This window comes from Prunus mume, linkage group LG5 (assembly GCF_029339155.1).
Source record: "Prunus mume cultivar Tortuosa linkage group LG5, ASM2933915v1, whole genome shotgun sequence".
In the NCBI taxonomy this organism is placed as follows: domain Eukaryota; kingdom Viridiplantae; phylum Streptophyta; class Magnoliopsida; order Rosales; family Rosaceae; genus Prunus; species Prunus mume.
Genome location: NC_142702.1, coordinates 18091811 through 18162346, shown reverse-complemented (window position 1 = coordinate 18162346; position 70536 = coordinate 18091811). Strand labels below are relative to the sequence as shown.

At 36.1% G+C, this 70536-nt stretch overlaps 7 protein-coding genes and 1 long non-coding RNA gene across 32 annotated transcripts; 4 read left to right on the top strand and 4 right to left on the bottom strand.

Annotated features, from left to right (window-relative positions):
* Window positions 1-7049: 7049 nt before the first annotated feature.
* LOC103330710 (L10-interacting MYB domain-containing protein-like) lies at window positions 7050-8911 on the top strand. Its single transcript, XM_089051519.1, has 4 exons — window positions 7050-7125; window positions 7209-7264; window positions 7777-8106; window positions 8216-8911. The coding sequence occupies exons 3-4, from the start codon at window positions 7780-7782 to the stop codon at window positions 8762-8764; spliced, it is 876 nt and encodes a 291-aa protein (XP_088907645.1). The 5' UTR covers window positions 7050-7125; window positions 7209-7264; window positions 7777-7779; the 3' UTR covers window positions 8765-8911.
* Window positions 8912-17128: 8217 nt separating this feature from the next.
* LOC103331653 (nitrate regulatory gene2 protein-like) lies at window positions 17129-22632 on the bottom strand. The gene is given in 5 exon segments (XM_008234297.3): window positions 17129-18178; window positions 19363-19586; window positions 20662-20846; window positions 21083-22229; window positions 22232-22632. Coding segments are annotated over 5 exon segments (2601 nt in total). The 5' UTR covers window positions 22487-22632; the 3' UTR covers window positions 17129-17388.
* Window positions 22633-28857: 6225 nt separating this feature from the next.
* Window positions 28858-34870, bottom strand: SBI1 (Leucine carboxyl methyltransferase). Its single transcript, XM_008234263.2, has 12 exons — window positions 34691-34870; window positions 34318-34406; window positions 34014-34204; window positions 33640-33721; window positions 33250-33352; window positions 32711-32831; window positions 32503-32550; window positions 31367-31450; window positions 30926-30990; window positions 30041-30092; window positions 29612-29650; window positions 28858-29350 (listed from the first exon to the last, which is right to left on the bottom strand). The coding sequence occupies exons 1-12, from the start codon at window positions 34768-34770 to the stop codon at window positions 29249-29251; spliced, it is 1056 nt and encodes a 351-aa protein (XP_008232485.1). The 5' UTR covers window positions 34771-34870; the 3' UTR covers window positions 28858-29248.
* Window positions 34871-35015: 145 nt separating this feature from the next.
* On the top strand, window positions 35016-42429 carry LOC103331616 (putative DEAD-box ATP-dependent RNA helicase 29). Of its 2 annotated transcripts, none has more exons than XM_016794786.2 (11): window positions 35016-35587; window positions 35779-36940; window positions 37072-37129; window positions 37606-37710; window positions 38089-38134; window positions 38991-39058; window positions 39510-39562; window positions 40007-40088; window positions 40174-40230; window positions 41179-41305; window positions 41992-42429. In XM_016794786.2, the coding sequence occupies exons 1-11, from the start codon at window positions 35227-35229 to the stop codon at window positions 42225-42227; spliced, it is 2355 nt and encodes a 784-aa protein (XP_016650272.2). In that variant the 5' UTR covers window positions 35016-35226; the 3' UTR covers window positions 42228-42429. The 2 variants fall into 2 exon arrangements, with proteins under 2 accessions (XP_016650272.2, XP_008232484.2); XM_008234262.3 differs by having other exon boundaries at window positions 38985-39058.
* A 4633-nt stretch (window positions 42430-47062) lies between these two features.
* Window positions 47063-50346, top strand: LOC148917203 (receptor like protein 27-like). The gene has a single exon (XM_089052710.1). The coding sequence runs from the start codon at window positions 47280-47282 to the stop codon at window positions 50121-50123; it is 2844 nt and encodes a 947-aa protein (XP_088908836.1). The 5' UTR covers window positions 47063-47279; the 3' UTR covers window positions 50124-50346.
* Window positions 48559-58426, bottom strand: LOC103337634 (large ribosomal subunit protein eL20-like). Of its 24 annotated transcripts, none has more exons than XR_016127066.1 (13): window positions 55315-55630; window positions 54837-54888; window positions 54614-54669; window positions 54417-54501; window positions 54184-54263; window positions 53285-53451; window positions 53125-53188; window positions 52966-53014; window positions 52803-52850; window positions 52116-52175; window positions 51785-51950; window positions 50960-51088; window positions 48559-50282 (listed from the first exon to the last, which is right to left on the bottom strand). XR_016127066.1 is itself a non-coding variant. In XM_089052711.1 (11 exons), exons 4-10 carry the CDS (start codon window positions 54430-54432, stop codon window positions 52135-52137), a joined length of 465 nt encoding a protein of 154 aa, XP_088908837.1. In that variant the 5' UTR covers window positions 54433-54501; window positions 54614-54669; window positions 54837-54888; window positions 55315-55631; the 3' UTR covers window positions 50882-51088; window positions 52116-52134. The 24 variants fall into 24 exon arrangements, 3 of the variants coding, with proteins under 3 accessions (XP_088908837.1, XP_088908839.1, XP_088908838.1); XR_016127068.1 differs by lacking the exon at window positions 48559-50282 and adding an exon at window positions 58321-58426 and having other exon boundaries at window positions 50882-51088; window positions 55315-55466; XR_016127067.1 differs by lacking the exon at window positions 48559-50282 and adding an exon at window positions 56971-57085 and having other exon boundaries at window positions 50882-51088; window positions 55315-55466.
* Window positions 58427-59168: 742 nt separating this feature from the next.
* LOC148917202 (putative methionine--tRNA ligase) lies at window positions 59169-64400 on the bottom strand. Its single transcript, XM_089052382.1, has 13 exons — window positions 64301-64400; window positions 64034-64200; window positions 63864-63954; window positions 63561-63667; window positions 63319-63433; window positions 62649-62767; window positions 62466-62531; window positions 62202-62330; window positions 61945-62088; window positions 60991-61111; window positions 60474-60688; window positions 60262-60363; window positions 59169-59583 (listed from the first exon to the last, which is right to left on the bottom strand). Exons 1-13 carry the CDS (start codon window positions 64398-64400, stop codon window positions 59353-59355), a joined length of 1707 nt encoding a protein of 568 aa, XP_088908508.1. The 3' UTR covers window positions 59169-59352.
* Window positions 64401-64514: 114 nt separating this feature from the next.
* Window positions 64515-65746, top strand: LOC148917201 (uncharacterized). Its single transcript, XR_016127064.1, has 2 exons — window positions 64515-64870; window positions 65558-65746. It is a non-coding gene; the product is annotated as an uncharacterized LOC148917201 (long non-coding RNA).
* The last annotated feature ends 4790 nt before the right edge of the window (window positions 65747-70536 follow it).

The following is a 70536-nucleotide window of genomic DNA, read 5'->3' as shown; positions in this document are numbered from 1 at the left end:
TCTTGGAGCTCTCAGAGGCATGCTCCAACTTTTTGTATGCTTTCTTGGAATGGAAACCTTTACCTAATTTTTTGACGAACAGCCTGATTTTCTGCTGGACAAGACTTGCAGCAGGGCTCATGGTGATGATGATCTTTAGACTGCGTGAAGAAGGCAGGTTTCCAATTAGAAGCTAGGGTTTCTAAGAAGCTAATAGGGAACGAGGGTTTCTAATTAGAAGCTAGTAGGGCAAGAGAGAGATAAAATTACTTGGAAGAGAAGGAAGGCAAAAGGCAATAGAATTAGGTGAGTGTACGAATAATAGATGTTATTGGCTACTTATTTATAGTGAAAGTGATAGTGGTGGCGGTTCCAATCAGTCCAATCGAAAAATAAGATTGGTATTGGAAACTGCTTAAGTTTTAAGTTTATAACTGCCCATCAACAGGTCTAGCCCAGTGAAAAAGAGTCTTAATTTGCAAACAAGAAGTCTCATATTCGAACCCCCATGACATCATTTGTATGTGTGTGTGTGAGAAATCCCTCTCCCCTCTTGTTTAAACACTATTACTTGTACTAAAAAAAGGTTTATTGCCACTTAACCACGTTAATTAATTAGGGAAATTAATTATATATGTTTGCCAATAGCTATACCTGGTTTTGTAAATTATAGGAAAAGAAAGAAAAGGTCGGACTTATCTTATGAGTTTAAATTTTATGTAAACAATAACTTATCTTCTTTTTTTTGGTGGTCTTATCTTATCTTGAGTACAGAAATCATGAGGAAAGAATGGACAAATAAATAATCAAGATCAAAGCAGTCCATGTCATACTCCTTGGCGATCTCCATCATCATCAAATGCTCAAAGATGATGTAGACCAATTAACGGAGGCAATTGAAGGAGAATTAGAGCCACATACACACATGGGCGAATTGAGTAAACTACAAGTTTGGGTGCCGAGCTTTGATTTGAGCCCATAACCCTTCCTAAAGCCAAATATTAGGTGAAGAAAACGAATGATTGTTTTGTATTAATTTGTAAATTTTCTATTGTTAAAATTGATGTCTGAAATAATATCAGCAATTTTAGATTTAGTTAGTTATTATGGTAATTTGACGAAAGTTAAATAAATACACTAGTACTTCTTTTTCCAATGTATTGTAAGACTGTTGCATATGATATATTGTACTTGGCTTTCTATGATTCGAGATGAAGATACCAAATTTGATATAGTACAGATACTAGTAATAATCTGCAAGTCCATCAGCTTACTTGACTTTGCTTAAAGTTTGGAAAAAATACAAGTATAAATTGAAATTGTATTATGTTTTTACACATCGAATAATTAGTTCCTTACTCTTCTTCAATTTACAAAACGTTGATGTTTCTCGGCGATCTTTAGAACCCTATCAAAGTAGTCGGGTTTACATGAATAAAGCCAAATAGGCCCTGCATCAAACACATATGCCAGCATCAGTTCTTGCAAAACTGGACAAGAGAGATACTCCAAAGGAACCCAATACAACTCTTTCTTCATCCCCACGTAAAAAAGTACATAACGTTTAAATTGATGAACTGCTCCATGCTCGTGCTCCTCGTAGGTCTCAGAGTCGGAGTCAACATGGACCAGCTTTTTGTATGGATTCTTGAAGGAGCGGACTTTGCCTAATTTCTTGATGACCAACCTGATTTTCTGCAGGACAAGACTTGCAGGGTTCATGGTGATGATCTCTACTTCTCTTCGACTACGTGAAGAAGGAGGGTTTCAATTAGGGCTAGAGAGAGTTTGAATTACTTGGAAGAGAAGGAAGGGAAAGGCAATAGAATTAATTGAGTGACTACTGACTGCTCTTATATATAGTGAAAGCTCCCAGACTCACTTTACCATCTTAATTAAGGAAATCATGTTTTGTTAATAGATATACCTGGTTTTCTAATGCATCATAGGAGATCCAAGTCCTTGTACCGACTAGGAATTCGAGCAAGACCAAGTCCTCTGGTACTAGGAGATCAGTGTTGCGGTCGTAATTCCAAGTGTCAAGGGGTTTCCTATCTTTAGTTTACTATAGAACTTCTAACACTAATGCAAAAGCAACCAAGAGTATAGTGCTGAAGGTTTTTTTGTGATTTTTGGGGGTACTTTTTATCCAATGAGGCCGAGGGGATTCGAATTTGTGAAATCTTCAATCTAGTTCTTTGGTACTTTTTATTCGCTAAATAAATTCTAATTAAAAGTTAATTACTAATTAAAGTATTTGTTAAAATATGTGTCATGTAAAATTATTATTTTGGACAAACTACAGTAAATCCCCAAATCTATAGGATCATTTACGAGTTCATATTCGATTTTAGGGACATTTACTAGTACATACTCAACATCACGGAAACTCTACAATTTGCTCCATCCGTTAGCCAAAATGTTAGTGAGTATGTTAAATACTGACGTGTCAAAAATGGAACCCTTTTATTTATGACATGGACTTCCACGTGGATAAAAATTAATAAAAAATTTATTTTACTGTTTAAATTATTTTAAAACATCTCTCTCTCTGAACCCAGAACCAGTCGACAAATCGAGGTGCCGCTCCTGATCAAGCTCAACGCTCGGGTGAGTTGTGAGCCGCAGCTCCTGATCGGTTTTTGAAGACTGGTTCCTGAGAGCTGCCGAGGCTTGCTTTTGCTTCTCATAGAGCTGAGTTAAAGCTTTCATCTTTTCTTTCAAGCCATGGTGGGGGTTTCTCTCAGTAGAAGATTCGCATGGTTTTGTTCTTGATATGACCTGGGTTTGCTATTCTCCAAAGGGTTTGGTTCATTTTGCCCTTGGTTGATTTGAGATCGAGTTGAGATAGGCATCCTATGATTTTCTCACTATCCACACATGGCTAGAAAATTTTCACGCCGACCCAATCGAAGAAACTGATAAAAATGCCAGAAAGTTCAAAACTTTGCCTTGGAAATCAATTGAATGCCACTGTTGAAGAGTGAATAGGTGAACAGCGGAAATGGAAATAGAGGGAAGATCAAGATTGTGATTTGGGTATTAAATTTGGACGGTCTTTGAGCCGTTAGATTGAGGGACATTAAGGGTAGGTAGTGTCAATTTTGAAGGTAGTTGCTACTTCCAGTCCAGATTCTGCTTCTTGCTCACATAAAGTATTGATTTAGTTTGAACTTTTTGGCTTAATTGGGTGGAAGAAGCAAACAATGGAAGGCTGTAAAAAGAAGAGCGTCGAGCTTCTTGGTTCTTATCACAGGAAGAGAGGAGATGAGATTAGGATTTAGGAACCAGGAGAAATCCGGGTGGTTGGGGGAAGAAATCTGGGGTTGAAGAAATTGGGAGGAAGGGGGAAGAAATCGGGAGAGAGAGAGAGAGAGAGAGATGGGTAGGGTTTTAAATTTTTTTTTGGTTGTGTTTTAATTTAATATGTTTAATTTTTTTAAACAATTTAAACAGTAAAATAAATTTTTTATTAATTTTTGGTCCACATAGAAGTCCATGTCATAAAAAAAAAAGGGTTATACTTTTGATACGTTAGCATTTAACAGACTCACTAACAGTTTGGTAACTGGATGGAAATGTAGAGTTTTCGTGATGTTGAGTATGCACTGGTAAGTGTCCTCAAAATCGGATATGAACTCGTAAATAACTCTCGGTTGAGGGATTTACTGTAGTTTGTCATATTACTTTTATACTTTCAATATGCTGCAGGGAGAGCTAATAATATGGTGGGACCCAACCTTCCATTGGCCACAGACCCTAGTTGTCGTGGGCCAATATCAATGGCAATACTATGCTTGGACCAGGGGTGGAGCCACACAGGGACCAGTGTGGTCCCGAGCCCCCACTCAAGTTTTTTTATTTTTTAAAAGTAATATATTGTTATATATTTTTATATGCATATTATTTCAAATATTTTAGGTTTTGATATGTACTCACATTTGTTGTGTCAAACCTATTAACATTAAGGCACAAGGAGGTGCTTCAAATTGTCTTTTGCTCAACTGGTTGTGGTGCACTCTAAGTATACAGATTACCTTATTTTTATATTACTTTTATGCTTCAAATATCTTTGTCCTTTTACTTTCATTTATTTTTATATTACTCAATTTACTTAAGTTTACAATGTAAATAAGGAAGTACCCCCTATTTGGATTCAAATAAAAATACTAGAAAATCAAATTCCCACCAAATCAAAATATGAAAAATCGGTTTTAGTGCAAAATATGATTTAGGCTAAAAATGACAGCTCATTAAGTCAATATATACTTCATACTAAAATCCCATAAAATCAAGTTTTCTTATTTGAAGTATAAGGAATAAAAGCCGCCAAAAATTAACTTGAGAAAATGATTATTCTGAAAAACCATTTTTCATACTTAGTCAATATTTTTACATAAAACATTTTTTTTCATGCATGATATGAATGCATGAAGGGACTTAAGGTTTTTTTTTAGTTCGATAATTTTTGATTTTTTCTTTCTGTTAGGTTTAATTGGGGAGGGGTTGGGGAGGGGTTGGGGAGCTTTAAAGATATTTGCTAAATCGCTACTCTTTGTCTATCTCTTGCAATTTTTCTTGCTCATAATGTATTTGTTTATCTCTTTGTCGAGGACCAATACTCTATGGCCAAGGGTGGGTCTCCAGCTCACATTAGCATAAGCCATGGGTATATCAGCGACATATATAGAGGTTTTCTGGTAGTGCAGTAAAACAGAAGAAAAAGAAAAAAGTTGGTTTTTTTTTTTTTTTTTGATTTGGTGAAGGTCATAAATATGGCTGGGGTGGTGGTTTCAGTTGTAATTCGAGAGCTCAAAGACTTTCTAGTTCAAGAAGTGAAGTTGTTCGGTGGAGTCATGGAACAAATTGAGAATGCACATATCGAGCTACTCTTGATGCATGCTTACCTGAAAGATGCAGATACCAAAAAATGAGATGATGATGAAGTAGTACTGTACACCTTTGGGTTAGAATTATTAGCGCTGTTGCTTATGATATTTGGAGAATTTCTTTCAATCTTTTGCCTTGAAAGTGGCTTCCAAGAGGGAAAGAAGTTTGCTGAAAAGGTCTGCTGACATCTTCAATGAGCGAACTGGACTTCACAAGATCAAGTCAGAGATTGAGAACATTATTGCCAAACTTTTTAAGTTGAGGTCGAGTATACAAAGTTATAACATAATAAGGGAAATATGGGAGAGTGGAGGTGCCACTTCTTTTCAGAAACAAAAGGAACATAGAAAATCTAATCCCTATATTATCGAGCCTCGGGAAAGACCACCCTTGCAAAACAGGTTTATCATCACTCGTAAATTAGGCATCGTTTGAACTTTTTGCTTGGGTGTGTGTATCTCAAAAATGCCAAGCAAGAAAGGTCTTCGAACATATTTTACTTCAATTTAATCAACAATGTTATCCCCTTCCTATAGAGTATATAGATGTTTCAGAAATGGGAACAAAGACAATAACGAAACCTTGGCATCACACAAGAACGAAATAAATGCTTAGTGATTCTTGATGATATTTGGATCTATGATGCATGCAACCAAGGACGATACTATGCATAGGCTCAAGTGGGCTGTCGCCCAGTCCAAATTTTATAAGCTATATTTCTACTCTCAAAAAATTTTAGCCTATCCCACTTGCCTTTGTTTAATATTAGTCCAGTCTTATTGGGTTGACTATAATATATAATATATTTTTTATTTAATAAAAAATCATTTATTTATTTATTTATGAGTATACATGATTAATTATCTATTATATTATTATTTTATAAATACAATAGCATACATACATAAAATAAATTTACTTATTATTCAAATAATATACCCCAATTTTATAAACTAATTTTGGATATAATTTACCTAATAATTCCTATTATGCAATAATACAACTTGTAATTTACTTATTATGGGTATATTGTAGGTATATTAAAGCCAACAGATTTATAGGTATATTGTGAAAATAATTTATCTACCTGTATATACAAGATATATATAAGTAAATTGGTAAGCAAAAAAGTGTGCAAAATTTGTAGTTAAAAATGTTTTAATTTATAAAAAAAAAAGTGTACAAAATTTTCTATAACAAAGTAACACATACCTATTTTTGTATGTAAATAAGTACCTATTTTTGTATGGAAATAATGTACCTATTTTCTTTACATAGTACACAAAAATTCATTTATCCAAGCTATGTATTTGTGTTGTACCTATTTTTGTTATATATAAATAATTCACCTATTTTGTTACTAAAAAAGGTACCCAAAAAATTCATTTATTATAGCTATATTTTTTTTTATTTGTGATTTTTATTTTTATTTTTTACATAGTATCATCTAATTAACCTACCTATTTTTCTATGGGTATTGTACCTATTAGAATATATATTATACATACACACCCGTTAAAAAGGTAATATTAATATATAATTGGAGGACATTAGGTAAAATAAAATTCATTTATTCTAGCTATAGGAGGTTAGGAGGGAATATTTGAAACATAAATGTGCAGTGAGGTATTATTCATTTGCCTTAATTAGGTGATTGAAAAACGGTCAGCAACTAAATAAATATCTAATGGCATGATTTGTAAATAAATCAATATACATGGATACATTGTATCATAATTTAAAACTGGATTTTACTTAAACATTGTATTATTGATGGGTTAGGGGCTGTTCGGTAGGATATTTAGAGGCCCGTTTTTGTTTTTTGAGCCCAAATACGGATAAAAAATGTGTTCGGTGGGCTATTGACAAAAACACGGAAAAGGTTTTGAGAGAATGAATTCACGCCTAAAGCGTAAAAATTGAAAACGACAAAATGACGTTCTCTCCGTTCTCAACTCTAATCTAGAGAACGCAGAATCCTATTTGGGAAAACGGAGAAAACAAAGAGGACCTCGAGCACGCTTCGTCCCTTCATCTTCGTCTCTTCACCGCTTCGTCTTCATCTTCGTCTTCGTCCCCTCATCTTCGTCTTCGTCGTCATCCCGTGATCTTCGTCTTCATCGTCATCCCCTGTTCTTCGTCTTCATCCCTTCGTCCAAGTCTAAAACAGAAACACACCCTTCATCTACGAGAAACAGAGAAATTCCTTGCTTCCCACTCTTGCAATCTTCCTACACACTCTCTTGGAAGATCTTGGTAAGAAAAATTTATATAAAATATTTCGTTTTAGATTTGGGTATTTTTGTATGGTGTATCTGAACTGAAATTTTTCTTCTCAGATTTCGTTTCACACTCACTTGGAAGATCTTGCTGCTCAGTCTTCTGGAAGATTTTGGTACGAAATTACTCTTTTTCTGCTATTTATGTTTAGATTTGGGTATGAAGACTATGATGTTATTTGTGTTTAGATTTGGGGTTTTCTTTATGCTAACTTTAATTTAAATTTTGTTTATGTCAATGATTGAATTTTTTCCCTGTTTTTTGTAATTGATCTTAACTAGGATTGAATTTTTTTTCCCTGTTTTCTGCGATCTTGACTAAGATTGAATGTTTTCCCTGTTTTCTGCCTTTGGTTAAGTCAAAGGAGTTGGATCTATTTTCTGGTTTTAATTTCTTTTTATAACTCTGGTTTCTGTCAAACAGAAATAGGATGAAACTCTTGAAATAGGAGCTGATGTTAGATGTAATTGATAGATTGATTGTTGGCTTTATATGTTTTATGGTTTTAGACGAAACAGTGCTTAGTGCATTTGAGAATAAATCTGGACTAGTTTAGGAAGGCTATTCGGTAGTTTCTAGTTGTGCATTACATGATTGAAGGTTGTCATAATTTTCTTTCTTTAAAAGGATATGGCGTCCAAGAATGTTGACGGTCAAGAAAAAATGTCATGGCCTCCAAGACATGAGACAATATTCATACATATATTGCATGAACATGTGAAGAAGGGTGACTTGCAGACATCAACTTTTAAAATGAAAGTTTGGGCAGAAATAAGTGATGAGTTGTATGCACAATGTGGACAAAAATGTACTATTCCACAACTTAAATCTAAGTTTAATAGGCTGCGAATAGTACATCGTGACTTCTCAGATTTGATTGAGCATACGGGATTTGGGTGGGATCCTGTTGCAAACACAGTGACTGCCTCAGAGGATGTTTGGGCAAGTTACTTGAAGGTATTATAATAATATCATATAGAAGTCTTTGTATTATTATTTTTAACTGACTCTGATACATAAGAATTGGTTGTGACATTTGATATAATATAATTTTCATGGTTTGTAGAGTAAGCCAAAAGCGAAGCAATTTCGCACGCAAGGCTTAGAGCACTATCAAATTTTAGGGGAGATATTCAACACTACTACTGCAACCGGGCAATTGCATTATGCCTCTAGTCAACTTCCTCCTAACTCCGATGATGAACGTGAGTTAGAAAACAACTTTCTTAACACCGGAGTTCACATCGATGTTGACTTGGATGATGATGGTGACAACCCTCAGCTTGTGAGTGGTAAAGGAAAAAGAAAGTGTGCAACTACTGCTCCACCTGAGCGTCGTCCAAAGAAATGGGATAAAATGGAATCTTATTTGGATGTTTGCAGTGAAGTTATGAGTCAAAAATTACAGCGAGAAAAAGAAAAGAGTCTTGAGGCATCTAGCACCTCTAAGGAGATGTATTCGATTGAAGAATGCATAGGCATTGTTGAGACAATGGGAGACGTTGATAACGATACATTCAACAAAATGCTAGAAAAGATAGTGCTTATTGAATGGAGGAAAATCTTTGTTACAATGCCAGCAGCAAGGAGGAGAGCTTGGTTGGCTAGTCTTTAGGATTACTACTTATGTTTGTTGTTGAGAGGATATTTATGAATTATTCTTGTTATTATGTTTGATGTTTGTGACTTTAATTTGTATGCATATTCACAGATTTTTGTGAATTTAATTTGTATGCATATTTTCATATTTTTGTGAATTTAATTTATATGCATATTTGAAGGTACTAGACATGTCTACAAGGAATGAAGACAATCACTCTGATAGTGATTCAGATCTTGAAGACATGGCTCATCATATGATAATTTGTATGCATATTTATGAATATTGGCAATCAAATGTAGATAGAACTCCATGTCATAACTCTGTTTTATCTGGGCATGAATATGTTCAAGAGTTGTTGAATGGGCATCCAGATAGGATTTATGACTCGTTTCGTATGGACAAACATGTATTCCAAAGGTTGTGTTACACACTTGAGAGTTTAAATTTGCTACAGAATGATAGAAATGTGAGTACTCAAGAGGCAGTGGCAATTTTCTTATTTATAGTGTCTCATAGTATTCGCATGCGAGTGGCTGCTGAGCGTTTCCAACGATCTAAAGACACTATTCATAGACAATTTAAGCGTGTTTTGGGAGCTTTATGTGCGTTAGCACCACGCATTATAAGACCACAAAGTCGAGGGGAAACACCTTCTCAAATTTTGACTAACCCAAAGTATTATCCTTATTTTGAGGTAAGAAATTGATTGTTTTATTTATTTTATTACTATAATTATATATTTTAAATGGTATTTAATTTAGTTTCTAAATATATGAATTTATCGCAGAAGTGTATTGGTGCAATTGATGGAACTCATGTTGCTGCTTGGGCACCAGCTCAAAAGCAAACCTCATATCGTGGTAGGAAGATCCTTATTACTCAAAATGTCATGTGCGCTTGCTCTTTTGACATGATGTTCACTTTTGTTTATACGGGTTGGGAAGGGACTGCAAATGACTCTAGGGTGTTCATAGATGCAGTGATGAGGCCAGAAAATGAGTTTCCTTTTCCAGATGAAGGTATAAACATAAGATTACAATTAATTATTATGTACATTATTTGTGTCATGCAAGTAATAAATTAAAATTACAGGGTATTACTATGTTGTGGATGCTGGATATTCAAACGTGCCTGGATTCTTGGCACCCTACCGAGGTGAGAGATATCATTTGCGTGATTATAGAGGACCTCGACGAGCACCAAGGGGTCCTATGGAGTTGTTCAACTATAGGCATTCCTCATTACGTAATGTAATTGAGCGGTGTTTTGGTGTTTTGAAAGCTCGTTTTCCAATTTTGAAATTGATGCCTAATTATCCTCCGAGAAGGCAACGACGAATTCCTATTGCATGTTGTGTGTTACATAATTTTATAAGAAAAGAAGCTCGTCGTGATAGGATGTTTGAAGAGTTTCAAGTTGAAGACATGATCATTGATTCAGAAAATACAACAACACCGAATATAGATATGTCTGCAGGAAATATTGCACAAATGGGTGACATTAGAGACAAGATCGCAGCGGATTTGTGGCGGGATTTTATTTAGTGCTCATGACAACATGATTTTAAATTTTATATTGCATATATTTTAGATATTTGTGAGACTATGAGAGATTTGATCTATGATTTAAGATTATATCTTGGAGGACATGAGACCATTTTGGGTTAGCTAATGCAGGTATTGGATAATGATAATTAATTTGACCATTGCACAATTTTAAAGAATGTTTATGGCTTATTAATAAGCCTGATAAGATATGTGCTACACAAAATATTTGATTTATGATGTTGAAACTAATTATTAAAATACTGTTACCGAACGCATATTCACAGTTTTTGTCATTTTCATATGTTTGTACCGGACACATTTTCACTGTTTTCGTTCTCGGAAAATGTTTTCCAGTTAGCGTACCAGACGCATTCTCGAATCTTGAAAATGCAAATTCGTTTTCTCGTTTTCATTTTCTGAAAATATTCTCCGAAAACATTCTCCGAAAACATTACCGAACGGATTATTATCTAGAGTTTTTAAATTGTAAGGGCCAATTTTAGTATGAATCCTTGGCTGTCGATCTTCATCATCAGAAAAACTCAGTTGTACAAGCAAGCAGAAACAAATAATATAATCAGTGATGGATCTAGGAATTTTTCAGAGAAGAGGCAATTTTAAAAGAATAAAAGCTCAACAACAACAAAATTTAGAGAACCAAATATCCTTAAACAATACTAGCGTCATTAATAATTCATGGAAAAAAAATAATAATACAAAATGCATATTACTTCATCAATTAAACAATCAAATTATAATTGATCACACCTCAAGCCGTGCATTGCACAACCTCTTCTTCCCTCTCGAGTTTATTGCTAATGATTATACAAATATAGAAAAAGCCAAATCAGGAAAAAAAAATATGGAAAAAAAAAACATATTATAATTAACAAAAGAACAAAAAAAAACTAGAAGAGAACAACAACATAAGCAAAAAAAACCCAGACCTTGCAAAAGGACTGGGTCTGAATCTGATTGCCGCAAGAGAAGCTTTAACAAACGGAGCTTATAGTTTTGAATTGAATTGAATTGCTCCTCTCCGCTCTTTATTAATAAGGTTTATATATAATATGCTAACAGATTCTATATTGGGTAAGGCCTTGTGCACGTTTTTTTTTTTTTTTTTTTGGGGGGCCTGGCCCAAAACGAAACAAATGCACAGCAGCTCATCAAATAGAAAGGAGTTTCACTCAAGCAAAAACACAAACAGTTGGTGGGCAAACCAGAGGGGCAAAGTGCGCACCTCTACAGTGTTTTCCAGCGAGGGGAGGTATAGTTGCACCTCCTTGCGCTTCTGTAGGTCCGTTAGCGAATATAGTGAATTCCTATCTAATGATATCATTCTGAAAAGAAAAAAAAAAAAAAAAAGAGGTGTACGAAAAAGAAGAAAAAGTATGTACATCTTTTTTTATTTATAATTTATTTATATTTATGTTATCAACAGTCATGATATACAACTTAAAACCTACACACTAAATTTGTTAGAGGAAAATTTTCAAACTTATACCCATAGGTATATAAGATCACCAAAATTTCATACGAAAGAAACCACTAGTTTGGGCCTATTTCACAATTGTTTTCATGATCTAGATCGTTCATTCTTAGGGTTACCTTCAAATACATAAAATAATAATAATAATAATAATAATAATAATAAGTAATTGAGAATCAATTAGTCCTGTAACTATTATCAAATCAATTAATCATGTAACTATAGTCAAATATATAGATGAAGATGTCAATTTGTAGAAAAGAACTGTGTATAGAAGCGTGGCTATAGTATTTCTTTTGTTTTAAAGTTTGCAAAAATCCGAGTATAGCCGCGCGGCTATACTATTTCTTTAACATCCGCACGGCCGGCTATACTATTTCTTTCTTGAAAAATCCAAGCTATACTATTTCTTCTAAAAATATATAAAACCGAGTATAGCCGCCGGGCTATACTATTGCTTTAAAAAAATCAAAACCTGGTATAGCCGTATGGCGATACTCTTTTTTTTTAAAGCTACGTAAAGCCGCGCGGCTATACAATTTTTTTTTTTTTTTAAAGGGCAACAACCAAGTATGGCCACGCGAGCGTGACTATACTCGACTATACTTTTTTATATATAAAAAAACTGTACTATAGCCGCTTGGCTATACTATTTAATTAAAAAAGATATGAAAAAGGGACCCTCCTAGTGGCATTAGTTTATACTTTATAGATATTAATTTGGTATAACCACGCGGCTATACAAATAAAACACGTATGTGTTTTATTTGTCAAAATGTTGGCATAAAAAAATTATTAAAAAAGGACCCTCCTAGTTTTATTAGTTTATACTTTATAGATGTTAATTTAGTATACGTGTACATGTTTTATTTGGCAAAATTTTAGCAAATTACAACTTAAAAATTCAACCACTATAATATATATATGTATATATTTAATATATATTATTTGTATTCAATAATACGTGATAATTATGTGTATAATTGTTTGTATTATTAAAATTTTTGAAAAAAAATATGTGTATTAAACATGAAAATTACATACGTACATATTCAATACAAGTATTATATGTTTGATTTTTTTAAAAACGTGAATTTTACCACTACAAGGTAACTATTATTTGTGTTCTCTCTCATCTTCTATCTGCGTTCTAACACAACAAGGTAAGCCACACTCTCTAGTTATCCCTTCAAGGAGCCTCATGTCTGGACTTGGATTCAAAGTCAGCTACTTTTTATTTTTAATATAATTCACAAGGTTGTCTATCAAGAAAAAAACAATTCAGAACAGAGAATTGAACATTGTCATTAAGTAATAATAATTAAGAACAGAGAATTGAACATTGTTATCTAAATTAATTATAATCCTTGGCGGTCGATCTTCATCATCAGAAAAGCTCATCAAACAACTCGATTGTACAAGCAAGCAGAAACAAATAATACAGTGAATTCCTATCTAGTGAAATCATTCTGGAACAAAATAAATAAATAAATAAAAAAAGAGGTGTATGAAAAAAGAAGAAAAAGTGTGTACAAAAGGTTGTGTATCAACAAAGAAGCAAAACAACCATCGATTTGAAAAATAATAAGATTTACAATTCTCATGGACTTCCCGAATGTTAAAAACTTCAATCCATATGATCACAAGAAATGAAAGGAACTTAAAGAGTGAACAAATAATAAACAACAAAGCAGTCCATGCTGCATGCATGCAATCTAATGACCCTCCTTGATCTTCGACATCAGCTTATGAAAGTCCTCGGTCGTACATGATAAAAGCTCAATAGGCCCTTCAATCTTGACATCGAACACATCCGGCTGCGACTTGACCATCGCTTCTTCGAAAGCTGGACAAGAGAGACACTTCAAAGAAACTGTATACCGCTTTCGCTCTTCCCCCACATACAAAAACACATGACCTTTTGGAGCTACTTGAATATCTCCATGCTTATGCTTATTCTTGGAGCTCTCAGAGCCATGCTCCAACTTTGTGTATCCTTTCTTGGAATAGAAACCTTTGCCGAATTTTTTGACAAACAGCCTGATTTTCTGCTGGACAAGACTTGCAGCAGGGCTCATGGTGATGATGATCTCTTAGACTGCGTGAAGAAGGAGAGGAGGGTTTCTAAATAGAAGCTAGTAGGTAACTAGGGTTTCTAAATAGAAGCTATTAGGTAACTAGGGTTTCTAATTAGAAGCTAGCTAGTAGGGCAAGAGAGAGTTCAAATTACTTGGAAGAGAAGGAAGGCAAAGGGCAATAGAATTAAGTGAGTGTAAGAATAATGGATGTTACTGGCTCTTATTTATAGTGAAAGTGAGAGTGGAGGCGGTTCCAATTAGTCCAGTCGAGAAATGAGATTGGTATTGGAAACTTGCGTGTTGCTTAAATTTCAAGTTTATAATCTTATGCCCACTTAACCAGGTAAATTAGGGAAATTAGAAATGTTAGTGCTTGAATAATGTTTATCAGCCGTTGATTCAAAAAAAGAAAAGAAAAAGGAGATGGATCCCACGATAATAAAAAAAAGGGTTAGGATAGGGAAAAAGAGAGAGAAAAAAGGGTCGGACTTATCTTATGAGTTTGAAGATGAGATGTAATCCTTATTTATTAATATCTTTTCAAAAAAAAAAAAAAAACTTATCTTAAGTACAGAAACGAAAGGAAAGAATGAAAATATAGAAAAAGATTAAAGCAGACCATGCACATGCAATGTAATCCTACTCCTTGGTTGAACATGCGAAGGCTCATATGACAACCCCAACATCAATAAAAACATGATTTTGTATACCCAAAATTTACTTTTATGTTTATTTTTTTATTTTATAAAAGTGATATTATACTTTAATCTAATATAAATTACAAGAAGAGAGATTCGAACTCGAGTGCCGAATGAGGAGCATATCCGTTCTAGCCAACTTGACTAAGTCCATGTATGCAAACTTTTGTTTTTTGTTTTTTCTGATACTAGTATAACAACTAGAATTCGGGTTTCTCATGTTATTTTCATTATTGAGTTCAATTGACGTTATTTTCTTTCTCATATAATAAAATATTAAATTATTTTCATTATCAGCCTTCGATTGAAAAAAAAAGAGATGTATCCAACGATTTAAACTGAAAAATAGGTTAGAATAGGGAGAGAGAGAGAGAGAGAGAGAGAGAGAGGGCTGGACTTATCTTATGAGTTCCATTTTTTTGTAAACAAGAAGTCATCTCTGATTTTTTGTTGAAGATCAGATGTAATCCCTTATTTGATCAATATATCATCGTTTCTTTTGAAAAAAAAAAAAACATAATAGTTTGTTTTGGTCAAGAAACAATAGCTTACAATTTTTTTTGTAAACCATAATCCTTGGCAATCTCCATCGTCAACAAATCCTCAACTAGGTTGAACATGAGATTCCTTGTAATGGATGGCCTTTACTATGTATTTGTTAGGGTTACTGGTCTAGATCCTAATTGCCTTCGTTTAAAGTTCAAAAGACAAAAAAAGTATTTGTTAGGGTTGCTATGTAAACGGGTTATTTTACGAGATAGTGAGGAAGATGTATAAATTAAAATTGCACTATAAATTAAAATAAAAAAAGAGGTGTCTGAAAAAAGAAGAAAAAGTGTGTACAAAAGGTTGTGTATCAACAAAGAAGAAAAACAACCATCCATTGAAAAATAATGAGATTTACAATTCTCAAACCAAACGTATGTCCGGGAAGTTAAAACTTCAATCCACATGAAACAATAAGAACTAAACTTCCATGCATGCAATATCCCATGCATGCAATCTAATCAACACATGAAAGCGCTCGGTTGGGCATGATGAAAGCATAATAGGCCCTTCAATCTTGACATCCAACACATCCGGCAGCGACTCGATGATCAGTTCTTGGAAAGCTGGACAAGAGAGACACTCCAAAGAAACTTTATACTTTCTTAGCTCTTCCCCCACGTACACAGCCACATAACCTTCTGGAACTTGAACTTGATCTCCATCCTTGTGCTTATTCTTCGAGCTCTCAGAGGCATGCTCCAGCTTTTTGTATGCTTTCTTGGAATGGAAACCTTTGCCTAATTTTTTGACGAACAGCCTGATTTTCTGCTGGACAAGACTTGCAGCAGGGCTCATGGTGATGATGATCTTTAGACTGCGTGAAGAAGAAGGCAGGTTTCCAATTAGAAGCTAGGGTTTCTAACTAGAAGCAAGTAGGGAACGAGGGTTTCCAATTAGAAACTAGTAGGGAACGAGGGTTTCTAATTAGAAGCTAGTAGGGCAAGAGAGAGTTAAACTTGGAAGAGAAGGAAGGCAAAAGGCAATAGAATTGAGTGAGTGTACGAATAATAGATGTTATTGGCTACTTATTTATAGTGAAAGGGATAGTGGTGGCGGTTCCAATCAGTCCAATCGAAAAATGAGTTTGGTATTTGGAAACTTAGCGTGTTGCTTAAGTTTTAAGTTCATAATCTTCTGCCCATTTAACCACGTTAATTAGGGAAATTATAAATGCTTGCCAATAGCTACCTGGTTTTGTATTAGTGCTTGAATAATGTTTATCAGCCATTGATTGAATAAAAAAGGAGATGGATCCAACGATTTAAAATGAAAAAAAAAAGGGCTATGATAGGGCAAAAGAGAGAGAGAAAAAGGGGCCGGGTACTTATCTTGTGAGTTCAAATTTTCTGTAAACATTAAGTCTATCTCTGATGTTTTTGTTGAAGATGATATGTAATCCCTTATTTATCAATATCTTTTCATTAAAAAAAAAAAAAAAACTTATCTTTGAGTACAGAAATGAAAGGAAATAATGGAAAAATAGACAAAGATTAAGGCAGGGCATGCACATGCAATGTAATCCTACTCCTTGGCGATCTCCATCATCAGCAAATCCTCAAAGAACTAGGTTGAACATGCGAAGGCCCATATCACAAAATAACACCAACATCAGTGTAGATCCTAATTTGCAGCCGGCTTAGCCAACAGATAATAATTTGGCAACGGACTCCAAATTGCCTTCTGAATCTCATCTTAATTTTTATTTTTATTTTTTATAACTAATGCCTGATTCGTTTCTAGGTAGAACTTATGAAAATGTATTGATGCCATGGAGAAGCGTTTTGAATGCTCACACCATCACACCATCACACCATCACACCATCACGTAGTGTTATATCATAGATTAAAGTATAGTTATAATGAGTAAATGCATGGATTACAATACGAGTATATTTGTAACACCACATCGTCACTCTGGAAAACACTGGAAAATTACTCCATGTCATGGTTGTTTCTTAAATTGTACGTTACTCAAAAAAGGGTAATGCAAGCTATACGAAAGGAGGACAAAATAGGCTAAGCATGTATATTTATTGGTATGCTGAAAACAGCGAAGCTCGGGTTACAACAATCTAAGCATTTTCCTGTACAGGCATTTTCCTTCCTCCCCCCAAAAAAAAACAAAGGATTGCAAAATCACAAAATTCCATATATTTACATGTTGTAACCCCCCAAAAGAATACTACCAACAATCTGAGCCCACTGCCAAAAAATCCCAGCTCTAATAAATTCCAACTTACCACAAAAACAGACACCAAAATTACGTATCCATCTATTTGATAGCGTACGAACGAGTACAAACTGTCTCAAGTGCCTCTGTAAATAAGCCAGAAAAACTGGTCAGCGCCTGAAAAACCCCCGGTAAGCCTGTTTGAAGATTGTTTAGTGTCATGGCTCTTGTCACCTCCACTGCCTTTGAGTGCCTCATCATCTCATCTTCGACCCGCCTCTGGCAGGTTGTAAGTTCAGATTTCTTCTCAGCAAGCGGGTCTCGAGCATCCAAAACCTGCCTGTTTTCAGGCCCCGAGTCAGGAAGCCCTATACCAACCATGGAGTAGGAGTGGTAGAACTTCTTTTCAATGTTCCGGAGAGAAGAAGCCTTCTTCTCAAGCTCCTTCGATGCAGTTTCAGTGCGTTTTTTTATCTTGAGCTCCTCACTCTGTTTTATAGAGATTACATGGACAACATTGATAAAGCTCTTGATAGCCTCAGAAGCCACTGTGTCAGGGACACGCTCAAGTGCAAGCTTCCACTCATCACAGAAGGAATATACATCAGAAGATTCACTGTGCACATTGAATGTCATGTCATTGTTTACGGGTTGAAGGGTGAGCTTGAACCAACCATGAACAGACCGGATAAAGTCCCGTTTGAACTTTATTAAGCGGCAGAAACTGGAGTGCCAGGCAGAGACAGCAGATTCAAGGTCACGAGTTGCCTGTCGGTGTAGTTCCGAGGTTGAGTCACCCTTGGCTGACCGGTTCACAAGTCCCCTAACCTGTTGTACAATGTCGTTTTGGACTTCATGGTACTGGTGCATTGATCTCCACATGTACATGAACCTGCATTCAGTATAAGTAAGACATTTTGAATTAGGTCACGGTTAAGATAACCCTTACTCACATGATTATAGGATCTAGCCATTATTTTGACAAAACAGGGTCATTGGAAGAATTCAACTACTTATTCTACAGTTCCATCTATCTGATGGCGACAATTTACCCCAAAATGGTGCCAATACTCCCATCAAAAGTTTATCTGACGGAAGATAATACTCAAGTGTACCCTAGCTTGTCCACATTTGTATACTTTTTTACCAAGACTGCATGCCCCTCCCACTTTCCAATCAATATCATTACTACAAAGAAAAATCTACATACAGGTTTGAGCTTTTGTAAAACACCTAAAATAAAAGTTTACCTACCCCCATCTCATTCACTCATTTTAGCCTGTAAGCTTTAAAACAAAACCTGAAATTGCACAGAGACAAGCATGTCCACTCAGCCAGAAAAGCAAATATGTGTTGGACCTTTTGGTAATTTACCTTGGCAAGATACTAACACAAATAGATCATTATTTTCTGACCAGAACTATGCCGCTCAAGATTGATCCCACAAACATGATGATGCTTACATTGTCGATTTATCATAATGACCCCAATTAACTTGCAATTAAAGATTAAAAAAAATAATAATGTTATTGACTTAGTTAATAATCACAGCTACAAATGGATCCGGAAACATACAGTGGTGGGTCATATGATCGTATCATAGTTAAGTCCAATCTACCTAACTCCACCTACAATAACTGTCATAAAAAAGGTCTGCAGATATGAGCAAACATAACCACTGGAGACGAAGTTTTGGGGCCACGTCTAGTTTTAAGAGGTGACAGTCCAGGACAACAAAACAAGGCCCATGCAGTTCAAGAGGGGAAGAAGCAAGTGGCATATGGCAGAGCGGTGACTCATAATGCTTTCAACTACCAAGTCAAAAGGCCAGCGATCTACAGTCACACTTTTCACGTGGGAGAATATCTAATATCCTAAATTAAGTACACCAACCCAATATCTCATACATATGTCTACACCAACTAAGAAGTGTTGTTGATATGTCATGTTCAATCTGTATTTTTATGCCAAAGCTGATTTGTGCACAAGCCATTATGGGTCATGGTTTGTGCAGAAGAATAAATAATCTTACTATCATCTTTTCTACAGTAACTAATCAAAAGAGATGAGAATTACCCATGGCACAGTTCAACAAGCTGAGGCACAAGATCAGAGTCTCTAAGATCAATGATGGCGGTGGAGGTCGTTGAGACGGCCTGAGATGTGACAATAATTAGTGATTGCAGCCTCTTTATCGAAGCCTTGGTCTTGTCTACCTTGGCTTCGTCCTCCCCCTTGTACTCCTGATGTTGCAGCGCAGACAACTTCTTCTCATGCTCAATCTTGACACCTTCTCTAGCCTAAAATTCATAACAATTTGTTGCCTGCATCAGCACTTGCCAAATTTGAAACCATATGGTCTCCACATAAATACAACAGCAGAAACTTATTTTCTCAATCCACCCAAAATTGGGCAAATGACCCTCAAGCCAATCATTGATGCCACTCTAGAAATTACTATGTTTCCACAGTAGCACAACTAGGACACATTGTTCCCTTCTATTGCTGTATTCAAATGTTTCCACAGTAGGCATGAATAGTTAAAAGTGCACCAAATTTAAATGTACCAAAAAGAAAAAGTACATCCATATAAACAAAAGTTCAATAAATTTTGAACAAGAGAATGACAGAGGATGCATATTTTCTCCCAAGAAAACCCTTTTTCTAGCCAAAAGTGTTTTTATCTTTGGCATTTATGCTGAGGGTGGAAAGAGGCAAAAAGCAAAAAAGAAAGGGTAAAATTTATGAGATTGCAAAGGCAATGAAAATATTATATACAGACATTCCTAAGAATATGAATCCTTATCTGTTAAGATGTCAAAATTTTCCAACCAATAATAATGGAGTAGATTTTGCCTCTAGGTTCTACAAAATGCATCTACTTTACCATAGAAAGTCTAGGAGCCTACTACAAAGATAAGGTCGGTCCAATTTCACAGGCCGTCAAGGGTATATGAGTAATTTTGACCAGCATTGAAAAAGGCCTTCATTACAGCGACCGATGCCACCATTGGGGGCAAAGACAACCATCCAAATCCACAACTATATACAAAAAGATGCACCCGGAAAAAGGCCAGTTTATTTTGTGAACAGCACCGACCATGGGCAGTTTCGTCATTTCGCGCTTTTGACGTTATAGTCAAAAACTGCGGTGGATCATCAGAGCATCAACACAACACTGCCACTGATGGGTACCCTTTTTTGTCCTAAACTTAAAAGCCTAACTAGATTTATTTAACTTCTTTCCCCAAAAAACAAAAAACAAAAAAACCAGATTTTTAACTACAAAAATAATTATTTTTCATGAAAAAAACCAAATAAAATAATAAAGATTACAATTTGTTCGAAGTTTTTATTTGTTAAAAAAAATTGTACCTTGACTTCCTCGTAGAGCTTCTTCTCCCAAGCCAAAAGGCGTTCGAAAGTGGAGCAAAGGCTCTTCGAACCGCCGGTGTCGACCAGCGAACCGGCATCGAGCCGGTACTTCACCGCCAGCGGCGGTTTTGAAGTCCAACTGGAGCTTAAGGTGCTCAGCACACTATTGGAGTGATACACTGTCTCTGTAAAATACAAGAACAGAGTCAGAGTTAATTACTGTTGAAACGAAATTCAAAACCCAAATTTAATCAACCCCAAAGATTCAAAAATTTCAATGTAATTCGATAAAAATAGAATTTAAGGAACGGAACCCAGTTTCCAGCTCGGTGAAAATCGTTTGAATTATGATCCCATCCCAAACCACAAATTTTCTCAGCAACCAAACACCCACAATCCAAAAATAATGAACAGCACATACTCTTGAGCTGCCTGAAGCTCCGATCAAGCTGGGCCCTGCTGGTCTCGAGCATCTCTGAAACCTGGTCTCCAGCCATGGCAGCCTTGTCGAAATTCTCCTTAATGGCCTCCACAATCTCCTTCAAATCCTTGTGTCTCACCACCATCTTCATATTCGAGATCTCACTGCTCCTATAAGTACTCCCGCCCTCCGACCTCTCCGACTTGCTCGTACTCGGCGCAAACCTGGGCATTGCCTGAGCCGCCGGAAAAGTACCTGTACCGGCCACCGATTCCGCCCGAACCGACACCGACTCGAAATTCGACCGGGTACCCATCTCGGATCTCGACTCCCGCTCGTCATCCCCTTCATGGTCCGACGACGAGCTCGTCGTGCTGTAATGGTCGTGGTCATGGTCGCCCCACTCACTGCACTGCACCTCCTCTCTCTCAGATTGAGCATACTTCTCAGACTGAGCATACTTCTCCGATTGAGCATACTTCTCGGACGGAGCATACTTCTCAGACCGAGCATACTGCTCAGATTGAGCATACTTCCCGGACGGAGCATACTTCTCGGACCGAGCATACTGCTCAGATTGAGCATACTCGTGCATTTTCTGGTGATGGTTGTTCTGGGCTTTCGGGTTTTGGTGGTTGAGGAAGAAATCGTACTCCGATCTCTCGGTTTCGGTCTCGGGCTCGGCTTCTTCGGCCTCTGTCTCTGTATTGTCGTCGTCGAAATCTTCTGGGTCAGGGGATTGTTGTTGGTGATTAGATTGGTGGGATTGGGATTGTGCTTTTTTGCGCTCGAAGAACTCAGAGTCTGGAGGCGAAGGAGGGTAGAAATTTTCCCAGTTCCACATGGACGAGGCCTGAGAGGGCGTGCTCGAGTATGTTGAGTCCGCTTGAAAAGCCGATGGGAACCCAAAGGGATTATTGAAATTCGATTTCGGGCTTCGCGGGGAAGAAGCAAGGCTCGATTCCGACAGTATGTGAGGGAGCTTTGGCCCAGACGGACGGCGCCGGCGCTGTTGGCGCTTGGCGGTGGAGGAGGAGCGGGAAGAAGCGGAGAGAATGTGTGGGAGGTTGGAGCTGTTGATGGTGGGAGAGAGAGGGGGTGGAGGAGGTGGAGGGTGGAGGGAGGAGGGCGCGGGGACGGGGGACACGTGGAGGGAGGGATTGGTTGGAGGGGAGAGGGATGGTGGTGGAGGAAGACGGCGGGGGTTTGGTGGGAGATGTCGAGGGGCTCGAAGGCGGAGAAGGAGACGAGGGCGGCGCCGGTGAGGCGGAGGGAGCGACAGTAGTCGGCATGGGCGGCGGCCAAGTGGTGGCGAGCGTATACGGCGTCTTTCATGAGGCGGCGCCGCTCCTTGCACCGCCTCACCGTGTCCTCGTTGTCCAATTTCGACGCCGTGCAGCCCATAATTTACGACAGTGTTGATAATAATAAAAATAAATTTCTAAAATTTAAATATTTGAGATAACAAGAATGAGAAGGGAAGCAAAACCCAAGTGGTGGAAACCACTGGTTTGAGCTCTCTGTGTGTGTTTGTGGGTGTGAATTAGGAAGAGTGAGAGACAGAGACAGGGAGACGGTGAGAGAGCGATGCCGAGACCGTGAAAGGAGAAGAAGTTATAGTTGTTAAGCCTTGGACTGTTGTCTGTTGCCACTAGGGGACAACTTAGTGGGTTTTTATTATTATTTATTTATTTTTTATTTTTAGGAAAAGAGTAAAGTGGGTTTTCTATTTTTACAAAACAGAAAGTGGGGGGTTAGTAATAAAATATTTATAACAAAAGGTTGGCAAATAAATCTATTCAAAAATGTTTCTTTGTCGGATTAGTGATGCAATTGCAATTGCAATTGCAAATTGTATAATCCTTTCAATCAATATAATTAATTTAATCATGAATTCTTTGCAGTTTGTTAGTGACAAATTTTCTTTTATATGGAAGGAGTAAGTGGGTTTCTTCTATTACAAAAGAGTAAGTTGGGTTGGTAAATAGAGATAATGGAACACATTGTTTGCTTAAACTTTGTATTTGAATCATTGAAGTAAAACTTCCAAATTGGATATTTAGGGTTTAAACCCTAGGGTAAGATTAAATAGTTAAAAGCCTGTGAAGTAAAACTCGGCATAGTCAATGCATATTTTTTCACGTAAGGATTTGATGTCAAAACTAATCGAACAACCTACTTTGATTCTGCTAGAAGTTATTAGAAGGAGCCAAGATCCCTAATACTTTTACTATAATCTTTCTCTGCCCTTTACATCAAGGAAAATTGAGAGTAACATGTGACTAAATTTTTCTGTACTTTTGTATCCGTGAAAAATTACTAAAACAAAATGTCAAACCAGAATTATCCGAAATGGGATGATCGTGATTATTTATTAGATGGATGGATTCTTGATTGCATATATCATCAAAATTAAAAGTTTAATTACAATGTAAAGATGGGGAAGTTGATTTTTAATTATAATTAATTATGGTAATGTTTGTTTAGTTAATGTTGATTACTTTAATTAGTGTTTGCAGAAGGTTGGCTTTTGGTGCTTTTGTTGAGTCCTCGGGGCTTGGGGTTTGGAAGGTGAAGGTGAAGACAGGGTGGATCTTCGCCAAAATTGTGTGGGCCCATTTAGTTGAATTTAAGGTCCAACTGAGTCACTACTAGGCTGTGCCTGGTTGGCTTGGTGTTGGAATTTCGTTGCTGATTAATTTCTGTATTCTTGCTTTTTTTCTTCACTAAATGACAAATTTTCTTCAACCTTTAATATATGCTCGACTTAAAACTATTTTCCATTTTCTATTACGAGAGTTTGAAATTTGTTTTTAAATACAAGCAATAGTTTATATTGTTACTCTAATTTACTGTAGAGGGTCATCTGCAGTGGATGAATACATTGCCCTGATCAATAGACCTAACTTACTCATATTCATTAAATATAAATTTTAAAAAAAATTATACAACACCCTTTATATAAACGAATATCAAGTTTGTCTTGCTAAATATGAATTAATCTACATTATTCCAAAGCAAATATCTGAAATAGGTCTTGTCCATAAATTCTTAAAAAGATGTCTAAATTTTGTAGTTAGATTTACAAGTTTGACTTGTGCTCCATCCTAATTTTTTTTTTTAAACTTACTTGTAAAGGGAATAACATTGTTTTGCTATTTTTGACCAATAACACAATGACACGTGGAAAAATTATCTTACGTGTCATTGCGTTATTAATCGGGAATAGCAAAAAGTGTTATCCCATTGCATGAGAGTTTCTTTCCCATCCCAATTTCAAAATCAATGCTGACAAGTCCAATCCAAGGTTTGCATTATCCAATAGTAGTTTTTAGTATTTTGAATGTTTTACCATTCTCAGATTTTTGATAAATATAAATTAATTTATATTATTCCAAAACAAATATATGAAATAGGTCTTGTGTATGAATTCTTGAAAAGATGTCTAAATTTTTCAGCTGGATTTGCGGTTTGACTTTTGCTCCATCCCAATTTCAAAATCAACACTGACAAGTCGAATCCAAATATTACATGAGGATAGAAATGCCCAAACCATCACATTCATATTTTAATCTTAGTTTTTCTTTTTTCTTACTAACTAGCAATTATAAGCATGAACAATGGGACAAAAATTACAAAGTTCTTGGCAACCACAGAGAGGATGATGAATCTTGAAGGGAGAAGCTACCACTCATTGTAAATTATTGAACCAATTAATTGGTTAGGTGCACTTGAAATTTCAATCATCATGTTCTAGTTTTGGTCATTCATTCCATCATTTTCCAATTCTTGGGTTTTACTCATTTTTTTATATAATTTTTTTGTGGGGCCTCACATTCACTATGGTGGTCATGCACTCATTGTATCCTACTATTTTCAAAGAAATATTCCAAATTGCAAAGCATCAAAAATGGCAGAGAAGCATATGTATACATAGATATTCCCCAATAAGTGGAGCCTTTTAGACAAAAGTGTAGGATATAGAGATGAGAGGGAGACTTGACTGTGTGAAAGGAAAAGAGATAGAGAGATTCAAAATGGTTAAAGTGACAGTTTTTTCTCCTAACTTTGTATTCCCATGGCCTCACTGGACCCAACCATCACCTTTTTTTTTTCTTTGAGAACAATTTTTGATGAGAAAAGTGTGTTTGGCTCTAGACCCTTTGCTGTTAAATTTGAAACTTAACGGTGTGAAAGGTTTTCTTTTGGTTTTTCTGCCCCACATTGTATCAGTACAATAATTATTATTATAAATTCAAAAAGAAAAAAAAGAAAGAAAGAGGAAAAGGTAGGGTAAGGCCATGTTGAAAGCTTGAAACCAGTCACTGGAATACTCCTATTCTGGGTTTTGAGGTGAGTGAGTATCTGATTCTTCTTAACATTGCAGGGATGTTCCTTTCAAGATATTCCTCATCTTTATTTATTTTATTTATTTGTTGAAAATCTGAAAAGTTTATTCTAATATGAAATGTTACGACCTACCACGAAATTTACAGGGACTCCTGCGAAATTGTGTCAGACTGTGAATGCTCTTAACTGCTTGAGTTATAAGCTCCTTGCGAATCAATATCATTATTAAGAGCGATAGACATTCGGATTTATCTGACTTACGTATTTCTCTTGTATTTTTGTTTGTTTTTCCGCTGCATCTCGGTTTAAATTAATGAAATTTCATTTTTATATGAACAAAAGAAGACATGACATGACATCACATGAGAATAAAGAAAAGTTGAACCTCTTGTGCTGAAACTATTCTTACGACTAAAAACTAAAACCTGTGAACACTCCAAGCCCCTTAGCTTCAAGGTTTCAACATTTGATCCACACGCCAAGCGGTCTAGCTGCATGCTTTTTTAAGTTATAAATAGAAACCAAGTACGAAATCCTAACAGACCTTCTCAGACTTTTTTATAACAGTTGGTGACAGACAGAACCCCAAACTATAAACAAAGGCCAAAACCATGACTTCAAAGATTGCAAGCTGCAACAAAATAACAATAAATAATTGCCCCTTTATTAGAAAAAAGAAAAAAAAAACGACATAAAAAGACTTTGCCCTAAATTTGGGTGTGACAATTTATAAATATCCCCTACGGTTGAGGCAGAAAAGTAGAATGGAAAGGAGTGATGCAAGGGACACCAATCCAAATAAATGATGCAATTTGCTAAAGAAAGTGGGATCTTTCTGTATTCCTATGTAACTCTACTTTTCCACCACACTAGATTATCAAATTCAAATTCACCCCGCTTTTATTTTTTCCCAACTTTTTAAGGCAGTGGGGCCAAAATGAAAATGAACCAAGAAAAATGGGATTACTCCTCTTACTTACTCCTGTAGCATAGAAAGCAAAATTTATGAATATATATATTCAGAGAGTTTTTGTTGAGGGATTTCTCAAATAAATTTGTTTGAAGGATATTCTAGTAGGGCCCACTCTGCATTGTATTTCACTAATCAAATTGTCTATTTTGTAGATATTCATTCAAAGATCATCTCTACAACAAATCACTTGAATCCGATATCATTTGACTACTAAATTAAATTATTGAAATTTAGGTACTTTCTTAGAGTATCGTGTTTATTGATTTTGTTGGTATCAATTAGATGCCTTAAATATTTTAAATTTGCATGAATTTTTGCAAGGATGATCTATGAATGAAGATTTGAAAAATAGATGTTTTGGATCGTTGTCCCTCAAATAAAATTATATATATATATAGCTTCCATTGAGGATATTTCAAATAAGTTTATTTGAGGACATCTGACGACAATATTGCACACGACCTATTAACATGACACGAATTAGCATGAAATTATCAATATTTGGGTTGAGCTTAATGGGTCGGGTTGAAAACGAGTGAACCCGTTAGTCACCCGTTAAGCTAATGGGTCGTGTTGAGTCAATTCGCGAATATTCGATCCACCCGTTAAGGAGGGTAATTTGGTAATTTTGCTAAATATGTTTTGAAAAAAATATCCTAAGTCACCAACACCATGCCTCTTTTTTATTTATTTATTTGTTCTTATCTTTCTCTTTCTGTCTACTGTCTTACCTCCCACTCTCTCTGTTTTTTTTCTTTGTTTTTTTTTTGCCCTTTTATTCTTCCTTTTTCTGTCATTCTCCATCTAATCTAATCTAATCAACGAATTTTTTTTTTTCTCTTCTTGTCTTTTCTTTGGTCGTTGAGGAATTAAAGCTTAAAACCTTCTGAAATTAAAGCTTAAGGCTTTAGGATGTATTGTTTCCTGGGTAGTTTAGAGAAATATAAAAAAAAAAAAAAACTGGGAATTCACCTTCCTTGATCCAAATCGTTTTACGAGGCTTTTGTTTTCTTGGTCCTAATTACTGAAAGTAATCAGATTTCAGCATCGGCCTAATGGTGGAGCATAGGTTTCTAGTCAAAGCTGGCTGTGTGTTTTTTTCCATTTTTTTTTCTTTCTAGTTTATTCTTAACGGGTCGTGTCGGATCATTCGTGAATTATAACGGGTCATGTTTGGGTCTGACATATTTCACCCGTTAAGTTAATGAGTTGTGTCTTATCAACACGTTAAGTTAACAGGTTAACGCGAACACGACCTGAAACTCGTTAACACGACCCGTTTGCTAGGTCTAGAGATACCCTTGTAGAGTATACTCCGTATTTTATTTTATTAATCCAAACTCTATTTTCTAAATATTCATTCAAAGATCATCCTTTACAAAAAATCGCTTGAATCCATATCATTTGACTACTCAATTAAATTATTGAAATTTTAGTACTTTCTTGAAGATCTGTATTCATTGCTTTTGTAAGACACAATTGGATGTTGAAACGGTTTTCAATTTCTCTTATTTTTTTGCAAGGATGATTTATGAATATAGACTTAAAAAATTGATGGTTTGGATCATTGAATTTTTTTTTTTTGTAAGAGACCGTAAAATGTGTCTCTCAAATCATTTATTTGAGAGATCCCTCAATAGAAATAGACTATACATATATATACTCTTTTAATAAAGAAGAATAAAATAAATGTGAGAGGGTTTAAATTGAAATGCCAAGATACTGTAAACAATTGGGTTCGTTCGGGTACATGTCCAATTTATAGGTTACATTATAGGGTACATTTACCAATATTGGGGAGTAGGAAGGTGTATATGGCACTTGCACTTCAAAAAAAATAATATGACATCAAGTGCATAAAGCTAAAATTGGTATTAGGAAAATCTGCACGAATGGTTTATAGCTTAAGTAGTTAACCTGCAATCGAAGGCGTTAGTTTGATTTTTGACTCTTTACGATACCACTCGTATAAAAAAAGAGTAAGAGGAACATCACTCCAGAGCAAATTAGGGTTTAGCTAACCCTAGTAAATTAGCATAACTTATGTGCAAGGACAACACGCATAGATAAGGAAATGGTCGACTATTTTATTCAACTTTGTTTCGAAAATCATGTATTGGGGCTATATTCTGTCTTTTTTCCCCTTTATGTAGAACTTTTGGGACTTAAAATAAATATAATAATTTTCCTTTTACTACTGGAAGTCGGAAACAGTAAATTTTCTGAGTCTAGACTTCTGGTCAAATCAACCAAGTCTTGTTACAATACTGACCCAAACATCACGTTTCGAAACCAGAAATTTTTTTGGGTAAAAGTTTCACAACCAGATTTAAAAAAATAAGTACAGAAACTTCCACAGGAAAATGTGACCCAAATCAAACGCATGATAGCCATCCAAGAAAGAAGAAAACAATAGGTAAAAGGGCGAGCAAAAGAAGATAAGCGAAAAGAATAGGAAAGAACCAAACCATGCATGCGTATATTTGCTCACCACATGGCGTTGGCCCCACAAAGCCAATAAGATTACATACTTTTGGTGCTTTGGTGGACCCACCAAGTTTTTCTTTGCCAAACAGCTAGCACGAAAAGGAAGCAAGGATCCATTTTCTTTTCAGCCCCAAAAGAAATAAAAGATCCATTTCTTTGAGTCAAAACAATACACAGATAGAGATAGATGGTGATATTATCATCTTTTTGGAAACCAGGGCCAAGAGTAAGCGGTAGTTGAGAGACCCTTTGTTTACCTGACAAAACACCCCCGTCAGTAGGGTTGGCATGCAGAGTCAGATGAGCTTATCTGATACATTGTTTAACCAAACTTGGCAACAGCATAGTGGATTGGTCTAATATGATGAGGATGATGAGGATGAGGGGTTGGGCACATTCTGCACGTGCTGCTGCTGCTTCTGCTGGTTGTTAGGGAAACCAAAATCCTCAAACAGACCCTGAATGATGAGAAGAAATAAAAGTGGAAGGTTAAAACTCAACAGTGTTTACCAAAAGCTAAGTTTTTGTACACCATCAAGTAGGTCATATGTGAATTAGGGTTCTAAGTTTTGTTCATATTCAAAAAAGATTTATCAAGTATTTGGCTCCCTATCACATGACAGTATAATTATGAAAAAACAAAAAAGAAAACTGGAAAAAACGTTTAAGTGATGAATTGCAGATGCGTATTCCAGGCTTTCAGTCATATGTGGACATACCATGGCATCATTGATTGCATAAGCCACACAGTAGTGCTCCTGAAAATCAGCAGTTCAGGACAAAAGTTTAGAGAAAAATTTATGAATATATTGATAATAAATCCTTCACCGCCTCCCAAATAAAGGAGAGAGATGGAGATGATTCCTAAGCATATATCAGCATTTTCCAGTACGGTAGTATGGGTGACATCATCCAGCCTCCCAGAAACAGGAGCCATGGTTGCTTCTGGCCCTACACACCTTAGGTCACTGGACTCACTGTGGTCCCATGACTCATGTGCCTACATGTGGAAGCTCACATGTGCAAGCGCACAAGGCACAAACACACTCAGGTAGGAGACCAATTTAACTAACCCATGTCAAATTACTTTTACCAAAAATATTTAGCATACTGTGTTCTTTTACAACAGAAATGAGAAGTTGACTTGCCTGCATCATATACCATTCTTCAAATTCATCAAACAATTCCAATCGTTCAATCCTAAACAAGAAGACATTACATATGAGAATCTTCCCAAGAATATCAATTACAAGTTAGCTGATTAAAAGTTGATAAAAGGAGCAAAAGCATGGGCAGAGGTGGTACCACATTATCAAAACCAAAGTATCTTAATACAACCATACAAACCCAATGGAATTTTAAAACAACAACAACGAAAAGACTAAAATCAGGAAAAAAGGCTTCCAGAGAAAGGTCCAGTGGGTTTTCATGTTCTGTAAAGTAAGAATCTAAAAAGGCAGCCATCCACCCCTTTTCTAACCTTTATCTGAAACCAAACATGAGTTTTTGTTTGTAGCAATACTCTCAATATGTCAAAATTATAATCTCCACCCAAAAGGATAGAACAGGATATTTAATGACATACTATACACTAGGATCTGGCATGTCTAAGCAGATAAATTGGCAAGTTAAGACAGTCCAGTTGAAATTTGAGTCCAATCTACTGTATGACATATTGTATTAAAACTGCATGGTTAACTTGGACTATATAAAGCTGTTTCAAGCAGGCAGTTAACAATTTTAATTGAAACTGAACTCCAAGATTCAAGCAGGATAAAATGACTATCAAACAATTCTGAAAGACAAAGAGTTTCACATATTTGTCGTACTTAAAGACTCTAAAATAAGGAGATGAATAAGATAAATACCAAGCCAAGTTTTCTGGTAAAAGTTACGTGATGGGAAGGAATGACAATAAACATGTAATGGTAATTGAAAAAGTGAATTTAGAAGAAAAAAAGAAAAAGTGAGCATGTTATTGCAAAAATATGACTAAACGACTAATAGTTTTGCAAGATATACATTGGGCATACCTGCGTCTTTCTTGAGCTTCAACAAAATTACTATATACTTTTAGCATGTCCCAGGCAACAGCCCTCTGAAACCCCACACATTCAAAATCACAACATTATTAAAATAAAATTAATATAGGATGAAGATTAATTCAGTGAAATATAAACAACATTCAAAAGGACACAAATAAATGAAACAAAAAACTTCATTTAGAAACAAAAGTTTCAATAAACTAGGGCCTACAACTTGAACGTTTTCAGCCAACAAAATTTCCAGAGCATTATAAAATTGTCATATTTTTATGTGTACATACGCATCTATGTCCTGCCTTCTAGGCTTCAGTTAGGGGTAGATGACTTCATTATCATCATTTGGCTGTTGTACATTCTGTTATGTAACCATACCCAAGAGAGTACAAAGTTTATTGCTAAAAGATACTAATTATAATTTATAACTTCTACCTGCCATCCTTGGTCAAGAAAAAGTTTTTCCTTTGCCAGTAATGTTGGTGTATCATGTATGCCCAAGAGTGCACAGCCTCGACTCTGAAACAAACATTAACCACACCATATGCATATCAAATCTTTATTCCAGAAAACATGAGATGGTGTTGCACAACATAGTTTCACCTAAAGGAATAAAGGGATAAAAGCATGCATAAGAAGCAGTGACAATTATTCCTGACCAACAAGGTAGGCTTGTGTTACATTATTGAAAGAATAACTACATACTTTAATTAATTTATCTATTTATATTTTTCTATAACAAGATATTGTAGTGAATGCACTCTCACCCTACATCCAGTACACAAAAAGAACACACACAAACAGACTAGTGTCTATAATCTAGAGGAACATAGAATCCTCTAAAGGAACTAGTAGAAAAACAATAGTCACCACCAGCTGGAAAAAGAGAGGAACCAACTTTTCTTTTTTGGTTATAGGAAACCAACTTTTAACTGTCCTCAAATGTCCTATTATTCCTTTCATGCCCATATAAGACACGACATCGCCTTCTAAATAATACTGTGGTTCTGGTGCCCAGTAAAACATCCCGAACAATCTTAGGAATAACCCAACCAGTTCCAGTCAAAGAAAATAACCCAAATACTCCACTCAAAAGCAAATAACCCAAAACACTCCACTCAGAGCTAAACAGGAGGGCAGATTTTTGAGGACAGGCAGCAATGTAATAAGTGAATTCACTGAATAACCCAAATACTCCCTCAAACCTACATTATCTATCATGAGTTCCTATAGAGCTCTGAAAAGTTATTGCAAGGTTCTTCCCTGTTCTCAGGCAAAGGCTGAGAAATGGAACAAAATTTTCTCATGATTATCACAAAACTTGAATTTTGAAAATATAGGTTTAGGCACATTTTACAATAATTCAATAAGATGATCTTCGCCGAAGCCTGGTTCTTTAAATATTTTTATATATATTACATCTTTATCTACGACTAATGAATTGAAAACTGAAAATAATAAGGGGAAGATCTGCAATGGCTCAAATGAATTGACTGCTGCATTTTAAAAGTAAGTACGGAATTATTTAATAAAAAAATGTTCGGAAGAAAGTAAAAAGAAGTAAAGCAGACCTCCAAGTTTCTAATCATCTGCTGCCCAAAAGCATCATCTGGATGAATCTGTTGAACCACCACCAACCATATATGTAAGAAACACATATAAAACCACCACTTTAAAGTACTCATCAGTGTCACAAATCAAAGAAGAAAGGAAGATCAGAGTGAAAATTGTCACACACAAACACCAAAAAGGCTTCTTAAGTTTGAAGAGGCCAGTAACCTGCTCATATAAGAAAAATATTGCTGTTGAAAATGCTTTTGATGTCCAGCCAACTATGGCACGACTTGAATCTGGATCCAAGTATATCAAAACGCATTCTGCAATTATAAAAGTTGGAAGGCTGATAACAATATTAGAATAAATCAATTTAATCACTATCTCAAGACAAATATCAATGACAAATTTCCATCAATAAGGGCAGTCTTTTATTATTTATTAATAAGAATCCACTGGTATTCTATTTATTTGAACTGCAGCAACTAAAAATGTTGTCGATAAAATTAAGTTATCTTAAAAGTGTAGTAAAGTATTTTTGGCATGTGAACACCAAAATGGGTACTGAACTAGTATCGATATGACTAATAATAAAAGCATCACAATCTTTTAAGGAAGCTACCATAGTCCATAGCTATTATTTAAAATGGAAGTATCTGGAAAGCCGTAAAAGAAGACACCAATGACCCAAAACTCAGTGTTCAAAGTACGGCAATGAGATCTAAATAAACAAAAAAGGAAGAAAATTGACTGTAAGCACATACCTGCGATCCATACCAGCCAAAGCTATAACATTGTCTAATTGTTGTATGTTGCGCAAATCAATGGGGAGTAGCTTATAGTGGTCACTGAGCACTTCTCCTTTTTCTGCAAAGTAGAAATTCTATAATGGGGTACCAAGAACAATTTGTATATTTCAATTGTGTATATAAGATAAGTAACTTGACAATCTTAAAGATCTGAATCAAAGTTTTCAACCACAAGACAAAGGAGAATCGTCCAAGGAATTTTTACAAGCACATCAGTGAAGATTGCAGCTCTGTACTATTCATATAGTGACATAACACATCAAAGACAACACTCCAAAGACACATGTAGTCAATAGAAGGGATTCAACCATAGATTTATAACATCAGCAACACTAGAGTAGGTACCTCGCGAGATTGAAGCTGTTGCACTAATTTTGTCCCTCAAATGACTGCAGGTTTCAATAAGTGTGGTCTTCTTACTAGTTACCTGACAAACAAAGACCACATGTCTTTACTTTCTTGTCCAATATAGATGCAAGTACGCAAAAGAATGGAAGACAATATTTGTTCACATTAGATAACTTTAAATGCTATTAATTCAAAGCAGAAAATCAACACTTGGTCAGACAAGACAGGGTGGGTTAGCATGAGTTCATCAATACACTATTCACTCCTTAAAGTTATAACTTCTAACCTAAGTTGGTCAGAATCCACATACGAAAGTTAGTGTGCTGCCAACAGAACCAATGAGATAGTAATGAATGTTTCACAATTCGTACCTCCTTAAAATCCAGCTCCACATATAAATGGGGTGCTTTCCCCTCATCCTGCAGCTGAAAATATGTTGTATCAAAGCCAGCTCCAAGTGATAAAACCTGCTTCTTCAAATGACCCTTTTCACCTCCATTTTTTTCAGTATCAAGAAACTGATTCAGGAGCTTGCGAAGAGCAGCCCATCGAGCAAAGTAACCTCGATTATGCAAAAACAATAAAGCAAATAGATTAACACTCATTACTTGTGAAAAAAGTTAACAACATCATGAGCTTTCAACTCTTATCTTTGATTGAGCAACTAAAACATACCACGGTTAATAATCGGAGATCTTCTCACAGGTCTTCTTACAAACAAATGGACATAATCGTCTTTCATGTACCCTTTCTTCACGCAGGACCTTTTCAACAATACAGTTCAAAGTTAGCATATGCATCAAATGCAAAACTAAGCAACCAACATTGTCACACTTCATCTAAAATTCAAATATCCTCTCTCCTTTCTTTCATTTTCTCGCAAACCAAACAGAACCTACCGAAAAAAAAACCGCATATGCAATTCAACCAGAAAAAAAATAGTAATTTGCGGTTAAACAATGCAAATTTGTAGGCAATTATGCAAAACTAAAAATATATCAGGCTTAATTAAAAATGAGCTGAAAGTGGAAAGGTTAAGGGCGCGCACAGTTTGCTGGCCGAGGCGTCGTCGTTTGTTGCTTGAACTGCTTCTCTGTTGCTGTGTGAATCAGACACTGGCTTCGCCATCGTTACGAGATTTCAAGTTTTTCTTTTTCCTGCTTCTGTCTTTTGCCTTTCTCTGTATATTTTCTTCGACAATGCAACGCAACCTAACTTCAAAAAAGAAATTTGACAACAAACAAACTTCAGAAAAAGAAAAAAATATAAAAAAATGTCTCTAACACATGGCGAGCTCCAAGTGGCTGTTAGGATATTATAGAATGGACGTAGCCGCAGCTGATTTCTGCATCAGGTTTAACACTAAACCCTTTACCACTTCGCGCCCCTTTTCCTCTTCATCTCTCTTCCCCAAAACGACGCCGCCCCTGCCGACCTAGAGCAGAGCAGAGCACATATCGACGCGGCCTCCAACCTCCAGCCCGTTCTTCAATTGAACAGTTTTTGTGCTACTGTTTTCTTCAATTCAGAAAAGAAGAAACCCAGAAACCCTAAAACCCAAAAAGGAGCAGAAATCCGAACCCGATGGTATACGTGAGCTCGAAAGCGGACCTGAAGCGAAGGGAGATACAGAAGAAGAAAGCCAAGTCTGGAGGGTTCGAGTCTCTGAATCTAAGCCCCAATGTCTTCAGAGGAGTCAAGCGCAAGGGCTATAGAGTCCCCACTCCCATTCAGCGCAAGACCATGCCCCTTATTCTTGCTGGAAACGACGTCGTTGCCATGGCCAGAACTGGTTCCGGCAAGACGGCAGCGTTTTTGATCCCAATGCTCGAGCGGTTGAAGGAGCACGTGCCTCAGGGTGGTGTTAGGGCGCTCATTCTCTCCCCCACCAGAGACTTGGCCTTACAGACTCACAAGTTTACCAAAGAGCTTGGCCATTTCCTGGGTATGTGCCATTTTGTTTCAAAGTTTGATATTTTTGTGTTCATTTCATTTGATGAAAAAAATTGGAAGAAAGTGGAAGAATTTGAAGTTCCCTGTTGATGAAAAATATTGGGTTTTTAAATATAGTCAATTTTTTAAAGTGTTGGTTGCATAAGGCCAGAAACCAAAATCATTTTCCTGTATTTGTTGCAGATGTTCGAATTAGTTTACTAGTTGGTGGTGATAGCATGGAAACTCAGTTTGAAGAATTAGCCCAAAACCCTGATATTATAATTGCAACACCCGGTAGGCTGATGCACCACTTAGCTGAAGTTGATGACATGTCACTTAGGACTGTGGAGTATGTTGTTTTTGATGAAGCGGATTGCCTCTTTGGCATGGGTTTTGCGGAGCAGCTGCATAAAATCCTTGGGCAGCTGAGTGAGAACCGTCAGACCCTGCTTTTTAGTGCAACATTACCCAGTGCTCTTGCAGAGTTTGCCAAGGCTGGTCTGCAAGACCCTCGGCTTGTGCGGCTTGATTTGGATACTAAGATTAGCCCTGACTTGAAGCTTATGTTTTTCACCGTGCGACAGGAAGAAAAGCATGCAGCAATACTTTATTTGATAAGGGAGCACATTAAATCTGGTGAGCAGACATTGATTTTTGTTTCTACAAAACATCATGTGGAGTTCCTGAATATCTTGTTTAGAGAAGAGGGCATCGAGCCTTCTGTATGTTATGGTGACATGGATCACGATGCTCGCAAAATTCATGTATCAAGGTTTAGGGCGAGAAAGACTATGCTGTTAATTGTCACTGATGTTGCAGCTAGGGGAATTGACATTCCGTTGCTTGACAATGTCATCAATTGGGACTTTCCCCCAAAGCCTAAACTTTTTGTCCATCGAGTAGGCCGAGCTGCAAGGGCTGGTCGGACTGGTACTGCATTCTCTCTTGTGACATCTGAAGATATGCCCAACCTTTTAGATCTTCATCTGTTTCTTTCAAAACCAATTAGGGCTGCACCTACCGAAGAGGAGGTTTTACAGGATATGGATGGAATGATGTCCAAGATTGATAAAGCAGTTGCAAATGGAGAAACTGTTTACGGGCGTTTCCCCCAAACTGTTATTGATCTTGTTTCGGATAGGGTTAGAGAGATAATTGATTCTTCTTCAGAACTCATTTTAATGCTGAAAACATGTGCCAATGCATTCCGCTTGTATTCAAAGACAAAACCCTCACCTTCAAAGGAGTCTGTTAGAAGAGCAAAAGATTTACCTCGTGAAGGGTTGCATCCAATTTTTAAAAATGTACTGGATGGTGGAGAGTTGAAGGCATTGGCATTTTCTGAGCGGTTGAAGACATTCAGGTTTTACACTACAAGCATTGGTCTTTTACTGTATATTTCTAATAATATTTCGAGATGCCCTTCTATTATGTTTCTTCTTCTGAGGATTTGAAGCTGCTAACTTTAACCATTCAATGTCTGATTTATGCTAGACCCAAGCAGACCATTCTAGAAACTGAAGGTGAAGCTGCTAAATCAAAGAATCTGAAGGTAACTCTCCACTTTATGCCTTAGTAGTAGATTTCATTTAATTGGAAACTTCATGGTGTTGATCTAAGTGACTATTTTCTTTATCTTCTTTTTAACCAAGTTTAATACAATGCCTATACATGCTGGTCTGCTCTATACTTGGAGGGGTTGTTTTGTAGACATTCCTTTTTTATAAAAAATTTTGGAAGGCGATGCCATTGTGTGTAATTGGGTGCTGCACTTTTAAGATAGCAAGAACAAACACTGAGCTTAATTTGAAGTTTATTATTATTTGGAAGGTGATGCCATTGTACGTAATTGGGCACCTTGAATATGTTTGGATGAAATAACTTATGTTATGTGCAAGATGACATCAACTAGTTCCTACCTAAATGTGTATGTCTTACCTTTATAATTGCTATTCTTCGTGGCTTCTGTTCTTGATGTTCAGATGTGGCCTTATTTGGTGTTAGATTAAGTATATGGCTTATGTGCAGGGTTCTTCTCGTCAATGGGTTGATGTAATGAGGGAAAAAAGAGCTATTCATGAAGAGGTCATTAATTTATTTCATCAGCAACGTTCTGATAATCATGCGGAAAAGGTAAATATTTTAGTGTGGTACTATATGGTTTTACTGATTTTTAAATGCTACTTTTTATTTTTATTTTTATAACCACCGAACAAGTTCTATAATGTGCAGTACTTCTGAGACTGCTGCAAGAAGTGTCTTATTCCATGGAAATAAATTTGGAAACCAAAATTTGGCCTTGGGTTACTGTTTTCTTACAAAATGAGGGTGAAAATGAAATAGAGATGGATATTTAGTAGTACCGATTGTCTTTAATACTGAGTTCAATTTGAAAATGACCACTTCTATATATTTCTAAAGCAAAGGTTATGTACATGGGTTTGCATCAATAATCATATCATGTCTTCCCTTATCTTAAATTGTGCTAAATCGAATTTTGGGTACTTTCAGGGAGTTGAATATGAGATTACTCCTTCAAAGGCAAAGGAGAAGAAAGGTATTCCTTAGTCCAGAGTTTGATATATATATGTGTGTGTGTGTGTGTGGTTTTATATATAGATAATAAAGGTATATAGACGTGCCATCCAAAGCTGACAGTCCTCATGCAGATTGCCACTCTGCTCAAACGGTTGTTTCCTCTTTTGATTTTTTTATATAGATTTTTATTTCCTGGTTAGGACAGTTTATTAGACCCCAAGCCGTAAACGGAATTCTTGAATGGGTAAAAGGAGTTCTAGAAATGAAACTTTGAGCAGCCGCCTGCCTGCCTGCAGATTGTGGTAGGTTATAACTCTTGTGTAAGCTGACGGGCATGTTTTGAAAAAAATGAACAAGCTTCTGTTCAAACAGAAAAGAGTCGTGGGTTCTATTGCAGAGAGGCATTTAAGATGTGGCCTGATATATCACATATTTTATGCTAACTTTTAGTGTTAGAACTAAGCAATAGTGCTGAACATATTTGCCTTGCATGAGCAATTATTCTAATCCTTGAACTAATAGCAAGAAATTTCTCATCCTGATTCCCGAACTAGTTTATAATCTTTTTAACTGGTAAATTTGCAAAGTAATCTAATAGAATAATGCCAGGAGATTTTGTTGTTGCATGGTTTGTCCCCATTGTGCTCCTTGGTTGTAAGTTGTTTAAAGTGGTAGTATTCAATAGTACTGAAACCTGGTATTTGGGAAGTGGATCTAGAGGCACATACTCATTGAAATGTCATTTCACCTTCATTTAACACGTTAGGGAGTGGTTTGGCTCCTTTTCCTTTTCTGTCTCCCTATAACACATTATATGATTGTTTATGGAATGGTTTATTAATACTTTGTTGTTTTCTCTTGGATATTAGTATCAGGCTCTAAAAGAAAGGCAAGGAGCTTTAAGGACGAGGAGTACTTTATAAGTTCGGTACCAACAAATCATGTAGGTCCTACTACTTTTATAATTTCTCAAGTTAGTTATGGTGCTATATTACAATATTATACTGTTTTTCTCTAATATGGTCAGATTAGGGATCTGTTTCCCGTATGTTTTGTTTTTGTTTTTGTTTTGTTTTGTTTTTTTTCTGATATTGCTTGTGAGGTTTTGTTGATGATGGTTAGATTTTATATTTGTATCGTTACACAGTGGATGTTTTGTCCACTACATCTTCTGTTTTCTCAAGCTTTAATAAAAGTATGTTTCTTATAAAAAAAATCCTCACCTTGATAAAACTCCATAAAAATAAAAAATAAAACAAAATTCATCACCTTGATTTTGAATTGCCAATAATTTGTTACATCAAATAGTTGTGTGTTTTAAGTTGTGTTGTGGATTTGGATCACAAAAATTGGAACCTGGCTGACCATTGGACTATCCTGCTATTGTTCTCCAGCATACAGAAGCAGGACTCTCAGTAAGAGGAAAGGGTGATTTTGACTCAAATAGGTAATACTTGATTCTACTTTAGCTCTATGGAAATTGATTTAACTAACTTTTAACTTTGTTTATGGTATTGACCTTTAATTGCTGCTGTAAATAAATGAAATCTTATTGTGGGGCATAGGTAGTTCTTGGTGTGTATTTGTCTGGAAGTGTGTTGACAATTCCATGTCATACCAAATTTTTCTGGCAGTATGCAATAGCCAATCTCTCTATGCATCTCTCTCTCTCACGAGTGAGTGTGCTCACATGGGATTGGAGTGGGGAGAACAGGAATATCTTTCAGCTTCCCCCACCCCTCCCTTCCTTCCCCCAAGTTGGATGAGTCCTGACTTTCAACCCAAGTTTCATTAACTTGTGCGGCTCAAATTATCTGATTATTTTTGTGAAGATTAGATGTATGCAATCTCTTGTGCTCTGGGCACCAGTTGACCCCACCTGTCTTCATAGGTTGGAAGCTGCTGTTCTAGATCTGGTTGCAGATGATAATGTGGGCATGAAGAAACAGAAATCTGTATTTCATTGGGATAAGGTACTTTGAACAGTAATATTATTTTTTCATTGTCATTTTGTTTTAACTATTTTTCTGTTAATCTCATGAAACTAATGGCTGGCAGAGGGGGAAAAAGTACATAAAGTTAAATAATGGCGACCGTGTGACAGCCAGTGGCAAGGTATGCTATCTCAACATCCGTAATTAATTTGACATGTGTTCTCTTTTGACACTTATTGGATCATTCCTAGTATTAATTTCCATTTAGTTTCTGAACATAATGTTGTTCTTGTAGTTATATCTAGAACATTTGTTGTTTTGCTCTTGTACTGAAACTTGCTATTCTGAAAAGAATACATATAACTGAAGTGGATATTTTTAATTGGTAAATAAATTATCGGCTGTGGCACTGGCTTTTGGGTTCAAATAAGTTTTCTTCTTGAGAGAAAAAAAATTACTAGAGTTGGGTGTATGTGGATCCATAATGAGATATACGGTGGACACATCCAGGAAATGTTCCAAAAACTAGTCAATGGCCCACTTAGATGTTTATAGAAAGCAACATATGTGTACTGTATATCTAAACATGCATGATATTATGTTCATCGTTAACATTTATGTATTTTTTTTCATTGCATTTATTATTATTTGAACCTCATTAGTAGCAATTATTAACTAACATTTTATGGTTGTCAGACTAAGAAACTTTGATGCAATAGGTTGTATAAGAAAATTATTTTCGATATCCAAACACCTCTGTTGGTACCATTGCCTTCTCATCTTAGGTGCTGCTATAGGTATGAAAAGAATCTGACCCTGATGGCGAGCATGAGTATTGGGTGGTGGCTTTTAATTTTGTGAACAATGCTGTGTTTCATTTGATACGTGTCATGGTTTCAAAACACTGCTTTTACATATGTGTTGGTTCTGTCAAAACCCTGTTTGTGTAATTTCCAAGCACACAATGTCTAATCATAATTATGCTAAACCTCAGAGGTGTTTCAATTATGAACTCTTATTGTTTTCTTTTAATAGTATCTTCAAGGTGCGCCTGCTACAATTATTGTTTTTTTCTCTTTTTTAAGTTGGATAGCTCAAAACTTTTATGCTATATTTTTATGGTGTACAGATAAAGACAGAGAGTGGTGCAAAAGCAAAACTTGAGAAAACTGGGATATACAAGAGGTGGAAAGAACGTTCTCACAATAAAGTATCTCTCAAAGGAATTAATGAAGGGAATGCTGAGGAAGCTGCAGGTAATGCTTTCTGTTTGGAAGTTTTATGTTTTTTCTTCTTCTTTCTCTTAAATTTGATTGATATATATTTTTATTTTTACATTTTTTTTGGGGTATTACATTATCAAACATAGAGTGGTGACCAGGTGTAAGGATTCAGGCTACTAGAAAAAGTTTCTTTCTAAAAAACAAAAAAGGTTTCTTTCAGCATTTCTTGTGGAAGATATCAATTGGTTATTTATCCGCAATCTTCTCCTGCACCAAGCCTTTTTCGTTTTTTCCTATATAAAAGAATCTTTTCCTATGAACCCATTTTCTTTTTATTGTTTTGGCGTTTTGTGTGATCCAATGAGAATCTTTGTTCAGTTCATTAGAGCTGGCTTCTTTTTCTGTCTTGTGTTTCCTGCCTTCCAAATATGTAATGTGCTAGCTGTCGGATGAGATAAAGCCATATATGCGACGTATAGTTAGCAGGGAAGTCAATATGCACTGCGCACACTTGCTAATTTGCTGATAATGTTGAAATATAAAATTTGTAGGCATCATTCTACTTGGTGCAATGGTGAAGGTCCATTGTAACAATTCTATTTTGCGATGTTTTTTCGGTTTTGTTTTAGAAGATAAAAGCTGATTGCCCCTCTGGTGAAGCTAAGAAGTTTGATTATAGGTACCTCATATATATTACTGGGCATGCGTGTCTTTTGCAGGTAACCGTAGGTGGCAGGGGAACAAGGGGAAGAAGTCTTGGGGAAGCAGGAAGCAGAACTCTGTGCCTAATGCTCACGTGCGTTCTGAAATCAAGGACTTAGAACAGGTTCGGAAGGATCGACAGAAAAAGGCCGACAGAATCTCGTATATGAAAAGTAAGTCTTCTAAGGGTAACAAATTTGGTAAAAGTGGAAAAGGTGGAAAAGGTGGACAAAGAGGAAAGGGAAAGAGGTAAAAGAATTGCCTAATATGAGTCTTGTGAGTTTTCCCTTTGCTCCTTCGGCAAGCTGTTTTGTAGAGCACCAAGAAGAGAAAAAACAGAAAAGAAAGTAGGGGAAGAGTATTGTTATCAATCACTGTACTTATAGATTAAGCCAATTTTGCACTTCTCTAAAAGGATGGATGAAAGTTATCAGTAATTTGCTTTTCAGTATTTATTTGTACCTCTTTCTGATTTTTAGTTTTAAAGGCAAGCAGAGGTTGAAGTTAAAAATCCCATCGTATGCATATTTAATCACCATTTTGAGGAGTCTCCAACCATCAAAACACATTTGGAGAATCCAAACAAGCCCTTGCATCACCAGTCTGCCATGGTTTCGCGAGATAAAGATTATACCACTTAAGCTTACATTAAACCTAAAAAAATAAAAAATATAGCAAAAAAAAACAATTTTACCACTTGGTTCTTAATATTTTTATGAGAAAGGAAACATTCGAACTTGAGACATCTTCCAAAATTGGTGAGGAGAGATTTCACCACGTGTTAGTTGCAATAACAGAACGGTGAATTTTGCTTATCATCCTCTCACAAGGCAATGATACCTTGTCATGATTAATGAGGTCAATCTGCAGAATTGGCCCTTGAGCCCTAACAAGATTCACTTCCATGCTTAGACGATGCATATACTTCCTCAATATCCAGACAAGCACTATATGACCAATAACATTATTCACATTTCATAGGGAAACTCTAACCCTCTAAAGGAATAAATACTATAAATAAATAAATTAATTAAGAAGATGTAAACTAAACATTACAATCTACGACAAACTTCAAAGTAGTTAACTCTTTCATTTTAAAAGGAAAAAAAAAGGCTGTCACATTTGGAGTCGTTTTATCATCCCGCGTGTCGTCTTGTTGTTGATTATTACCATCTTAGGCAGCGCCAATCCAAAGGACTTCACTACAGTTGGGGGAAAAATCAGGGGTAATTCTGTACACAAGCAAACAAAATACATTCACAACGGTAATGACAAATTGCATTTCCTTGGTGCAGAAAGCCAATGGCAGAGGAGGAGACCATCTTTTCTATATTTCAGTTTTTTCTCGTGTTCATTCAGAATTCCCAATCATACAAGAGGTTCTTCATTTACAGGTATTATTTACAATGGTAGACATTAGTTTTTATCTTTTGTTCTCTAAAGGTTTTTGAATGATGAACTTGGTTTTGATTCTTGGGTGCTGACAGAAACATTGAATCAGGGTATGTTGGTTCTCAGTTAAAGGAATTCTTCTTGCTTTGGACATCAATGGCGGATCGTTCACTCCGCCCACCAAGCTTCTGGACTCAGTCCAATGTTCTACTCAGAAAAAACTTAAACCTTTCAGGTCTATCTCTTGAGCTTTCTTCTGCTTGCTCATTGGTACTATCCAATTTGGGCCATCCCAAGCCTACAGAATGGCCTCCATTGTTGCGGATGCCAGCTCCTCGTTATCGTGCGGTGAGAAGTGATTTTGTTCCATTTACAGACTTGCCAAATGAGTCATGCAGGAAGACAGAGTCATGCCCTGTAACAATACTTATGACTGGGAATAATCAGTTCTTTGGAGAAAGTAGTCCTCTCTCTCCCTCTTCTCTTTACATGTTTTGACCATTATTTTGGTTCTGATTTTTTCATCCAGTGGGTAATGAAGACCAAAAGTTTACTTTCATCAACCTTTATCTGTTCGTACTACGTTTTGATAGCTGTGGCTGGGAATTTGTTCTCGAATTCTATCTCACTGGATTCCACGAGCATCATGGACAACTTCTCCAATAATGTCATGGTAAGTTGCAATTTCTCTAATTTTGTTTTGGCTGTTGTTTATTTTATTTTACTTTAATCTAGTATTACTGAGTAATGTTACTGTTCTAAATATCCAGGGAACAGAATCCAAAATTGGAGAATCAAATTTTTCCGATCCTGCTTTCATGTTCGATCACATGACATCTATGACCAGGCCAGCGCGGAGGTGAATCGTGTCAAAAGGGTAACGCCGGACGGCTATACTTTTTTATAAAAAAATTAGGTAAAAAGCGTTTAGCCGAGCGGCTATACTATTTCTTTAAAAAACTCAAAAAATCTAGTATAGCCGCCGGGCTATACTCTATAGACGCGGCCAGTGCCCATGAGCCACGTATCAAACAAGCAAAGCCGTCCGGCTATACTATTTTAAAAGTAAACAAAAAAAACAAGTATAGCCGCACGGCTATACTATTTATTCAGAAACATTCAAAAAATCTAGTATAGCCGTACGGCTAGACTATATATATGTTCCCAGTGCTCGAGCGCCATGCATCAAATAGGTAAAGCCGTGCGGTTATACTATTTGAGAAAAAGAGTATAGCAGCAGCGCTAAACGATTTCTTTGAAAAACAAACCTCAAAAATCTAGTAGAGATGTTAACCCGCCCAGTAACTACGAGTATAGCCGGCTATAGCCAACACTCACTTAAATATTATTACTTTATTGAATTTATTCTTACCTGGCAGCCAACAAAGATCCTCTGGTCAACCACAAATTGACCAGCCTTCTAGACCAATCCCAAACCCAACCCAACTCATTGTATCACTATTGTATCACCATTGTATCACTTTTTTATTACTGGGCACTGTAGCACTTTTAGGTTAAAGAGGAATTTATGAACTTTCTCTGTTTTCCAATTTCAACCTCTGTCCCATTTTTAACTTGTAACTTTCAAATCGTTAATCCAAATTTTACATTCTTTATATGGATACATTGATGAAGATATTCGCAATCAAGACCGAGTTTAGTGGCTCAAGACACATTGATTCTCTCTAAGATAAGTAAAGTGTGTGTTTAGTGTTATAATATTCGGGCTTCCCATAAAATCAATATAGGTGCTTTAATACTTTGATTTAATCATATGAAAAATCCATTAAGTTTGAAGAGAATATTAACATCACAAAAACCCTAATAGCATGATGTTTACATTAGACATTTAAGAAACCAATTCACATGGATGATTCTTACTTCATCCATTAGTTGCTTATAGGAAAACATGAGGATACATATAATCCAAACAATCTCAAGAAGCATGCTTTCAAAGGTGATTAATCAAAGAAAAATATACATCAATGATAGATTATTTTAGTAAAGAGGAATTCATCATTTGTTGTCAAGAAACCAATTCACATGATGCTCACTTAGAAAAGATTCAATCACTTGTTGCTAATTAAAAATGATGTTCTTGGGTATCTTACACAACGTCTCAACTTTAGGTAAATGCATACAACCTAAGGTGATCAATCAAAGGAAACAAACACATAGCATCGAAACAAAAGTTTAAACATGTTTAGGGCTTCAACCTAAGCCCTAGCTATGGATTTTAGTTCCTCATGTTCATAGTAAATACAACTTGAAATAAAACTAGAAAGAAGTTACACATTTGATGAAGGTCCACAAAAGCCTTCAATGGTGGAATGGTTTCTTCTTCTCTTTGGTAGCCTCCTTTGCTTGGCTGCTCCTCTCTCTCTCTCTCTCTCTCTCTCTCTCTCTCTCTCTCTCTCTCTGTTTCAGAAAAATGCGAAGTGTATAGAATGTTTCGAATGATTTCCTCCCCTTAGCTACCCTCTCTCCCTTGCCAACTCATCAATCCATATGATACTTCACCTTTTCCTAAAGCTAGGTAGGCTAATGTTCACTTTTCATCATTTCTTTGACTTTTAATACCTTAAGAGGGATCCAACTAGTTAGAATGAGCGGTGACATCCAATGGAGGTAAAGGTGGTCCGAACCACAATTCCAGAGTTAGGATTAATGCTGGATCGGTTGGCTAGGCTATACTTGTTCAATGAAGCTCACATTCATAAATGTTATAGTCAACATCCATTGGAACAAGTTTCATGAAGGGATTCACCTCATCTGAGCACCGGAGCATGGTGATCCACGGTCAAAAAGTTGATCTACGAAAATGAGCAAAATCAGAATTTATATTCAATAATGCACTTTTAGCACACATTTATATCAAGGTAAAATCCATAAAAACACAAAAAAGAAGAAAATTGCTATAAAATGTCAAGAACTAACTCAAAACATTGGGTAAATGACATGATACATCATGTATAAAAATGAACCCAACAATAATTTCTAAAAATATTTTTCAAAGATCAGACGGATGGATGAAATCGATCGAGTGAAGACATATTTTTCAAGACATATCTTTGAACTTGTGATCTTTCTCACCCCAGTTAGACGACTTGATTTCAAATAAACTTAACTTATTAATTGACTTGAGGAAGTCAATGTCTTCGAATTTTTTTATGCAATTATTGCTCCTCATGACCAGTCATTGCCAATTAGTTTAAAGGATCCTGGCAATCTCCACTCATTGCCAATTAGTTTTGGGTTAGATATGTTCATTATACCATGTTCTTCCTCAAATTTGACTTCTGACTGAATAATATTCCTAAAAATGAATAGGAAAGAGGGTTGTGGATGATCTTATATAACCTTATCTTCTAGTCTTTTTACAGAGACCAGCCTTTGCAACCGCGTAGACCTTATCCCATATTAAGAATCTGTCAATTTTGCAGCACCAAAGTTAATGACAACTTGACTTAAAGTTTGTTGGCCGTTTCTAATTGAACATATCACAAAACGAATCTATGTAGTTGACATGAATTGACAACAATTGTTCTTAATTGGAAGGATGAAATAATTTCCTGTGATAAGTACTTGTTGCATTTACATTCCACTATATATTGAAAACGGAAGTTCTTTACTTTTGTGATTCTGGAATGTGAAAGCCCGTTTCTTTTATTTGGTCAAGAGTCTGAAAACACTTCTTTATTATATTGATTCAAAGGTCAATAACATTATCTCTTGATGATGCCATATAATGCCAAGTTAATATGTTAACTCGATTATACTTGTTTATATTCAATCTGTCATATTATTGCTCAAGAATTTGACCCTGCCAGTTTGTAAATAGCTCTCTCTAACCTCCACTTCCACACAGATGGTCATTTAGCTAAGAGTGCACAGAAAAAAATATCAGAACATTATGGGGCTATCCCTGTGCTTATTCAACGTGTTGATTCGCATGCTCTCGAAACTAGTAGTTCTGCTGCTATTTCATCTGGCGGTTGCTAAATTTGTATACTCTTTGCAGCAGCTTTCTTGCCGTGAGGAGGAGAGCTCTGCCTTGCTGCAGTTCAAGAAGGGCTTTATTATTGACAAATCTGCTTCAAGTTATGACGGTGCTTATCCAAAGGTTTTGTCATGGAAACTAGGTGGAGGAGGAAATAGCACCTGCTGCGCGTGGGATGGCGTGGAGTGTGATGAGAAGACGGGACATGTTATTGGCCTTGATCTTAGCAGCAGTTATCTCTACGGCTCTATCCACTCCAATAGTAGCCTGTTCCGCCTAGTTCATCTTCAAAGGTTAAACCTCTCTGACAATAACTTCAATTACTCTCAAATTCCTAGTAGCATCAGAAATTTTCCAAGCCTCACTCAGCTTGACCTCTCTGCCTCTGTCTTTTCTGGTCAAGTCCCATCTGAAGTTTCGCAGTTGTCCAAGTTGACATCCCTTAATCTTTGTTGCAATCTTGAAACATCTTCTAGTGAGGGATTGTTGAAACTTCAACCATCTGGTATGAGAAATCTAGTTCAAAACTTAACTAGTCTAGAAACTCTTCAGCTTAGTTTCGTTAGCATATCTTCAACGGTACCTGAATCCTTGGCAAATTTAACATATTTGACATTCCTTGCTCTCAAGGAATGTGATCTAGTCGGTGAGTTCCCAGTGAGAATTTTCAATTTACCAAACTTAAAAAGTCTTAATGTTAGATACAACCAAGATATCACTGGATATTTTCCTGAATTCAATCGAAGTAGTCCTCTTGTCTTACTAAAAGTTGGCTTTACTGGTTTTTACGGAATAATACCTTCTTCGATTGAAAAGCTTAATTTATTGCAAGAGTTGGATATGGCTCAATGCAATTTTTCGGAAGGGTTGGTTCCATCCGCACTTGGTAATCTTAGACAACTCACTTATCTAGACGTTGCAGCAAACAAATTTGTAGGTTCAATTCCTGATTCCTTGGCAAACCTTACCAAATTGACTGTGTGTAGGATCAATTCTAATCCATTGACTGGTCCAATCCCATCTTGGCTGGGTAACTTTACCAAACTAATTTACCTAGACCTTTCTTTTAATAGTTTGAATGGTTCAATTCCTACCTCATTCTCCAATCTCATGAATCTTGAGCTCCTTTATCTACATGGAAATCACCTGAGCGGTGTAGTAAAGTTAGAAATGTTTCAAAAGCTACAAAATCTCTATGAACTCCAACTGAATTTGAACAATTTGGAATTCGTCACCGAATCCAAAAGTACGAATACAACTGTTCAACAGTTCACCATTCTAAGTTTGAGTGCATGCAACATAAGAGAGTTCCCATCTTTCCTGAGATATCAAACAAATTTGGAGCGGTTAGACCTGTCTAGAAACAAACTCCATGGCCAAGTACCAAAATGGATGTGGAACATAAGCACAGAGACTTTGGTATACATGGACATTTCTGAAAACTTCCTTTCTGACCAACTTCCAATTTTTCTTCCCTGGGTTAACTTGCTATGCTTAAGGCTCTCGTCCAACATGTTTCATGGACCAGTACCGATCCCTCCACCATCCATGTTAGAATACAGAGTTCCTGAGAACAACTTTAGTGGAGAAATCTCGCCGTTGCTTTGCCATATGAGTTCTCTTCGGTACCTCGACTTGTCGAAAAATAACTTGAGTGGCACGCTTCCTCAGTGTCTTGGAAACTTCAGTGATGGTCTAATCCTTTTGCTTCTTGGAAGAAACTCCTTTCATGGTATTGTTCCACAATCATACAGCAACAGAAGCAGTTTGAGGATGATTGATGTTTGCCATAACCAATTGCAGGGGAGATTGCCAAGATCATTGGCCAATTGTCTGATGCTCGAGTATCTTGTTCTGTCAAACAACCAGTTCAGTGATGCTTTTCCCATTTGGTTGGGGACTCTTCCTGAGTTAAAACTTCTGGCGATGCGCCAGAATGCATTCAATGGCGTCATAGGAAATTCTAGAAAGAATCTTGATTTCCCCAAGTTGCGCATTGTTGACCTGTCTTACAATAATTTCACAGGCGAAATTCCATCTGTGTTTCCAGACAGTACCGTAAACAACTCAGACTACATGCACACAGACGTAACTTATAACGCCAACGATTTCTTGGTAATATTCAGTGTAGATTACTCAATCACAATAGCCACTAAAGGTTTGGATCTATACTATTCAAAGATCCAAGAAGAATTTGCATCCTTTGATATCTCAAGCAACAATTTTGAAGGTCAGATTCCAGAGTTCATTGGGAACCTTACGGAGCTTCACTCCCTCAACATTTCCAACAACATTCTCACTGGTTCCATCCCATCATCGCTGGGCAAGTTAACGAAGCTCGAATCGCTGGACCTTTCACGAAACAAGCTCTCTGGACAGATCCCCCAACAACTGACGCAGCTTAATTTTCTTGGAAGCTTAGCTGTGTCTCACAACAACCTCACAGGTCGTATACCTCAAGGAACCCAACTTACTTCATTCAATAGTACTTCATATGAGGGAAACCCCGGGTTGTGTGGAGATCCATTGCCAAGGAAATGCGGAGATCCTGAGGCCCCTCAACAGGCATCCTCAGTGGTAGAAGAAAATGATTCAGGCTCAGCTGGAACATTGGAACTTGATTGGAGATTTGGTTTGGCTGGATATGGAAGTGGGATGGTGGTGGGAGTGGTTCTTGCGGATTTCGTGATCTCCAGAAGGCAAGACTTGTATGTTAAGATTGTTGCAAAGATCAGACTAAAGATATGGAAAAGGTAGAGTGGGGGATGCAGAACGTTTCTTATGAGGTCATGCATTTGGTGTTGTTTTCTTGTCTTGATTCCTTCTCCTTCCATGTACAGCTTAGCTTGCTCTATGTCTTCCTGTTGAACTTGAGGTTATGTTTGAATTTTGCATGTATATCTGGATTTGGATTCTCTGCATTTATAATACACGGTTGTGCTGTTATTTATTTATTTAATACAAGCTCTAATTTACGAGAGATTAGAGAGTGTAAACCACTGAAATAGACCCTAAGCCATGATTACTCTCCCTCTATCTCCCTCCATTTTATTTTCATCATCCACTAATATCCAGTTGTATACATTATTATAATCAAGGCGTATAAAATATTTTGTACCCAGTTCGGTCCAAATTAAAAGAATGATGTTTACAATATTTAGCCTCTCAAATTCCCAATTAGGATATATTTAAGTGAATTTTTTGCTATATTTGAAAGTTTCTAAATTTTGACTATAAATGATAAAAACTTTCGTTTTACACATGCAGCATGTAGAAGTAGTAGATACTAGCAAAGGTACCCGCGCGATGCTGCGGGATTTAAAACCATGTGAAATGTATACAAAATCGTGAAAAATATATGAAAGATGGAAATATTTATATAGACATGGAGATCTAAATAGTGGCATCATGCTTTATTTGGCAAGTTTATGTTACAAAAAATAGACTAATAACACGTTTTATATGCAGTTTGTCATGTTAAAATATTGACCATATTTTAATAAACCAAGCAGCAATTAAAACATCAAAATAGCATCAAAATATCAGCAGTTTTAAGTTGTTCATTGTTCAAAAGAGTTTGGACAGGTCTTTACATATATATGCTACTGGGTGGTGGAAGGGGATTTTCTGCCTTGATGTATGTTGGAAGGGGATCTTCCTCTTGATGGCTTTGCTATAGAGGTGGCTTCTGTTCTTTCTTGTCCTTTGCAGGGGTTTTAACTCTGTTGGTACAAATTTGGAAAATGGCAGGTGTTAGTGTAGATAAATGGAAAAATTTAAGCGAAGACCAACTACCATATCACAAAATTAAGTTACAAAATCCAACAGGACAAACAACAGTTTAGGTACATCAACCATTCTATTAATATGATGGACAAAAGTATAACTGCAGTCTATTTAATCAATTGATAACAAACTTAGAACAATTGTGACAATTTATTAAATAGGTATGAGAGAATTAAGCCAAAACACTCGAGCTTTAATAGCATCAAATCAATGGGTGTTTAATATGTTGCTACAAATTTGGAAACTGGTAGAGGTGTTGGTGTAGACAAATGGGAAAATTTAGTGAAGACAATGGCTATTATTACAGAATTAAGGCCAAAAAATTGACTGCACAAACCACAATTTAAATACGCCAAGCATTCTACAAATGTGGTAGACAAAAGTATAACCTGTCATTGCCACAATGAAACCAAAAGACCCAGACTTTAATAGAATCAAACCAAATACCCATAACAAAATCAAACCATGTGCAAGTTTGTTGTACAAAAGAATAGATGATCTATAGACACCTAAGGTCAAAACTGATACATGTATTGCCATTTATAGGCTATGTTGATCTAATAGAGAAGTAAGCTATAAAAGCAGAAATAACCTATAAACACCTATAGGTTATAGAACCCTAATTAACTTACTGATAGCATCAAGGGAAGCCAAGAGGACCTGTCCGGGAACTATGGCAAAGAATGCATTTCCTGCTTGGGATTTAACCAAAAGTCCTATCACTGATCAAATCGTAATTTCAACCCCATCAAGCATAGATTTGCTAAGCTTTGATGCCATGTTTGACAACTACTCTCACTGAATTAGCAAAATAAAGTTGAAAGAACTGATAAGAAAAATAAATTTAATGTGTAATAACTTATAACCATAAAAACTTAAAAGAAATTCATATAGTCTTCAGGGGAACCTTTCAAATTGATTCAGTATGAAATCTAACATAAAAAATCATAAAATAAACCTAACCTCCAACATAAAATACCCATTACATATGAGATTTCCTTCCCTGTTTCTTCTTCATGTCACCTATATACGAAAGAAAAGATATCAAGAGAAATATTATTTTAAGCACAACTATGAAGGAAGAAACACATTCATTGTCCACATCTCAATTCATTATAAGGTATAAAAATAAACCATAACTAATCCTAAAATTAAGGATTTAAAATAACAAATTTACAATAAAGATTTAAAAAATAAAAATAAAAAAATAAAAATAAAAACTTAAAATGGAACCAAGTGAAAGCAGAGAAAACTACAAAAGGCTACAGTGGAGCATAAAGCATTTAAGTTTTCGAGAGGAATGTGCAGAGAAATAGGGTGTAGAAGAAGGTGTGGATATGCTGATAGGTTTTCATAATACTCCCAAAGAAAAAATTAGCCAAAATACAGGCGCAAAAAATAATCTTAATCAATTCCAAATAATAGAGGTAGTGTTCTTAAAAAGAGAGAAGAATTAAAATTCAGTATTAGAACTCAAATAATGGACGTAGTGTTCAAACTTTGAACATCTCTATAGAAAAAGAGGTTAGCAATTTCGCAGACATGTGAGAGCCCAAAATTCATTGAAACGAAACACTAAAGCCAAGAGGAGCCTTTATTCAGCAAAGTGGAGGCTTCAATTATGAAGGAAAAAAAGAAAAGAAAACATACGTCTCCAAATCAACTGGTCATTCAAGGGGATGCCTCTGACGCAGCCTCCTTCACATTTGCCACCAAAGCCAAACATCAAATACAAAATACGATTCAAATGATCGAAACAAAATTAGAAAAAAGCGAAATAAATGTGATAAAAGAGTGGGTCAAAGGCGGAGACCTTTGGCAACAAATTGGATTAAGCCAGGAGTAGAGTTGAGGAGGAACCACTTCCCCACCACAAAACAACATTGACTACATTAGACACTGACAAATAATCAAAATGGGTATAAATTTATTAATAAGAAAAAATAGAGTATAAACGGCAGAGAGAACAAACGTCATTAATGGCAAGCACTTGGCCATTGCTCTTCTTGACCTTCTTCAGCTTCCTAAGGAAGTACCTAATCCAAACAAATCAATCAACTATATTAAGTTTAACCAAATTCACCAATGAAAATTTGGGATCACAAAAGCTGAGCTAGGGTTAAGGATTATACCAGAATTTGGACTTGGCGCGAACCTCATTGGTGGCCCAGAGCTTCATTCGGTAAATCTTAGGGTGCTCAATAGATGCCGTAGGGAGCTTCCTCCCAACAACCTGGTACTGGTGGAACTGCAACACAAAAAAGGCGCCGTTAATTGCAGCTTTACCATTTGACACGCCCTAAGAGAAATATATCACACAAAAACAAATACCAAATTAAATGGAACCTAAGAAACTGTGAAGATAATTTCTAGATATTTGTTTACCAAATTTCATACAACAATCCTTCACTTAAACTGACTGTTTGCAACAATACTAAGAATTTGTTTGCATATTACATATGCAATATTTGGCTAATCCATTTCACCAGTAGCCATATATTTAACTAAATAAACTACGTCTAAAACCAAATGGGTATTCTTCAAGAATAAAACTAACCTTCTTGAAGCATACCCATCTAAGTTATAATATGCAGTGGAAAAGAGAATAAAAAGAAACCCCTAGCATCCCAGTACCCTAACATGGAAAAAGAAGTGCATAATTTAGAATTCTGTAACAGAAATTGTCTCATTAAATTAAACAGAAATTAAAAAAAACAGTGAATTTAAGGCTGAGATGTAATCGACTAATTGAAAAAAAAATAATACAAATTTATAAATAAACCCAATCCTAGACATGTATTTATAAAAAAACCCAAGCACTATTTAAACATAGAAACACACCCAAAATCAACCCCAAAGTCAACTTTTTGGGTGTGTTTATAAATGGGTTTTGAGTGTGTGTAATGATGGGTTTTGGGTGTGTTTATAAAGTGTTTTGGGTGTTGGGTTTTTTTATAATTTCAACCTCTATTTTGGGTGTTTTAGTGAAACTCCCAAAAAAAAATTGAGGATGAGAGGACAATTGACAAACCTCTTTGCTAGTCCAAACGCAGAACCCTACTTCGTTTTTTCTTGTAACACCTTCAAAGTCGGTCAACATTCTGTGTTGTTCTAAAAAAGATATTTACAAACACAGAACGTCATAAAATACCTTTATTGTAAATTTCTTCAACACAAAAAATCCAGAACCAAAATATTTGACGAAATTCTATTAAAAGAAAAAAAAAACTGAAATTAAAGAGAGGGAGAGAGAACATTGTATACCGCAACTTCTGTACATATACACTGGCTCTGTCCCACATCAGCACCAAGGGCAATGGCAAGCCTTTATTCACGCACAAACAATCACCTGCCATTACCAGTTCAAAAGCATGTTCAATCCTATCAGGGGAGAAATACAATCAAAATTAATAAAAGGGAAAGAAATTGAAATACAGTGGAGGTGATTAAAAGATGCAAACCTTGTTTCTATTTCAAAGTCCACGAATAGATGTAGTTGCACCATTTTGTTGTAGTCCTGCAATGCACAAAGTCATCAGCTTCACCCAAGCAACTCTGGGTGCCAATTCAAATCCACCATGAACCAATCCATAAGCTCAAACATAGAACCCAATCATATGATAAACCATCACACAAAAGGCTTACTTTTGGTCCAAAAGGGCAATTCAAGGATATGGTTCTTACCTGAAATGCTTTGGTGAGGTTGCAAAATCACCTTTTTCCTCATGCTCAAACCCTTCAACAACCAAAAAAACAATGAAAGGAAATTTTCATTGTAATTCCAAGCAAATGCAAGAAAGAAGAAAAGCACCAAATTTTCAATTCAAGATAATTATAGAACAAAGACTCAAACTTTTGCCCTTATGTCCTTGAGTTTCCACAGAAACCCAAGTGATTTCAATAAAAAGTATAATGTTATTAAGTGGGTGACCTCAAACGCTCTTATAAGCATAATTATTGAACTCCTACCCACAAAACAACAGTAAAATGTTTCAAAAGACAAAATTTTCTGTTTTTTCTTGCATTTTCTTAGCAAACAGAGGATAAGTAGGTTTCTACATATTTATACAGTGTTAAATCATATTTCCTTTTAGATGCAAACAGATATTAAGCTCCTAGGGTTCATTATCCACATGCTCAAGTAGAGAGAGAGAGATCTTGCCTGCTTAATAATTTTTGATTGAGATCCTCGGAAAGACCGCAGGTCCCAGACGATTGATCATGTCATCGTCGGATGGCTGTCGTTGAATCTCGAGGAGGAGCGATCGGGAGATACAACGGGTGAGGCATTCGAACCGTCAGTCGAAAGACTACCTACAAAACATCAAAAGAAGACGTGCTTAAAAAAGAAGAAGAGAAAAAGAAAGACATATCTGAAAAATTGAAGAAGAAAACCCAACAAATAACAACACAGGCACAAACGAAAGAAAGAGGAAGAAGACGATATGAGACAAAAAGGCGAACAAATAAAAAGAAGATTATCTGATGAAGAAGAGGACCAAATGGACGAATCAATTCGCACCATAGCAGCCACAAACGAAATCAACGGCCGCAAGAAAGCCAGATCAAGCTTCAACAGTGAAGCTCTCATGGGAGAAAGAGCCAATAAAAAAAGGGAGTTTCACTAAAACACCCAAAATGGGGGCTGAAATTATAAAAAATCCCAACACCCAAAACACTTTATAAACACACCCAAAACCCATCATTACACACTCAAAACCCATTTATAAACACACCCAAAAAATATACAATTGTTGATTTTGGGTGTGTTTCTATGTTTAAATAGTGTTTGAGTTTTTTTATAAATACATGTCTAGGATTGAGTTTATTTATAAATTTGTAATAAAAAAATATCTCCCATCCCCCAACAATTCCAACAAAAGGCAAAACCAGCTGGTTGGACTTTTCTCATCATAGAGTTTTCTCTCCTTTTTTTTTTCTTGTTCTGGTTTTTTTTTTTTACAACAAACAAAAGAAAACCATGTTCAAGGAAAATTAATAATTAACTTTTTAGAAGCAAGACAAACGAAAAATAGAGCATGAAAGATGTGTCTGTGTGGTGGATGTACTAATATGATATGAAAGTTGATAAAAAAAAGAAAAAAGAAATACTCAGGAATCCAATAAATGTAGCAGATCAATTGAAGTATTATAAAGTGATTCTTTGGTTCTAACCTTTGTAAATATATTATTGGATTAAAAGAGCGTTTTCAAGTTTTGTTGTCCTAGTAATTAAGAGATAAAGTGATTCTTCACTTCTAAGTATTATTTTTACTCTACTGATCAGAAAAGCTTTTTCAAGTTTTGCTTTCCTTGAGAGAGAGAGAGAGAGAGAGAGAGTATTGAATAAAAAATTCCACAAAAACAAAAGAAACAAACAAATTCAAAAACCAAAAAACAACAGAAAATCAGAGTTAGGACCACTTTGAAATGTTTTGAAAATTTTCCACTACTTTAAATACCAACAAATTGCAATTTGCAAGCAAAAAAATGAGAGCGTCGCATAAACGCTGCTTCAGAATACAGGGCCAGTGATTGATTCCCCACTGAGCCACCTACACACAAAGAGAGACACCATGTTTTTCCCTCCAATCAATTACGCATTGTCACTCTCTCCTCATGTTGGGAGTTCTCAAGTACCCAATTGCCAAAACACTCAAAGGATTTACCAACATGTTCAGATATTGTAATCATCTACACCCATCATTACAACAACAAATTAACACCAACCAATTGTCAATTGATGCCATTAGCTAATTCCTATGCTCTATTCACAAACCTTAAAACAATTAATTGGAATTTCAGCCTAGAAACTCACCCCTTTCTTAACAGAATTGAAAACACCAACCAAACTGCTCTATCCAAAGCAACAAAAGACCACCCGCAAAATATCAAAAGAAAACATGGTTTAAAAAAAGAAGAAGAAAAAGGAAGAAAAAAACAGAAAAATTGGAGATGAAATTAGTTTGAGTATTTTATACATGCACAATCTTTTCATTAAACCAAAAAAATTAGCTAGAGCAAAATCTGTACGGAAAGAAACCACTCTGTACGGATCCCCTCATTCAACAATGCTCTCATGATTCAATTACAAAGCATATGCTCTGATGTAAATTGTATTATAAATTACAGGTGCTTTAGACAGAGGAAGTGCAAAACCTAAGAAGGATCTAAAATGATCTACTTCTCAAAAGATTTACAAACATATGCACTTATATAGATATCCAAAATGACAAATTGAAGGAGCTTTAACATCAAATTATATATATATATATATATATATTATGACTCATGAAAACACCCACTTTTGTTTGCTTGGGTTAAGTAGTGTATATAATTTTTGGTTCATTTCAGAGAAAGATTTACTGCAAAGCATTTGAAACAGAGCAAATATAGTCCAAAAAGTCAGTTCCCTTGAGAATGCCTTTACCAGTCAAAATTTCAAAATGTAACAATAGAAACCCAATCACAGCTGCCTTCCCATTTATCAAACAGAACAACACACTCATATATACAAAGGTACAAACTTGGACTGAAATAACACACAAAGATGCATAATTTCACTCACACAACCGAACCCAATTCCCTCCACTTCCCTTTATACCCCTCAAATTCACTAAAAGCAGAAAATTTAACAACTAAAGGAAATGATGTGATGGAGGAAAGAGTGATATCGGAGAGGCCAAGCGAGAAAAGAAACATAACATTCAACAAATAAGTACAAAGTCTTATATACAAAGGTACAAACTTGGACTGAAATAACACACAAAGATGCATAACTTCACTCACACAACCGAACCCAATTCCCTCCACTTCCTTTTATACCCCTCAAATTCACTAAAAGCAGAAAATTTAACAACTAAAGGAAATGATGTGATGGAGGAAAGAGTGATATCGGAGAGGCCAAGCGAGAAAAGAAACATAACATTCAACAAATAAGTACAAAGTCTTATATACAAAGGTACAAACTTGGACCGAAATAACACACAAAGATGCATAATTTCACTCAGACAACCGATTCCCTCCACTTCCTTTTATACCCCTCAAATTCACTAAAAGCAGAAAATTTAACAACTAAAGGAAATGATGTGATGGAGGAAAGAGTGATATCGGAGAGGCCAAGTGAGAAAAGAAACATAACATTCAACAAATAAGTACAAAGTCTTACTTGCAAAGACCTCTTCATGACATTAAACACACATATGTATGACAAACTCGTAGTTGAACATCAAAATATACATATCAGAGTACTGTTGAACTGATCTTTGCTGAAACAATTCATCGGAAAACAATCAAGATAAGTACAAACAGAAAGAAATAAAAAATAAAAAAATCAGCCACACAGAAAATCTATAACCACACGCAAACAGAAAATCTATAACATCTATTAGAATTATAATTCTGATCTGGAGTCATAAAAATAAAAAATAATTTTTTTATAAAAGGAGTCTATAACCACACGCAAAGCAGAATATCAGCCACGCAGACATCAATTACAGATTGATGAGTGATCGGGGGTTCTCATATTGATTACTCCAGTTCTTTTTCCTTAGATCTTCCTCCCTGTAAAAACAAACCAAACACAATTTCTGATTTACTTCTCAATTTTTCGACATGACAAATGAATAAACCAACCTAGAAAACCAGAAATCCTTTGAGCTAAACCCGTGCGATGAGAAGAAGGATGAAGCGCATCTGGAACAGCAACACAGAACACAACACCGAGAGGAGAACCGATAAGATAAAGACCGAAGGGCTGGATTTGCAGCGCCTCCCCAAACGAAATCGACGGCCCCCACGCATGCGAACAGGTGAACTCGATCTTCCATGGCTGCCCCCAACCAGCCCAACCAACTGGTTCAAACGGACTGGAAAGCTGAGAGCAAACGAAACGTTCGAATCGAAAGAGACGCGAATGGGAAGGGGCAAAAAGGGAACATAAGGGAAAATTTAATAAAGGGCAAAATCGACAATTCACTATTCCTAAGCTACAGTCTAGGAACAGTGAATTCGTGAACTCAGTTTTAGTATATATATAATTTTCCCTTTTTCACCCAAATGACAAGGGGAGGAAAAGTGGTCTCCACCAGTGAGCAAAAATTGGTCATTGTTTTTCAAATAACCATTTTACAGCAAAAAAAATCTAGAAATGGCTGTTTCGTTTCAGTTCCTTTTCAAACTCTAGAGAATTAATTATCTTCTATCTAATTGACCCGCCACAAATTGAGGATACAGTGCAAACACCAGCTGATGTTGTGAGGGGAATATCTCTGCAGCAGGCCACTAGGTCAGTGTTAGTGTGCAGATCCACTTGCAAGGTCTCCCACACTTTCTTCTTGGGGTTCAACACCTCATCAGGTTCACCGACGAACCCTGGAAATGTAACTCTCTCGCCAACTTGAGCAGCTTTTGGTGGATCAACCAATTCAACCTGAGAGGCGCCCAACATTGAAGATCTCTTATCAGTAATTACATTAGTACCACACAGATAAACTTTCTACATGCTTGACAAAGGTTCTGAGAATGGATAGCGTTTGCAATGGCTTCCACAAAGGCTAAGATTTCAAGAAACGTGAGTTACAAAGGCATAGTTCTAAATTAGTGACTAATCAGAAACAACCAGCATTCATTGCGACTGAAGTTCGATAGTGCTAAATTACTCTGACTGTCAACACCGCTACAGGACTTGAACAAAAACATATTATCACCATATTATCACATGACCTTGTGCAGACTACGGCCAAAACTGATAATCATATGCCTGTCGGAAATCAACTTTATAAAAAAATAAAAAAAAGAGAGGAAATTTTATTGCATAAGACAATAAAAGCAAGGGTGGACAAGATGGCCACGAACAGACATACAAAAAACAGAATAATAACATGGTAAAAACAAACGCAGACCCCTTAGATGCCTAGACAGGAAATCAACTCTTTTACAGCAGCAATATTTACATGAAGATACGTCAAAAATATCCTCACAACAGACCAAAAGTTAAAATTAGTTATCATCAAATCGATATTAACACTCTTTTGTTTCACTCAAAGAGCCTGATTATCAAGAGCATATAAGATGCAAACACTAATTAAAGGTATACATGGCCACTTACCGTGGCATGATCACTGGTCGAAGCAGCAAGAACCATTGCTTGTGATTTAATACCCCGCATGGTTGCTGGCTTCAGATTACAAAGAACACAGACCTTCCGGTTCTGCCGCAGAACAATTAATATGAATAAATAAATGGATTAGCAGGTGCCCAAAAGTTACGGAAATTAATTCAAATTTTACTGCTAAAAAATCTGTAGATGCAAACACAAACCTGCATTTCTTCAATGGGTATATACTTGACAAGTCCACTCACAACTGTTCTAGTCTGTCCTTCACCAACATCAATCTCTTCTACGTAAAGCGAATCAGCATCAGGGTGCTTCTGAGCTTTCGTAATGAGGCCAACACGAATATCAAGTCTAGAAATGGAAATCTCTGCTTCAGCTGCTGATTTTGTGGCCTGTTGCTTTTTCTTTCCGCTGTTGTCTGTTACAAAAATGGATTATCAGGATTCAGAATAGATATATTTATGTTAGCAATAAATAATAAAGGGTATAGGATTCTTTTCAAGTACAAGTGCCCAGAAAACATGAGTTTAGCTTATGAGATTATCCACATTTTAGGAGAAGCTATGTACCTTTTTCTTTGGTTACAAGGAGAAGCTATGTATTAAAGTAATAATAAGTATAATATCCAATGAAGAAGAACAGGAAGTATTACTTATTAGTTAACTTTGCTAACACCAAATGGTTGTGGACCAGATCAACTAGAGGTAAAGAAATTTTAACCTGAAACTTTCATTTTCTTGAGTTGTGCAGCCACCTTCACTGCTTCAGCTTCTTCCCTCTCCTTCCTGTCCGCTTGACTTCCAGCAAACTTCTTCCTTAAGGATTCCACTTCTTCATCTTTCTGTGTGCAAATGAAAAACTTTCACTAAATTAGAATCTACAAATAGGTAAGTGATGCAGCAATCATATCATGGCAAGCTACAGAGTCCAGCATTGAAAATCAAAACCAAATTTTAAGTGCAGCCTATAAACTTATCCCAGAGAGGCTAATAAACAAAACAATATTGCATAAGACTATACTAGTTTAGTGCTTTAGGATCTTGCCCCTACGCAACAGAAAAGTTGTACTCAGTCAGATGTAAGTTGCATATGAAGTTAACTATTAACCAATGAGTAACATGACACAAAAATTATTTGCTTCTAGCTGACAGCAAATGTGATGGTAGCTGCTGTTGATCCACTTTTCTAGGCAAATTCCTCATCAAGTATTACAAGGCAACATTTAAAGTTTTTGTAAAGCAAATGCACTATACAATCCCGGTGATATTGAATAATTGAAGTGCTGTTTGTTCAAGAGCTACTTGAAGTTCCCCCTATCCGATTTCCTTCTGTTATAGTTTCTCTCTACAACCTTTTGCTTGCTGATAACATCAGGACTCTTCTCCGCTATTTGCTACAATTCTCAACAAATGTTTCTTCTATTTCTTGTCAATTCTTCAGAACTCCTCTCTCTTAAAACACTATGCTATGAAATACTGTGGACAACTTCGCCGACTCTAGTTTACTTCATGCAGAAGAACTGGCAATTAAAAGTTTTCTATCACCTTCAATCCAATACGATCAGGTTGTTTCCTCCCCACTAATCATGCATCAGTGTCAACGCATCTATTCCGACATGATAACACGTGTAACAAAAAATAAATAGGCAAAAGACAAAGCACATCAAAGACATACCAATTCCTTGAACAATGGCTCTGGTTTCCCAATCTTGTGACCAATAGGTACAATCTCCCAAGGCCGTCTTGCCCTATCAATATCTCCTTTATCATCACAAAGTGATATGTGCGTCTCAGGAGGTAAATTAAGCTGCTTAAATACCTTGAATGCAGTTAAAGAAGAAAAAAGATCTCAGCATGGATGATTATAGTAATATCAGATGATCACAAAAATATTTCAGAGTAACACAATCATCTGTGAACAGAATTTATTACTTCGAGAGAAAATGATGGCATAAAAGGTTCCAACAAACAAGCAAGAAGATACACTAGTCCAACTGAAGTTCTCATAACAACAGCGCAACGAGGTTGGTCCTCCTTGTAAAGCTTCCAGAACTGGCTTTCCTGCATGGTTATTGTAGATGGTGCAACTTAGCAGCAGTTGAATAATCAGTTTCACAGCCATTTCCAAGACATACCCTTCAGAAAAGAACCCATCCATAAACAAGTCTCTCAAACAGAGATTAAAAACATGCTTACTTGCAGATATGCATTCCCTTCACTAGAAATGCTCATTGCTGTTTTCAGTCCTTGCTTTAGTTTAACCTACACAAAATGCAGATAAGAATGTCATGCCAATGCAAGAGACATGTGAAAAAAAGAAGGTGTGGAGGAGAAGCTTCCAGTTATTTGCAACAAGACTGTCATCTAAATATCAATTACCTTCTCCATTGCTTCTATATATTGCTCCACACATTTACCAACTTTTTCAGCTAGTTTCTCTGTCAAAAGATCTGAGTCTGCACTTGGAGCATCTGGAATAATGGAGCCATATCCTTGACCTATACATGGATTTTGTTAGTTTACATGCTCCAAAGTGTCACATATACCATGCTTATTTGTTAAACCAGGAAACATGCATAAAAAGGTAAGGACGCAAGGAAAATAGAGCAATAATCATTTATACAATTTAATCATCATCCAACAACCTCTGTGATATTACATGCATAATTGATCTATATAGGAACAAATATCAAACCTTGATATCGCAAAGTTGCAATATCAAGAAATGTTGCTTATCTCCATCAAGAATTTTCAACATAATTTTGTTATATGGTTTCAGAACACCTCAAGCAAAAATATAAAACCAAAAGCATCTTCTTTATTCTCTTTAATTCAGGGAAAGGGGAGGGGGAGAGTTGAACTCAGGCCGTGACTGTGCAGGCAAAGGCTTTACCACTGGAGCTATAACCATAAGACAGAAGCAAAAATTGACAAACAGAACAAGAATCAACAATATAACCATTCCTAAAATAACTTCCTCATGATATTAACTTGTAAACGACAAATCAGCTGTCTGGTCAATACTTTTAGAAACCAAAGGCTGACCGACCTGAAGGTTTGGCAACAAAACTCAAAACGCGATTTATAAAGTTGCCCAAATTATTCAGCAATTCGCTGTTCAGTTTTGCTTGCAAGTCGGCCCACGTAAATAATGTGTCTGATACCTAGTTCACCAAAAAATATATATATAATTAAAATGAGTAAAGAAAGATACAGAGAAAGAAGGATATTTACAAACTATCACCAAAAATAAAAAAAGTCAAAAAGGAAGATGGGAATCTTCAAAGTTACCTCAGGCCTATTAGTTAGCAAGTAATATCTCCATACTTCAACAGGAATGTTCGTATCTTTTGCATCATTTCCAAAAACCCCTATGCCTTTACTCTTAGAAAACTTTCCTGTAAAAGCCATCAAAATTTAGATCACCTAGTATATATTGCACAAAGGCGAAAACTTTAAGCTTTCATAAATAAGGTCTTCTAAAATCATGCATCCATAATTTAATTAATGGTCATAACCATCCAAATTTAAATCATGCACAATTAATGGTCATAACTAGATTGTGGCTAAAGAATGACTAGATAGTCAACCAACCTGCTTCGTAGTTTAAGTACTCGGTAACACTGATAGTCTTCATCAAAGTCCAATTTTCACCAGTTCCAAGAAGTGTTGATGGAAACATCACCTGGAAGATGAATAAGTACACAGTTGAAATCAATTATATGATTTTTTGAAGTAAGAAATGCTTAGGATAGGACACTCACTGTATGGAATGGCACATTATCTTTGCCCATAAACTGATACAACTCCACATTCTCAGGATTCTTCCACCATTTCTCCCAATCATCAGTGTAGCATTTAGTAATGGAGACATATCCAATAGGAGCCCCACTTAGATGTTTATAGAAAGCAACATATGTGTACTGTATATCTAAACATGCATGATATTATGGTCATCGTTAACATTTATGTATTTTTTTTCATTGCATTTATTATTATTTGAACCTCATTAGTAGCAATTATTAACTAACATTTTATGGTTGTCAGACTAAGAAACTTTGATGCAATAGGTTGTATAAGAAAATTATTTTCGATATCCAAACACCTCTGTTGGTACCATTGCCTTCTCATCTTAGGTGCTGCTATAGGTATGAAAAGAATCTGACACCTGATGGCGAGCATGAGTATTGGGTGGTGGCTTTTAATTTTGTGAACAATGCTATGTTTCATTTGAAACATGTCATGGTTTCAAAACACTGCTTTTACATATGTGTTGGTTCTGTCAAAACCCTGTTTGTGTAATTTCCAAGCACACAATGTCTAATCATAATTATGCTAAACCTCAGAGGTGTTTCAATTATGAACTCTTATTGTTTTCTTTTAATAGTATCTTCAAGGTGCGCCTGCTACAATTATTGTTTTTTTCTCTTTTTTAAGTTGGATAGCTCAAAACTTTTATGCTATATTTTTATGGTGTACAGATAAAGACAGAGAGTGGTGCAAAAGCAAAACTTGAGAAAACTGGGATATATGGAAAGAACGTTCTCACAATAAAGTATCTCTCAAAGGAATTAATGAAGGGAATGCTGAGGAAGCTGCAGGTAATGCTTTCTGTGTGGAAGTTTTATGTTTTTTCTTCTTCTTTCTCTTAAATTTGATTGATATATATTTTTATTTTTACATTTTTTTTGTGGGTATTACATTATCAAACATAGAGTGGTGACCAGGTGTAAGGATTCAGGCTACTAGAAAAAGTTTCGTTCTAAAAAACAAAAAAGGTTTCTTTCAGCATTTCTTGTGGAAGATATCAATTGGTTATTTATCCGCAATCTTCTCCTGCACCAAGCCTTTTTCGTTTTTTCCTATATAAAAGAATCTTTTCCTATGAACCCATTTTCTTTTTATTGTTTTGGCGTTTTGTGTGATCCAATGAGAATCTTTGTTCAGTTCATTGGAGCTGGCTTCTTTTTCTGTCTTGTGTTTCCTGCCTTCCAAATATGTAATGTGCTAGCTGTCGGATGAGATAAAGCCATATATGCGACGTATAGTTAGCAGGGAAGTCAATATGCACTGCGCACACTTGCTAATTTGCTGATAATGTTGAAATATAAAATTTGTAGGCATCATTCTACTTGGTGCAATGGTGAAGGTCCATTGTAACAATTCTATTTTGCGATGTTTTTTCGGTTTTGTTTTAGAAGATAAAAGCTGATTGCCCCTCTGGTGAAGCTAAGAAGTTTGATTATAGGTACCTCATATATATTACTGGGCATGCGTGTCTTTTGCAGGTAACCGTAGGTGGCAGGGGAACAAGGGGAAGAAGTCTTGGGGAAGCAGGAAGCAGAACTCTGTGCCTAATGCTCACGTGCGTTCTGAAATCAAGGACTTAGAACAGGTTCGGAAGGATCGACAGAAAAAGGCCGACAGAATCTCGTATATGAAGAGCAAGTCTTCTAAGGGTAACAAATTTGGTAAAAGTGGAAACATTCGACAGAATCTCGTATATGAAGTTAAAAATCCCATCGTATGCATATTTAATCACCATTTTGAGGAGTCTCCAACCATCAAAACACATTTGGAGAATCCAAACAAGCCCTTGCATCACCAGTCTGCCATGGTTTCGCGAGATAAAGATTATACCACTTAAGCTTACATTAAACCTAAAAAAATAAAAAATATAGCAAAAAAAAACAATTTTACCACTTGGTTCTTAATATTTTTATGAGAAAGGAAACATTCGAACTTGAGACATCTTCCAAAATTGGTGAGGAGAGATTTCACCACGTGTTAGTTGCAATAACAGAACGGTGAATTTTGCTTATCATCCTCTCTCTCACAAGGCAATGATACCTTGTCATGATTAATGAGGTCAATCTGCAGAATTGGCCCTTGAGCCCTAACAAGATTCACTTCCATGCTTAGACGATGCATATACTTCCTCAATATCCAGACAAGCACTATATGACCAATAACATTATTCACATTTCATAGGGAAACTCTAACCCTCTAAAGGAATAAATACTATAAATAAATAAATTAATTAAGAAGATGTAAACTAAACATTACAATCTACGACAAACTTCAAAGTAGTTAACTCTTTCATTTTAAAAGGAAAAAAAAAGGCTGTCACATTTGGAGTCGTTTTATCATCCCGCGTGTCGTCTTGTTGTTGATTATTACCATCTTAGGCAGCGCCAATCCAAAGGACTTCACTACAGTTGGGGGAAAAATCAGGGGTAATTCTATACACAAGCAAACAAAATACATTCACAACGGTAATGACAAATTGCATTTCCTTGGTGCAGAAAGCCAATGGCAGAGGAGGAGACCATCTTTTCTATATTTCAGTTTTTTCTCGTGTTCATTCAGAATTCCCAATCATACAAGAGGTTCTTCATTTACAGGTATTATTTACAATGGTAGACATTAGTTTTTATCTTTTGTTCTCTAAAGGTTTTTGAATGATGAACTTGGTTTTGATTCTTGGGTGCTGATAGAAACATTGAATCAGGGTATGTTGGTTCTCAGTTAAAGGAATTCTCTTGCTTTGGACATCAATGGCGGATCGTTCACTCCGCCCACCAAGCTTCTGGACTCAGTCCAATATTCTACTCAGAAAAAACTTAACCTTTCAGGTCTATCTCTTGAGCTTTCTTCTGCTTGCTCATTGGTACTATCCAATTTGGGCCATCCCAAGCCTACAGAACGGCCTCCATTGTTGCGGATGCCAGCTCATCGTTATCGTGCGGTGAGAAGTGATTTTGTTCCATTTACAGACTTGCCAAATGAGTCATGCAGGAAGACAGAGTCATGCCCTGTAACAATACTTCCGATTGGAAATAATCAGTCCTTTGGAGAAAGTAGTCCCTGTCTCTCCCTCTTCTCTTTACATGTTTTGATCATTATTTTGGTTCTGATTTTTTCATCCAGTGGGTAATGAAGACCAAAAGTTTACTTTCATCAACCTTAATCTGTTCGTACTACGTTGTGATGGCTGTGGCTGGGAATTTGTTCTCGAATTCTATCTCATTGGATTCCACGAGCATCATGGACAACTTCTCGAACAATGTCATGGTAAGTTGCAATTTCTCTAATTCTGTTTTGGCTGTTGTTTATTTTATTTTAATTTAATCTAGTATTACTGAGTAATGTTACTATTAACAGAATCCAAAATTGGAGAATCAAAATTTTCCGATCCTGCTTCCATGTTCGATCACATCTATGACCAGGCCAGCGCTCAGGTGAATCGTGTCAAAACAGTAACGCCTGGCGGCTATACTTTTTTAAAAAAATAAGGAAAAACTATTATAGCCGCACGGCTATCCTATTCTTTAAAAAGACTAAAAAATCTGTATAGCCGACCGGCTATTTTAAATGTAAAGACCCGGCCAGTGCCTATGCGTCACGTGTCAAACAAGTAAAGCCGTGCGGCTATACTATTTTAAAAAATAACAAAACGAGTAGAGCCGGACGGCTATCCTATTTCTTGAAAAACTGGAAAACGGCTATACTAGACCGCGTATTAAACTAGTAAAGCGTCGCTTTTTAAAAAATGAAAACGCGAATAGCCGCATGGCGATAGTATTTGTTACACAACTCAACGGCTATACTATATACCGGCCATTGCCTATGCGCCACGTGTCAAACAAAGAAAGCGGCTATACTTTTTTTTACACGAGTATAGCCGCACGGCTATACTCAACACCCACTTGAATATTATTACTTTATTGAATTTATTCTTACCTGGCAGCCAACAAAGATCCTCTGGTCAACCACAAATGGACCAGCCTCCTAGACAATCCCAAACCCAACCCATTGTATCGCTACTGTATCACAGGGTACTGTAGCACTTTTAGGTTAGAGAGGAATTTATGAACTTCCTCTGTTTTCCAATTTCAACATTTGTCCCATTTTTAACTTGTAACTTTCAAACCGTTAATCCAAATTTTACGTTCTTTATATGGTTAGATTCAGCAAGGAAAAAATGAAGAATTAAGCCAAATTTAAAAAATATATACAAAAGTGAGCAGAATTCAATGGAAAGAACACTCAAGACTTCAAACAACACACATACATTCAAAACAAAAAGGGGTGGGGGGTGTTTGATTCAAGTGAACTAAAATGTAACCGAACTCTAATTTTAGCAAGATCAAAAAATGTGAAATAAAGTGTAATTTAAATAGTGACAAACACTAGGGTTTTGGGAATCCACCCTAAAAAATCCAAATCATGTTTATGGATACTCAAGATATAAATTCTAGATATATTGATGAAGATATTCACAATCAAGAGCGAGTTTAGTGGCTCAAGACGGATTGATTCTCTCTAAGATAAGTAAAGTGCGTGTTTAGAGTTACAATACTTGTGCTTCCCATAAAATCAATCTAGGTGTGCTTTAATACTTGGATTTAATCATATGAAAAATCCATTAAGTTTGAAGAGAATATGAACATCACAAAAATCCTAATAGCATGATGTTTACATTAGGCATTTAAGAAACCAATTCACATGGATGATTCTTACTTTATCCATTAGTTGGTTAGGAAAACATGAGGGTACATAGAATCCCAACAATCTCAAGAAACATGCTTTCAAAGGTAATTAATCAAAGAAAAACATACATCAATGATAAATTATGTTAGTAAAGAGGAATTCATCATTTGTTGTCAAGAAACCAATTCACATGATGCTCACTTAGAAAAGATTCAATTATTTGTTGCTAATTAGAAATTCTGTTCTTGGGTATCTTACACAACTTCTCAACTAGCTAGATGCATACAACCTAAGGTGATCAATCAAAGGAAACAAACACATAGCATTGAAACAAAACTATAAACATGTTTAGGGCTTCAACCTAAGCCCTAGCTATGGAGTTTAGTTCCTCATGTTCATAGTAAATACAACTTGAAATAAAACTAGAATGAAGTTACACATTTATGAAGGTGAAGGCACAAAAGCCTTCAATGGTGGAATGGTTTCTTCTTCTCTTTGGTAGCCTCCTTTGCTTGGCTGCTCCTTGCTATCCTCTCTCTCTCTCTCTTGTTTCAGAAAAATGCAAAGTGTATAGAATGTTTCGAATGATTTCCTCCCCCTAGCTACCCTCTCTCCCTTGCCAACTCACCAATCCATAGGATACTTTACCTTTTCCTAAAGCTAGGTAGGCTAATGTCCACATTTCATCATTTCTTTGACTTTTAATACCTTAAGAGGAATCCAACTAGTTAGAATGAGATCCCAGCTTACCTAAGTAAAACATTGTTACCAAGTGGTGTGGTAACAAGTAGAAAAGGGCTGGTGACATCCAATGAAGGTAAAGGTGGTCCAAACCACAATTCTAGAGTTAGGATTAATGCTGGATCGTTTGGCTAGGCTATACTTGTTCAATAAAGTTCACATTCAGATATGTTGTAGTCAACATCCATTGTAACAAGTTTCATGAAGAGCTTCACCTCATCAGATCACCGGAGCATGGTGATCCACGGTCAAAAAGTTGACCTACGAAAATGAGCAAAATCAGAATTTATATTCAATAATGCACTTTTAGCACACATTTATGGCAACCAAGGTAAAATCCATAAAAACACCAACACAAAAAAAAAAAAAAAAAAAAAAAGCTACAAAATGTCAAGAACTAACTCAAAACATTGGATAAATGACATGATAAATCATGTATAAAAATGAACCCAATAATACTTTCTGAAAATATACTCTAATAACCATCATTAGCCCACGAGCCTCTCAGAACTCAATTCACAAATCAACTTTTCTCTGTTTTGGGATACAAGCATAGACCAAACATAGACCAAAACCGAAGCACATGTTCCACATACAAATTTTTTAATTAAAGAGATGAATTTTTAAAGAAAAAAACCATAAAAATCCACCCTTCTAAAAATCTAACAGATGGTTCTTGCCTTTGCAAATTGCAAGCAAATTGCAAAGATGAAATTTATTGCAATAATTAACAATTGGTTGCATGTCTTTGTTGGTGCAAACGTATGTTTTGGAGAATCAAAGATCGGATGGATGGATGAGATCGATCGAGTGAAGACATATTTTTCTAGTATGGAACTATTCATCTTCGAACTTGTGATCTATCTCACCCCAGTTAGACGACTTGACTTCAAGTAAACTTAACTTATTAGTTGACTTGACTGCAATTATTACTCCTCATGACCCGTCAGTCAATATAAAGGTCTCTCACTTTGCATTTCCCTACATGCTTCTCTAGCTAAGAGTGCACAAAAAGTTTTAAAAACACCATATG

Coding starts and splice junctions, on each gene's coding strand:
- LOC103337634 (XM_089052711.1), bottom strand. Junction 53,452..54,183: donor GCGTTTGGACTAGCAAAGAG/GTTTGTCAATTG, acceptor TATTTCTCTTAG/GGCGTGTCAAATGGTAAAGC. Junction 52,851..52,965: donor AATCCAATTTGTTGCCAAAG/GTCTCCGCCTTT, acceptor GCAAATGTGAAG/GAGGCTGCGTCAGAGGCATC.
- LOC103330710 (XM_089051519.1), top strand. CDS start 7,780: ATGGCGTCCAAGAATGTTGACGGTCAAGAAAAAATGTCATGGCCTCCA. Junction 8,107..8,215: donor TTTGGGCAAGTTACTTGAAG/GTATTATAATAA, acceptor CATGGTTTGTAG/AGTAAGCCAAAAGCGAAGCA.
- SBI1 (XM_008234263.2), bottom strand. CDS start 34,770: ATGGCGAAGCCAGTGTCTGATTCACACAGCAACAGAGAAGCAGTTCAA. Junction 32,551..32,710: donor TATTTTTCTTATATGAGCAG/GTTACTGGCCTC, acceptor GTGGTTCAACAG/ATTCATCCAGATGATGCTTT. Junction 29,651..30,040: donor AAGAATGGTATATGATGCAG/GCAAGTCAACTT, acceptor GCTGATTTTCAG/GAGCACTACTGTGTGGCTTA.
- LOC148917203 (XM_089052710.1), top strand. CDS start 47,280: ATGGGGCTATCCCTGTGCTTATTCAACGTGTTGATTCGCATGCTCTCG.
- LOC103331616 (XM_008234262.3), top strand. CDS start 35,227: ATGGTATACGTGAGCTCGAAAGCGGACCTGAAGCGAAGGGAGATACAG. Junction 36,941..37,071: donor GAGCGGTTGAAGACATTCAG/GTTTTACACTAC, acceptor GATTTATGCTAG/ACCCAAGCAGACCATTCTAG. Junction 40,089..40,173: donor CTGTATTTCATTGGGATAAG/GTACTTTGAACA, acceptor AATGGCTGGCAG/AGGGGGAAAAAGTACATAAA.
- LOC148917202 (XM_089052382.1), bottom strand. CDS start 64,400: ATGAGAAGGCAATGGTACCAACAGAGGTGTTTGGATATCGAAAATAAT. Junction 60,689..60,990: donor CAAGAAAATGAAAGTTTCAG/GTTAAAATTTCT, acceptor TTTTTGTAACAG/ACAACAGCGGAAAGAAAAAG. Junction 60,364..60,473: donor TACCCATTGAAGAAATGCAG/GTTTGTGTTTGC, acceptor GTTCTGCGGCAG/AACCGGAAGGTCTGTGTTCT.